We start from the raw sequence: 72,089 nt of genomic DNA, 5'->3' as shown, positions 1-72,089 counted from the left end.
GAGTTTTGACACATGTATAATGACATACATACACCATTACAGATATCATACTGAAGAGTTTTACTACCCTAAAACCTCCATCCCTTCCTCTCTTCCCCCAAACCACTGGCCACCACTGATCTTTTTACTGTCTCTATTCTTTTGCCATTTCTAGAATGTCTTAAGGTTTATTTTTTTCCCCCTAGATTTTTGCTTGGAGTGTTAAAAATTATTTAACTACTTTTAAACTTATTTTTAGGTCAGATAGGAAGGATAAAGATATATGGGATCTGTGCTCAAATTAATGAAATCTTACATTTATGTGGTGACCTGTAGTATTGATGGCATATTTGTACATACATTAACTCTGTCAGCATCACTCAGATGCTATGGAAAAGGCTGAGCAGCTGTCACAGTCTTCATTTATAGATGACAAATTGCTCAGTAGGTCATGGGATTAGCCCAAGGGGTGAAGCTGAGTCTGGAACCCAGTATCCTTTCATCATATTGCTGCTTAGTTGCTAAGTCTCTAAGTCTTGTCCGACTCTCTGCAAGCCCATGAATCTACACTACAGTAATAAGTAGGTGGTGGTGGGCAAATGGGCTTCCCAGGTGGCTCAGTGGTAAAGAATCCGCCTGCTGTGCTGCTGCTACTGCTAAGTCGCTTCAGTCGTGTCCGACTCTGTGCGATTCCATAGATGGCAGCTCACCAGGCTCCGCCGTCCCTGGGATTCTCCAGGCAAGAACACTGGAGTGGGTTGCCATTTCCTTCTCCAGTGCATGAAAGTGAAAAGTGAAAGTGAGGTCACTGAGTCATGTCCCACTCTCAGCAACCCCATGGACTGTAGCCCACCAGGCTCCTCCATCCATGGGATTTTCCAGGCAAGAGTACTGGAGTGGGATGCCATTGCCTTCTCCGCGCCTGCTGTGCAGGAGACACAAATTAGATCCCTGGGTCGGGAAGATCCCGGTTGGGAAGATCCTCCGGAGAAGGAAATGGCAAGCCACTCTAGTATTCTTGCCTGGAAAACCCCATAGACAGAGGAGCCTGATGGGCTACAGTCCATGGGGTCACAGAGAGTTGGACACGACTTAGTGACTAAATAACAAACAACACTGGGCAAATAGTATGGATTTGAAGTCAAGACTCGTGGCTCTTGCTGCGTATTAGCTTTGTAGCTTTATAGCCTTGAGCAGGTTTTGCAATCGTTCCAAGTCTCAATTGCATCATCTATAAAGTGGGGCTGATGCTAATCCCTAACGCATAGGACTGTTGTGAAGCATAAGCTTTGATGTGACACGTTCAGCACAGTGCTAGGCATGTTAGAATTTTACTTGGTCTGGAGGGGAGCATATATGAAAGGTCAATTTCTGTTGCTTTCAGGGTGTTATTCTGTAAATCTGTCTTGCGTGTGTTCTCAGCATGCTCAGTCGCTTCAGTCCTGTTGGATTCTTTGCCCCCCCTCCATGCATGGTAACTTGCCAGGCTCCTCTGTCCATGGGATTTCCCAGGCAAGAATATTGGAATGGGTTGCCGTGCCCTCCTCCAGGGGATCTTCTCAACCCAGGGACTGAACCTGGATCTCCTGCATTGCAGGCGGATTCTTTACCCACTGAGCCACCTGGGAATCCCAAATCTATCTTCCAACCTTTGTATTCTTCCCTTTTCCCAGAATCTCTCTGTGATTGACTTAATGAGGAAAAATCAGGTCAGGGTGGGGCGAGAGTATGGGGTAGAAAGAAACCATTTGATTATCTTGTTTTTCTCCCCATTTGCAAACTTGATGATGAATTTCCACTCTGCTAGCACAGAGATTAAGTAATAAGAATCAAAGTGATCTTCTGTTTACAACATTGTCACCTAATTCTATCAGCAAGCTTTGGTAAATTTTATTTTCATGGAGAAGCAAACAAGCAAAGCAGTGAAAAAGGAGACCAGACACAGCACATGCCACCTTCATAGATCATAATATGTATGTCACAGTCATTTATGATGTTATGGAAGGTGTTGTGTATGTTATTTTGTGTCATTTATATTGGTCTTGACTAGAGAAGTTTTGTTTAGGAATGTACATGCCAAATCCAGAATCTGTAAAACAGGATGCATGTGATTTGCCTTTGTGTGGAATACTTCACAGGAGTCACTGTAATAGTTTTCTTTTCAGTAGATATGCTGTTCAATTTTACACTTTTCAGAGTTGTGTTTCAAAGGAAAGGAACTCACTGTTTCGTGCATTGTGCTAAGCACTTGGAATGTATTTGCATTCTAATATCTCGTTACCTCTGCAGAATAGATGGTAGCCCTGGGTGTCAAAACAAAACAACCACCAGAAAACGTTACTCTTATTAAATAACAGAGCTCAGAGTTGGTGACGTTGGCATAGAGCTGGTATATAATTGTATAATTGATAACGCAACTGACGTACTTGACTACATGGACAGATTCTGCTTACCCAGGGAGTTTTAACCTAATATCCCAAAGCCTGTGCCTCTCCCTCCCCGCAGCTTTCTTCCCAGTTACTTTTTGTTTGGTTCTAACGTGATTATCAGTAACTTTTAGTTATTATAATAGATGTGACAGTATTTAAAGTGTGCAAAGTGGTGTATAGATTTAATATAATATTCACCACCATTGAGAATTAGCTATGTTTAGAACTTTCCCAAACAGAGCATTTCGAGAAGAGGATAAAATAGGTCAAGTGACCCTTTAAGAGTTTGAACTTTGAGTATTTTTTTTCCTTCCTATGTTTTTATGATTCAGTCTATTTCCTAGTTGAAATTCTCTTAAATGTTCTTATTTGAAGGAAACATAATAAAATCGCCAGTGTTGTCCTGTTGACATAATGTTATTAACATTTATTGCTCAGGGTACTGATTTGCATTCTGTATTACATTTCCAAAATGTCCCCAGGACAACCCTCATTACCCACCACTTCCTACTCTGTAGTCTGCCATGAATAATATTGCTAAGCTACCACTTTTTCATTTTTCTTCTTTCCCTACTCAGAGCAAAGTAGAATGGTTTAATGAGGAAGATGTGCCTGTAGCTTGGAAGCACGTTTCATTAAGGATGTTTTAGATTGACATGTGGGTCATATTAAAAGTGAGAATGAAAAAAAAAGTGAGAATGGGGACTTCCCTGGTGGTCCAGTGGCTGAAACTCCACTCTCGCAGTGCAGGAGACCAGGGTTTGGGTTCAATCCCTGATAAGGGAGCTGAGCTCCCACATGCTGCAGGGAAGGTACTGCATGCCACAGCCAAAACCCAGTGCAGCCAAATAAATAAATAAATATTTTTTAAAAAGAACGTAGGCATATTGCCTAATTTGCAAGTGCACCTTTATTCAGATATTATTATAAACAGTTCTGTTGCATGGTAGCAATATATATTCACTGTATCTAATCTTCTCACAGCTCTAGAAGGTAGGTCCTGTACATCTCTAGTTTATAGATCAGGAAACAGAGGTTGACCTCCCGTGGCCACACAGCAAGTGGTATATTCAAAGGCCAGGCTTTTTGGGCTCCGAAACCATTAGCCATATTCCATGTGTCTTGTGCTTTCTAAACACATTTCTTGAGGATAGTAAATAAAAATGTACTCTTTGAATGTGAATAAAACTTGGTAGTAGGTAAAATGAGTAATCAGTTCAGTCACTCAGTCATGTCCGACTCTTTATGACCCCATGAACTGCAGCATGCCAGGCCTCCCTGTCCATCACCAACTCGCGGAGTTTAACCAGACTCATGTCCATTGAGTCAGTGTTGCCATCCAACCATCTCACCCACTGTCATCCCCTTCTCCTCCTGCCCTCAATCTTTCCCAGCATCAGGGTCTTTTCAAATGAGTCAGCTCTTCGCATCAGGTGGCCAAAGCATTGGAGTTTCAGCTTCAACATCGGTCCTTCCAATGAACACCCAGGACTGATCTCCTTTAGGATGGGCTGGTTGGATCTCCTCGCAGTCCAAGGGACTCTCAAGAGTCTTCTCCAACACCACAGTTCGAAAGCATCAATTCTTCAGCACTCAGCTTTCTTCACAGTCCCAACTCTCACATCCATACATGACTACTGGAAAAACCACAGCCTCGACTAGATGGACCTTTGTTGACAAAGTAATGTCTCTGCTTTTTAATATGCTGTCTAAGTTGGTCATAACTTGCCTTCCAAGGAGTAAGTGTCTTTTAATTTCATGGCTGCATTCACCATCTGCAGTGATTTTGGAGCCCCCCCAAATAAAGTCAGCCACTGTTTCCGCTGTTTCCCCATCTATTTGCCATGAAGTGATGGGACCAGGTGCCGTGATCTTAGTTTTCTGAATGTTGAGCTTTAAGCCAACTTTTTCACTCTCTTCTTTCACTTTCATCAAGAGGCCCTTTAGTTTTTCACTTTCTGCCATAAGGGTGGTGTCATCTGCATATCTGAGGTTATTGATATTTCTCCTGGCAATCTTGATTCCAGCTTGTGCTTTTTCCAGCCCAGCATTTCTCATGATGTAAAAATGAGTAATAGATTTTGCTAAATGAAAACAAATTAGGAAGGGTGGGGTTAGGTCTTTGAGGGTATAGGGAAGCTATAGTAATCCAAGAACCAGGGGAGTTGTGAGTCTTACAGCTTTTGTTTCATCCTGTTATGCCCTAAGTTGACCTTAAGATGTTTGACTTAGGAGATATATTGCAGTGTGACTGACTCCTTGTAAAGGCACCTCCAAGTTTAATTGGGATGAATTGAAAAGGAGAGGGTTTAGGGAGAGACTCTGACAAAGTCTGCACAACGTGTAGTGTTAACAAAGAGCTGAAGGGGTTGGGTTGAGTGGGATAAGACAAAGAGAAGGCCAAAGGAAAAAAGAGAAGGTTTGATGTTTCAAAGGTGCATCATGACTGGTCCACATGGAGCTGGTGAAGGATGATGTCATAAAGTCAGGACAGGGATGCTGCATTGAGGTAACTCATAAAAGGAGAGGACCATTCTACCTCTCAGGAGTCTGTGGCTTGAAGATGCTAAATGTGTGGCACAGCCCCTGTCCCTTTGCGAAATAGATTAGGCCCAAGCACATTTCAGCAGCTTTATGCATTAAAATCTCATTTCCTCATCCTTCTGCTGCCTAGATAGGTGTTTAGGCTGACATAGGTATCTCTCAGATTTCTGTTAATCACTGAATTATGCTTTTAGAGCTAGAAGTGATTTTGCAAGTCATAGGGTCCAGCACCCTTCCTTTTAATAAAAGAAATGGCTATAGAAGTTAAATGTGAAATCAAATGCCGTCATTCTTGGATTAAAAGGCAGATGACCTGCACAGTTTAAGATGTTAGCACCGACCACTCTAGATAGTAACACTGACTCCTTCATGGCTTCTTTACAAGTAGGAGAAATCAGGTGCCCTTGTCCTAACTTCAGCACTGGTTTGCCCCTCTTTTCTTCTCATTTACCTCATTAATGCCCCTGTTCTTTACATGCTGTGACAATCATTCTAGAGCCTTTTGCTGCCTAAAGTTACAAGTTGGGACAATTCCTCGGGATTTCCCTGGTGGTCCAGTGGTTAGGACTCAGCACCCTCACTTCCAGGGCCCCAGGTTCAATTCCTGGTCCAGGAGTTAAGATATCACCCTTTATGATAATTTTGAGGATTCAGTGAAGAAGTATATCAAGTACTGTTGGAGAGGCTTCCGAATGAACCTAAACAACAAAGAAAGGTGAAGGGCAAATGGTTTATACCAAATCTCCCTCACCCACCCGTGTAGATTACAGTGATAGGGACTGTAGTGCCTTAACCAAAAGGGAAAGGGACTGACTGTTAGGTGTGGTCCTCCCACCCAATCCTAGGGCATGTTCCCTAGAGATGGATCCGCTTGGTTCAGGAGCTGTCTTAGACTCTGCTTCTGCTGAGCTGGCCTCGCATCTCTGTGTCCCTGCTCCACCACGGCCAGGGTGGCAGTTCTCAAGCTTTTCGGTTTCAGGACCCTATTGCATACTCAAAAATTATTGAAAACCCCAAGAAGCTTTTGTTTATGTCGGTTATATATCATGATAATTCCCATGTTTACAAATTGAAACAATTTTAAATTATTATTCACTTAAAAAATCAACTGGCCTTGTACTAGTTATCTATCCCTCCTGTATAGCGTATTGTCCCCAGACTTAGCACCTGGCACAACATGTACGACCTCAAGAGTCTGAAAGTGACTTCACTGCGTCCTCTGCCTCAGGGCCTCATGGGCTGCAGTCCTCTGAAGGCTTGAGTGGGCAGGATCCACTTCCAGGCTCACATTCGTGTGGTGTGGGCAGGATCCAGTGCTTTGCAGGTTGTTCCTCATGAGCTGCTGGCTGGAGGCCTCCCTTGCTTGCTTGCCACCAGGGCCTTTCCATAGGCATCTCACAGCATGGCTGTTGACTTCATCAAATGAAGCAAGATAGAGCACCAGCACTAAAGAGAAGGAAGCTGCAGTCTTTTGTCACATAATCAAAGAAGTGACAGCCTCACTTTTGTCAAATTCTGTGTTAGAAGCCAGGCACTAGGTCCAGCTCACACTCAAGGGGAAGGAGAATTCTACAAGGTCATGACTAGTAGGAGGAAGAAACTGCATACCACACATTAACATTATAAATACTGTTGTTTTAAAAGTTAAAAGTAGCTTGTTTTCCAGAATAAAAATTGAGAAGAATGGCATTGTTTTACATTTTTGCAGATATCTTTAATGATTGGCTTAGTAGGAGATAGGTAAATTCTCAAATCTGCTTCTGCATTCCATCTGTGGAAACATGCTATTATAGTTGAAGTGTGTGAAGACAATCTAGCCTCACACACATTTGTAGTTGGAACAGGGAGGAGTATTTTAATAGCCTTTTTAGATAATTGTGGAAATTCTTTGATACTACACCAAAACTCAGCAAATAGTAGTTCTTGAAGGTTAGTTGCCACTGTGGGTTCTGAAATCTTATGTAACTTTTTGTACTGTTTTAAAACTATGGGTCTATTTTGCACTTTGGATGTTTTTTCTCATGCATCATTTTGTGGTATCATCCATTAGTCATTTAGAAAATACTGGTTTACTGAATTGTGTTGATATTCGAAATGTAAATTCATCAGAAAAGTCTTTAAGTATTTGGAAGCTTCCGGTGGCAGATAGTTTTCAAAAATTCTGAATTTTGCTTGAAAACTCAAATTTTATCTTTGGCAACAAATACTGTCAGTTGTTTGCCTTTAACTGACAGACTCTGTTCATATATATTGGAGAAAATATACCTGCCAAATACCCAAGTCTGAATAAACAGTGGTGAGCTGTCTTTAAAAGAAATTATTGTTAGGTAAAAGAGTAGTCCCCCCCACCCTCCCGCCGGTACATCAAGATGTAGGACAAAACCCATGACTCCTAGTATAGTTTGGTGCTGCTGCCTTGATTTATTCTAAGGAGCCAGCAGTGTTACTCATTATTGTTTTTGTACCATCAGTACAGATGTCAACACCAAAAAAGACAAATGCCATTTTAGTATTATTATGAAAATAGTTTTTTAGCTTGCAGACTACCTGGAAGGGTCCACAGACTGTACTTGAGAACCACCGGCCTCCAGTTTTATCAGAAGTGGCGTCTGCTTTTTGTTGTTTATTCTGTCAGAAGAGAATAGGCTTATTTTTCATGGGCCTTTCCCTAAGACTTGTTGTGAGGAGTGTGGCATCCCAGTTATCACTAACTCAACTGCTTTGTCTTGCTAATGGAGCAATTCAGTAATCCAAGCAACTGGAATATGTTTATATTAATTCTTGATGACCAGTATAAAGTTAGGTTTTATTTGCTAAAGTTTTGAATATTTGAAATCATGATTTACCATGATTCTTTGTTCATGTGTGTGGGGTAAAATATACATAACATAAACTTGGTCATTTTTAGGCATACAGTTCATTGGCATTAAGACATGAACAGTGTGGTGCAAGCTGTACCACCATCCATCTCTAGAGCTTTTTCATCTTCCCAAACTGAACCTCTGACTCCATTCCCTCTCCTCCTGGAAGCCACCGTTCTGTTTCCTTGCTTTGTGAATTGACTACTCCAGGTATTACATGTAAGTGAAATCAGACTACATTCTTTTGTTCGACTTTTCATTTAGCATAATGTCTTATTCAGGGTTCATCCGTGTTGCAGCATGTGTCAGAATGATCTTTTTAAGGTTAAATAATATCTTAATGTAAGATACAAGTGCGCCTTGAAGATAGTGCAGGTTCTAGTCCAAACCACTGCAATGAAGCAAATAACACAATGAGGTGAGTCAGACGAAGTTTTTGGTTTCCCAGTGCGTATAGTTATTTACTGTGATTCTTTGTGCTCTGTAGTCTGTTAAGTGTGCAGTAGCATTATGTCTTTAAAAACAATGTACATACTTTAAATACGTTATTGTGAAAAAAATGCTAATCATCTGACAATGCAGAGTTGCCACAAACCTTCAGTTTGTAAAAAGTGCAATATCTGCAAAGCCTAATAAAATCAGGGATGCCTTTACCATACTTTATTTTATTAGTTCATCCATCGATGGGCATTAGGGTGTTCTTTATGTTTCTTAACTTTAGATGTGATTCTTTAGGACGTTTCCTGTAGAAACACTACCTCCATTCCAGGCTCTGTACATGTAGTCTCAAATCATGGTTTCTTCTTCCCTCACTTCTTACTTTGCTCCCTAGTTTATCTGTATAATGAAGTAATACTGTCACTATCTTAGAATTGTAAGGCTAAACTAAATAGTGTATTTTAAATGTCCAGCACTTAGCAATTAGTAAATGTTAGGTTTTTTTTCCTTCCTTCCTCCCTCCACTCAGAACTTAGCCTTATATACACTGTTAACCCTCTTTTGTGTATTCCAGGTATCTCAAACTGATTCTACTTGGGAAGAGTTAACTATCCATGATGAACCTTTTTTTTTAAACTGGTGAAGTGACTGGGTAGATGGTCTAGCTGTACTTTCAAATTGAGGCCAAGTTTAAATGAATTGTTTCAGTTTTCAGAATTGTTTTAAGAAGGAGATAAATCAGAATGGCTGCAAAAATTCATGCTTAGTAGATCCTTTTTTTCCTCCCCTATAATCTAATTTCTTACTATAATGTAGTGTAAAGATTTGGGGGGACAAATCCAGAGGTCTGTCAAGCAGGGTGAAGGGAGAAGATGATATGAAATGACTCAAGACAAACTCCTACGGTCTTCAGATTCTGAGCCTGGGGTGTGATGGAGTAGTGAAAAAATATAGTATTGCTTTTTGTAATACTTCTTATAATACTGGTCATGGTGAGCATTTCAAATGTCTAGCACATAGTTTGGGAGATAACTTTATAGAAAAGTTTCCTCCATTTACTGGCTTCTGTATGAATATGTTTTTATACTCACATGTCTATCCAGGACCAAATGCTTTTTTTCCCTTAATTACACCTTGGAGATTGGTCCTTACTGACATGGCACTGCCTTACCCTCTTGAATAAATGCCTCCTTTTACGTTGTATGGAAGACCATTATTTATTTACCCAGTTCTGTATCAGTAGACCATCTGGTTCCTGTGCGTAGCAACAGGTGGTGGTGTGTTGAGTAGCCTTTGCCCTTGACTGAGAATATCTGTGGAATAAACTTCAGTGGACTCACTGGTGAAAGTGAATGTGCATTCATTCAGAAATAACTGCTGAATACCTCTGCAAAAGCAGTATGCTACCAAGGTAGACTTCCCAGGCCTGTACTGGGGCAACCTGTTTGCCCACATGAAGTTTTGTTTGTTTTAAATCATCCTTTTAAATCTGGTCAGTATTCCTTTGATTTCTATTTTCATTTGTATTTCTTTTAATTATGAATGAGGTTGAACTTCTTTTTATTTTCCTTTTGGCCTTGCCACACAGCGTGTGGGATCTTAGTTCCCTGACCAAGGATCAAACTCATGCCCCCTACAGTGGAAACACAGAGTCCTAACCACTGGACCACCAGGGAAATCCAGGTTGAACATGTTTTCATATGTTGGGCATTTTCTTTAACTGTAATCGGATTGTTCAGAAATCTTGAAAATTGGATCTCTGACTCATTTGAAGCCCTATGAATGTTGTCTTCTGGCTAGTCTGAAGTTTCCAATTAATATTTAGTAAATTGATTTTCCTCTTCTTTAAAAAAATAAATTGGCTTCTGAGTTTCCTGAGAAAGCTCTGGGCTGTCCAGAGCACCGGGTTTGAGCCCCCTGGTCATGTGGCAGATTCCCGCCACTGTCTCTTTTGCATGTGGTCATGTGTGTGTTTCAGTGCTCTTCTTTCTTCTCGTCCCACCCTCTCCTTCCCCCACTGTGTCTGCGTCTCTGTTCCTGCCCTGCAGATAGGTTCATCAGTACCATCTTTCTAGATTCTCTATATATGCATTAATATATGATATTTGTTTCTGTCTGACTGACTTTGTTCTGTGTAGTTGGCCCTAGGTTCTCACACCTCATTAGAATGGACTCAAATGCATTTCTTTTTATGGCTGAGTAATATTCGACTTCTTTATTCATCTGTTGATGGACATCTAGGCTGCTTCCATGTCCTAGCTATTATAAATAGTCCTGCAGTGGACACTGGGGTACATGTGTCTCTTTCACTTATGGTTTCCTCAAGGTATATCCCCAGGAGTGGGATTGTTGGGTCATATGGTAGTTTTATTCCTAGTTTTTAAAGGAATCTACATAGTGGCTGTATCAATTTACATTCCCATCAACCATGCAAGAGGGTTCCCTTTTCTCCATACCCTCTCCAGCATTTATTTTTCGTAGACTTTTGGATGATGACCATTCTGACTGGTGCGTGATGATACCTCATTGTGGTTTTGATTTGCATTTCTCTGATAATTAACCATGTTGAGCATCTTTTTGTGTGCCTTTTAACTATTTGTATGTCTTTGGAGAAATGTCTATTTAGATCTCCTTCCACTTTTCTAATTTCAAAAGTGCATGAACCTACCAGCTCCATCTGTTTAAAGAAATAGTTTAAAAAAATATATGAAAATGTAAGTTTTATAATAGATTTGTTTGTAAAAATTTGTATTTGGAAAAAGCCTCTCAAAATACAGGAAACTTAGGAAAGAGGTTTGTATTTTCAAAACCGAAGAAGACGTGTCTCGGCCATGCTGAGAGTGGGAAGCACCTGGTATCTGCGGCTTCTTTCCTCGCCTTGTGGCCAGGCAGGCGTGTACTCTGTCTTCGCTTTCCTTCTTCGTACTGGGGGACTCCTAGAGGAAATTATTAGAAACATAGGCTTGAAGATATTTTTAGAGATAATTTAGTTTAATCCTAAGACACAAAAAAGTTTTAGGAAAACCTCTCAGTGTTTTAAATACAATCACTTGAAAGTATTTAAAGATATCTCTACCCCCAAATTAGTGTTGTCTTGCCTCCCTAAATCCCAGAGTTAGTTAGTGCTAAAAATTCCAGCTCTTTCCCAGTGTTTTCCTAAATTCATGCTGGTATATCTAGCATGCTAGATTTTTTTTTTAAGATGCTTAATGTCTTAGATTTCTTTTGTAACTGCATGTTTGACTTTGAACTTTTATTTTCCAAGGCTTATGTGTGAAGGGAGGGGAGCAGTGTGATGGTGAGAACATAGGCTCTTGAGTTTGACAGACCTGGTTTTGAGTTTTCCCATCCCCCTTTACTGACCTGAAGATGATCTTGGGCAAGTAACTTCACCTCACTGAGTCTCATTTTCCTTGTCCAGAAATAGTGAGACCCACCTCTCAGTGGAGTGGAGAAGGTTAAATGGGAGTAATGGGGCTTGTAAGTTCTAAAGGTTCCCGTTACCTACTTGAGAAGTTTCTCAAGACTCTGGGGACCAGAGGCGAGTTCAGGATTTCTGCCAGGGGTGAGGAAATGAATCTGTGCAAGCAGCCTTTTCCCCTGCGCCTCCCGCGGCCACCCAACCCTCCATGGGCAGGACCAGCCAGGACCAAGTGTCTGCGCTCAGCACGTGCCTGGCGCTGGCCGAAGGCATTCAAGCTGGTTTAAGCAGATGGTACTTGAAATAATTAGGAAGCGAACGTGGGTGTTAGCTTTTTTGTTTTTCCTTCAGACCTGTCTTAAAGAACAGCCATCATTAAAAACATTGAAACAAAATAAGCCAAAGAAAAATGGTTCTTTAGCTTCAACAATATTTGAAGAAGTGGAAGTGAAAGTTGTTGTTGGTGGTTTTTTTTTTAAGTTTTTATTTATTTACTTGGCTTTGCCATGTCTGTTAGTTGCATAATGCAGGATCTTTAGTTGCTACAGGCAAACTCTTAGTTGTGGCATGTGGGATCTAGTCCCCTGACCAGGGCTTGAACCCAGGGCCCCCTGCCTTGGGAGCGTGGAGTCTTAGGCATTGGACCACCAGGGAAGTCCCAAGTGAAAGTTTTAAACTTTTATTATTATTGGGCCATGCCATGTGGTCCAGGACATCTTAGTTCCCCGACCAGGGATTGAACCCAGGCACTCAGCAGTGAAAGTGTAGGTCTTAACCACTGGACCGCAGGGAATTCCCAAAACCATCTGTTTCTAGATGTATTTCCTCCCAGTGCTTTCTACATGTGTATGTATATATACATAATACATGGTACATGCTGTTTTGTAATTTCTTTTTATATGTAAACTTTGGGAGCATCTCTCCCCATTATTAAATCATTATATAGACTGCTGTATATTTACTAGAAGGTCAGGCAGGGCGTGGATGTTTGTGCAATAGACATAGGCTCGTCAGAAAGCAGTATGTTGCTGTGGTTAAGAGCATGGACTCAAGTTAGATGCCAGGGTTCAGATCTTTGCCCTGCAATTTACTATGACCTTTGGCAGGATGAAATGGCAACCCACTCCAGTATTCTTGCCTGGAGAATTCCATGGACGGAGGAGCCTGGTGGGCTACAGTCCACGGGGTCGCAAAGGGTTGGACACAACTGAGCGACTTCACTTTCACTTTCACTTTGGCAGGATACTTAACATTACCATGCCACAGTTTGCACATGTGTAAAGCAGAGATAATAATGGTAACTGTCTCGACATAGTTGTGAGGATTAAATTAGGGAGTACAGGGAGTGCATACCGTAGTGCCTAGCTATAGTATTTGCTGAATAAGTGTTAGCTGTTGCTGCTATTGTTTATATAAGAGATTGTACCCAAGCGAAGATGTCCAGAATGGTTGTCAGAAAGGGCAGAGTAGGCTGTGTCGTATAGAATTCTGTGCTTAAGGAGATGAAGACTGAGAAATCATTTACAATTTAAATGAACTTGTTGGCCCTAAGAATTTGCTTCATATCAAATGGTCCAGTGCAGAACCTCAAGTAGGAAAAGTTGGGGCCTGCTGTATGAGAGTACTTGTAGACTGTTAATAATCAAGATAATCAAGCTGGAACTGGACTTATTCATAAACCAAAGATTTTATAGAGCCAGAGTAAGTCTTTCATTAGCAAATGTTAAGAATAAATCAAAATTAATTGTACAGGAGAGAATGGAAATGTAATACTGTCTTGCTTCTAATGATAAAATAATAATAGTGATATTTTCTCAAACTAGTGTGGTAGCACTTAGACACTTCCCATGGTTTGTTTTCAGCAGCCATTTGACCCCTTAGTTTTCCACTTAGTTGGTACTTGAGCACCTTTTATGCATAAGCTGCCATTATCTAGGAGCATGTACATACCAAATAAGTGATAACATAATATGTGTGACAGGAGTTTAGAGGTGAAAGGAGTATCTGGAAAGACAAAAAGATAGTGTTAACTAAAAATAGAGAATGATGAAATAATATTAGAAGGATAACATGAGATGTAATGGCTGTGCACTATACAGATTAGTTTAATATCCTTATTTATGCTCAGTACCACCAGCTGTTAATTTGAGTTAGTTGAACATTTTAGCCTTTCTAAACTGTCTTTTTTTTTTTTCGGTCTGTGGTAGTCATAATTGACCTATATGCTTTTAATCTGAAAGCCAGAGTAACTTTTAGTTAAATTTCCTATGACATTTTGAAATAGGTTGATGAATATACTGTGAGTTTTCTCCAAAATTGGGAGAATGAAGGATAGCAATAAGAGAAAATATTTGCAAGTCATACATATGATAAGAGACTTGTATCTAGGTGTGTATAAAGAACTCTTATAACTCAACTATAAAATAACATATAACCCAAATTTTAAAATGGGCAAAGGAGCTGGATAAATGTTCTTCCAGAGGAGGTATACAAATGGTCAGTGAGCACATGAAAAGGTTCTCAACATCACTAGTCATTAGGTGAGATACCGTCACGCCAAATACCGTGGCTGTAACCAAAACGACAGACAATAACAAGTATTGATGAAGATGTGGAGAAATTGGAACCCTCACCCTAAACAGAAATATTTTCCTCTGGGGAGAGAGATTAGACCTTGCATTGCTTTTCTGATTCCTGTTTAATATGTAAATTGCAGCTTTCAAAATAAACCTTTTTGAGGTAAAACATACATTCAGAAAAGTATACACGTTGTAAAAGCTTAGCCTTAATGAATTTTCGCAAAGTGAACGTCTGTGTTACTCCATATAGCTATTACTGAGCACCTCAGAAGCCCCTACAGTCAATGGTAAACACTCCCTTGATTTCTAGCACCAACGATTGGCTTTCCTGTTTTGGAACTTTATATGTAAATGGTTTCCTGTGGTGTTTTCTATGAGACTCATCCCTGTTGCTGCATCTAGCAGTACTTGGTTCTCTTTGGTGGATGGTATGAACACACTACAATGCATCCATTCTTCTGCTGATAGAAATTTGGGTTGATTTCATTTGGGGGCAATTACAAATAGTACAGCTTTTAAGATTCTTGGCCTTTGGCTGCACATCTGTACATACTAGGGTAAAATCCTTGGGGTAGAATTAACTGAGTTGGAAGGTAGCCATATTGTGAAAGAGGTTTTAAAAGTGGCTGCACCAGTTTATTCTTGCAAAAGCAGAGTTCTTGATTTATCAACATTCAACTATAAAAGATAAGAATTTAGTTCCTATAACCTCTCAATTCCCTGCTACTTTGATACTTTAAATTATCTTCTTTAAAAATTATCTTCATTTCTTCAACTGAATACTATTGAATAATTTGAAATAGTAAATCTCTGTTCTCTAACTTTGTAATGTAGCTTTTGTCCACTTGTGATAAGAGAAGGGTATTAGCCACCTCCCCATCAGTTAATTTTCTTTGGAAAAGGAAGAGGCCGTCTTTATGCAGAGAGGAAATGTACACAATTTAAATTTGTGCCCCATCACATAACCAAGTAGTGTTAAAAAGGAGAAAACCACCACCTCCCCCGTGAGTAACTGGGTTGACCAGGATGATAGAAGAGAAAGTAAGTTTAAAGTACTAGTGGAGAATAAAATACTAGAATGAAGCCTGCTCTCCCATGCCTGCTGTCTGTTAGAGCAGGGGTAGCTGCTTAACACCTAATTCTCACAATGTCTGTGACTTTTGGTAGTCCAGTGTGGGTGTTCTTGGTAACAAGGGTGGCGTTATGTGTGTGAGCTTAGGGGCCCGAGCTGCTTTCATCCTATGGCTCTGCCATCTCTTAGGGTCTTGGAGACCTCTGTCCAGCCAGAGTGGGAAGGAGATGGGGGAGAAAGAATGTGTGCTTCTCAGAAGAAAAGTTTTGTTGCAGAAGGGAAAGTCATCCCTCTGGCTCACATTTTATTGATGGGAACTTCGCATGAGAGTCCCGGTCATGTGAAAGGGGCTGTGAAATGTCGGCCATCCTGAGCGCTCGGCCAGCAGTCCTGGCTCTGCAGGATTTTGGAGGAGCCTGGGTTACTGCTAGACAGTCAGTGAGCCATCTCTGCTGTACCGTGCCCTAGAGGCTGAGACCTAAGAAAAGAACATTGATTAACTTGGGATAATTTCATGGCTTTTAAGGTACTAGTGTTTTAAGTGGTGAATTTTTATAAGGAAGTAAGTTTATTTTGTGTGTGTGAAATAAGTTTAGATGTACAATGAAATGGCATTTCTTGTTTCCTTTGCTACCACTCAGTTGTATGATTTGTTTTAACTTTAATTTTATTTTACTTTTATTTTTATCGGAGTGTAGTTGATATACAATATTACGTTAGTTTCAGGTGTACAGCAAAGTGAATCAGTTATATATATATATATATATCTCCACTTTTTATCTTCAATTCTTTTTCATATAGGTCATTACAGAGTATTGAATAGCATTCTCTGTGCTATACAGTGGGTCCTTTTTTTATCTGTTTTATATTTAGTAGCATGTATATGTAAATCCCAAACTCCCAGTTTATCTTCTTCTCCCTTTCCCTCCTGGTAACCATAAGTTTGTTTTCAACATCTGTGACTCTACTTCTGTTTTGTGAATAAGTTCATTTGTACCCATTTTGTAAATTCCACATATAAGCGATATCATATTATATTTGTCTTTCCGTGTCTGGCTTACTTCACTCAGTATGACATTCTCTAGGTCCATCCATGTTGCTGCAGTTGGCATTATTTCATTCTTTTTTTTTATGGCTAATATTCCATTATATATATACTGTATATATACATACAACATCTTCTTTGCCCATTCCTCTGTTGATAGACTTGTAGGTGGCTTCCGTGTCTTGGCTGTTTAAATAGTGCTGCAGTGAGCATTGTGGTGCATGTATCTTTTCAAATTATGGTTTTCTCTGGATAGAGTCCCAGCGGTGGGATTGCTGGATCATATGGTAGCTCTATTTTTAGTGTTTCAGGAGCCTCCACGCTGTTCTCCGTAGCGGCTGCACCGGTTTGCATTCCCACCAACCCTCTTCTCTCCACCCTCTCTAGCAGGTGTGGGCTTCCTGGCGGCTCAGCTGGTAAAGAATCCGCCTGCAATGTGGGAGACCTGGGTTTGATCCCTGGGTTGGGAAGATGCCCTGGAGAAGGGAAAGGCTACCCACTCCAGTATTCTGGCCTGGAGAATTTCAGGAACTGTATAGTCCATGGGGCCGCTAAGAGTCAGACATGACTGAGTGACTTTCACTTTCACACTTTCACTTTCTCCAGCATGTAGTGTTTGTAGATTTTTTGATGATGGCCAATTCTCACTGATGTGAAGTGGTACCTCACTGTAGTTTTGATTTGCATTACTCTAATCATTAGTGTTGTTGAGCATCTTTTCATGTGCTTTTCGGCCATCTTAACTTGAATTTTCTTACTCTTTACAGTTAGGTCACCTCTCAGTGAAGCTTAGAAACTACCATATTTACATCAATTTTACAAATGACTAAGAAAGAAAAAAGCTGTCAGCCTATGGTGTGTAATTGATTGTAAACACTGATTACATTTAATTTTCTCTCCCCTCCCATCTTTTTTCTCCTCTCCCTTCCCTCTAGTTTGTGATTGGCACAATGGAAGAAGCTGGAATGTGCGGGCTTGGAGTGAAAGCGGATATGTTGCATAACTCTCAGTCCAATGATATTCTTCAACATCAAGACTCACACTGTGGTGGTACAAGTAACAAGCATTCCTTGGAAGAGGATGCACGCAGTGACTTTATAACAAAGGGCAGGAGTTTGGTGAGCCCGACATACTGCACACGAGAGTCACGGGAGGAAATTCCTGGGCAAGAGGCTCGAACAGATCCCCCTGATGGCCAGCAGGATTCAGAGCGCAGCAGGAACAAAGACAAAACCTTAGGTAACGGCCTCGTCGCCTCTGCTTGGGGCTGCGCGCTTCACGTATCGCTCCTGTGACCTGTGTTTCCAGCAGCACAGGCCTGATGAGTGAACATGGCCAGTGTTGAGAGCGATGTTGCTCAGCTAACACTTGGTCATTCTCAGCGAGGCAGGTGGCCTGTTGCTGCGGTGGCGTGCGGAGGCCAAGGTAGCAGAGGAGGAAGTAGCCAGGGATGGGCTTTCGTGGAAGAAATCTGGGGACAACTTGACAGAAGTAGTATTTTGGGTGGGGGCTGATGGGGCCCATGCTGCCTTGCTTGTAGGATGTCAGTTCCCCAACCAGGGGTTGAACTTATGCCCTTAGCAGTGAAAGTGGAGAGTCATAACCACTGGACCACCAGAGAGTTCCCACCCAGAAGTAGTATTTGACTTGCCTTGTTTGCATCTTTAATGTAGTCTGACCAAAATTCACTGTGAAAACTATAGATTTATTTGATCATTTTATTTTAAACCTAGTCACAAAACTTTAGAGGTGATGTAACATTAGGTGTAGTTCAGGAAGTGGGTTAAGACTGGGTTTTCAAGAATATGTTTTCTTTTTCCTGCTGTGTTTGAGATTTAGGACTAAGATTGTGGTATGGTAAATCCCATTAGGAAATCTGGTTTTCCCTTTTATTTTAAGGTTACTGGTTGTTCCTAAGTTTTTCATACTTGTTCTACCTGAGATTAACAGTGTTTTATTTGTTTGGTTTTCTATATGTTGAGTTGAGATGATCTTCCTTATTAAATCCATTTTTTGTTAACTTGGAGAACTTTAAAATTTGTAGAAATATGAAAAATAATATTAATTCCTTGCAAACAAGACAAATTTCTTCAAAATCAGCCACCCCAGTTAAACGTGTAAAAGCAGGAGGAGTCTTAGAAAGTTACATATCATGTTACCATATGACACAGCAGTTCTACCTCCAGTTATATTTCCAAGAGGGTTGAAAACGTGTGCACACAAAATCCTATCTTGGAGTACTTGAGTGCTCAGCCATAGAAAGGAATGTATCCTGATATACAAGTGGGTGAACCTTGAAGATAATAAGAGAAAGAAAACATATACAAATGGCCAAAAATTACACAGTTGCACTTAATATGAAATATCTAGAATTGGCAAATCCACAGAAACAGAAAGTAGAATAGTAGCTAACAGGGGCCTGGATGAGGGAGCCTGGTGAGTGACTGCTCATTGGCATGGGATTTCTTTTTGTGGTGATGAGAATGTCCTGAAATTAGACAGTGGTGATAGTTGTACAACTTTGTGATAATCCTTAATTGTTCACTTTAAAAGGGTGAATTTTATGGTCTGTGAATTGTATCTCAGAAAAAAACAGTGAATTTTCATAAAAATTGCAGGTTACCTTATTATTTCTAATTGTATTCAATAATCATATTTAGTCATTTCTTTAAAAATTCTTATTGATCTTGGGCCAAGTGAGAGAGGATTTATTACTAAAATTTTCTGTGGATAGGAAAGCATTCTGTTTTGAAGTTAGCCTGCTTGTTTTCATCATAGCAATCTGTACACCGTATATACCAAAGTCATGTTCAATAGACATAATATATTTTTCACCACACTACACAGCCTGTGGGGTCTTAGTTCCCCAAGCAGGGATTGAACCCATACCCCCTACAGTAGAAGCATGGAGTCTTAACCACTGGACCACCAGGCAAGTCCCCCACATATGTATTTTTAATGAAATACCCTTCAGGAAGAGTGAACATTTAAAAAAATAAAAATGGTACCTACTACCCAGCTGAAGAAAAAAAATGCATCACTTATTTTAAAACACCATTTGTCCCCTCCTATCTCAGCCACCTGCTTCTCCCTGCCACAGTCCTTAAAATAATACTGTGTTCAGCTCTTTTTCCCAAGGGAAGTGCCATCTTGACATCCTTTTTTTTTTTAATACTAAATTTGGTTAACACACGGAACATGCTTACTAAGTCATGAGAAGTTATTTAAATTGCTCAAAGGAAAAGATCTGTGTCACCAGTGATTATGAGTGTCTTAGGCAGAGAGTACCAGCCAAAATTCCCTTTGAACTTCCTTCTGTATTCGTACTTGGTCAGGAGGAAGCTTTTAAAAATATTTCGCCCTTTGTAACTTGCCCTTTGTCTTAACTTGGATATCAGTAGTTAAGCAAGGGAATTTTTAAGCCTCCAGCAAGTTCTTTTCACAGATAGCTCACAGTGTTATTGAGTGGAGAAATTTGGGGTAGAGATGGGGAGGAAGGGGTGCCTGCTGATCCAGATTTTAAAAATAGCTTTCTTAATTTAGCTAGTAAATCTCTTATTTCTAGCTATGGGCATAAATTATTTTACTCTGAATGTCAGAACATAGGATGTGCTACTTAGAATTTACAGGTTAGATTTGATCACATTCTTCTGGGACTTCTTTCTTATTTTTTTAATCACCAGGAAAAGAAGTCTTATTATTGATGCAAGCCCTAAACACTCTTTCAACTCCAGAAGAGAAGCTGGCAGCTCTCTGTAAGAAATATGCCGATCTTGTGAGTATTGAATCAAAGGGGTGAGGCCCATATAAAAAATAGCAAAATGTGTATGTGCTTGATAAGCTTTTTAAAATGATTTTGACATAACTTTAAATGTAAAAGTTGTATTTTACTCCATAATTGATGAGAATCTGATTTCTTGTGGCTTTTTTTGTTTGTTTGTTTATCTGACTTCATTCTATAAGAGAACACATTTATAGAGCATTCTAATGCTAAAGATACAGCATAGTGTGTTTTTTTTTTTGAGACTCAATCTTAGAGTATTTCTAAGTCTACCTTTCCATTCCTGTGTTGTGATATTTTAAATGCCAGTCATTGGAGGGTGTATTTAACTTTTTAAATACATTAAATACTTTTAATATGTTTAAAAGTTGTATTTAACTTTCTCCAAGGGAATTCTAGAGATAAAGGCTCTTAACCATTGGGATTGAAATAACTGTGAGTTAGGTGAGAGTCTACTAAAACAATACTGTGTCTCAGAAAATATTTATTTAGCATCCACTATGTGCCAGGCATTCCTTTTTCCATCTTTCAAAGAAATTAACCTCATTTGTTCTGCCCCTATGTTATTTTAAGTCACATTAATTCCCTTTGTAAAATTATGAAAGCACTCTCAATATGGAAACTCTGCTGTCCTTTTTAAGTTGAGGAATAGGAAAGCCATAAAACCCTTTGAAGTAAGGGCTGTGGGAAACTTTTAGAATGAGTGGGTCTAATATGGTAAATTACTATCTTTTGTGAAATACTTAGGTGAATTATCATGGACAATTTTTATACATTTTCATCTGTTGTTAAGGCAGTTATTCCATGTTGTAAACACTACTTTGTGTCAGTGACCAGCTTTGAAAATGAATTATTGCTCAAAGAATTATAGTTGTATTTATTTACAAATGAGTCTGTGTATGCCTCCACTTAGCTGGCATTCAGCAGTCTGGCACCTTCCATTCAGAGCAGCGGTAAACCCCACGCATCAATGAAAAGAGCCCAGAGCATTCACAGGTGTGAAGATTGCTGAAAACACAAGGAGGTCAGATTGCTGGCTTCAGGAACGTTGGTTGCGGAAGACGGTTCTGTTGGTTTTATCCACATGAAGAGAATCATGTGAGAAGTGGTAGAAAAAGAAGACAAAAAAGGGAAAAGAGTAAAAGAGAAAAAAGCAGCGTAGCAGATCAGCTACTTGACCCAGTGTTGGGACAACAGCAGAGAGTCACGCGTGGCTTAGCAGAAGGGGCGGTCTCGGCAGTCCTTCTGAGGCCCACACAGATGTTGGGGCTTCTGTTGTTGAAAAGCACATTGTTATTCTCTGGAGCCTGAGAGTCTGCATTTTAACAAGCTCCCACATGAGGGTGATGATGGTACTTTCAGCTTCTTGGGTAGCACTGCTTAAGTAGCAAGGGTCTAAGGTGTTTTCTTCGTGGCATTTGTTTTATGTGTGTGTGGTGGGGTGGCATGGTTAATTTTTTTAAAGCACCAGTAATGGCTACATTCATTTTGGGATGTGACACGTACGTAAATTTGGGGTGTTGCTCAGTGAGCAATCTCTCTTTGATTTAGATTTGTGCTGAACATATGAAGGATGAAATGTGTGCTGTTTTCAAAAAATGTTATCAAGCTTTGTTTCTTGGTACAAAACTCATTTTTTTAAAGAAGGTAGAGCATATAGATTATGCAGCAGTGAGACCATCAAGGGAGTAGCCTTTTTCCGAAGGATTACTCCAGAAACTTCCGTTTAGCCGTCACAGTCCTCTGTCGTTTTTGTCACAGCTTCATCTGACATCACTGGCGCTTGTGGCTGCCACGTTCACCAGATAACATGGGTTTATGAAATCGCCACATTTCGCTTGCCAAGCATGGGTCCTGTAACTTGGTCCTTAGTACATAATGGTGCTGTTCTTTCCTGTTCCTTAGTTCCGTAGATTACTGTAGCATAATAATAAATCTTGATTACCTGGTTGGGTAGGTATATCTTCTTCTCATCAGAAGTGTCGTGGATATTCTTGACACTTTACTTTCTATAAAATTTTAGATTCCTAGGAGCTTATTAGTTCCATGGGAAAAAACACCCCTTGGGGATTTTGAAGAGCATCTTATATAAACTATAGTTGCATTCAAGGAGAATTATACTATCTTTCAGAAATTAATGGAGCTTAAAAACTGGATATCCTTATGTGGAAAAAAATGAAATTAGATCCTTAAACACCATATGCAGTGATGAATTCCAAATGGATTAAGAACCTAAAATTTTAGATATTGTTTAGGTTTATTTAAATATGTTAACAGATGAATATTGTACCAAACTTGCAGTAAGAGGAGCATTTCTTATGACACAAAAAGCGCTGCTGGAGACATCTCAGCAATTGGCTCCACTGAAATGAAGACTTTCTCTTCATCAGAAGACACTTTCAAAGAGATGGAGAAGACACATCACGAACTGGGGAGAACATATTTTCAACCAATAATAACCAACAGAAGATTCTATGTCAGGAAGAGCTAGGGAAAATCTACAAATGAATATGATAAAGACAGTCAACCCAATGGAAAACTGGGCCAGACACGTGTAAGAGGTATTTCATAGAAGTGGGAAAACATCAAGATGTGACGATATCTTAACATAAAGGTACATAAATATACGAGGGATATTTGATCTTATGAATACTCAGAGAAATGCAAATCAAAGCCACAGCGAGATGCTACTTTATGTCCGTCATAAGTGGCATAAATGAAGAGTGGTGACTGATGTTTTAGAGAAGAAGGACATCTGTTTGATCTCTTATAAGCTGCTGGTGGGAGAGTAAATGTGCCAGCCGCTCTGGAAAGCAGCGCCGTTGTCATGTGCAACGAACGTTTAGAAATCATTTCCCCAAAACCCTAGTTCTAGGTTCGAACCCAGAAGAAATTCTTTGCGTGGTGTGTATTACACCAGGAGGCACATGTGTGAGGACATGCGAATTGTAATAGAACCTGGAAACCACCCAGATGCCTACTGACAAGAGACTGGGTCAACAAAGTGTGTTGTGTGCTGTATTTTTTTTTTTAGTGAAATATTATGCAACCTGTGGGCCAAAGCCTGCAAGGCTTGTTTTTGTACTGCCCACAAGCTAAGAATGGCTTAGTGTTGTTTAAAAGACAACGACAGCAAAACAGTCAAAGCCTAAAATATTTCCTTTCTGGCCACTTACAGAGTCTGTTTGCTGGTCCCTGCTACGTAGCTACATGCAAAGAATCGAGAGGAGTCCTGGCAGCATAATCTGTAGCTGTGCTGTCAGAAACAGTAGCCACTAGCCACATGTGGCCAGTTAAGCTTGAATTCATTTAAAGAAAAATTTAAAATGGGGTTTCTTGGTTGCAGTAGCAAATAAAGTCAAAAAAACTAAAATCAAAACGAGTTCTTTTAGGACACCACACGGATGACATAAAATACCAAGAATAGCAAAGGAAGGGACCCCAGGATTCAGGGTTGTGGTTACCTTGAATGGGGGAGGGCAAGGGGAGTTCCAGTTCTCAGTGGAGTTATTGATAGTGTCTGCAGATCTTGCTGCCCCCCCCCTTCCTGAGTAAGATTACGAGGGTATTTTACAAAAAATTATTTTCTGGTGGGAATTTCCATAAAGGTGTTTTTAATAGCTATAAGCATCTCGCCTGCAAGGATGCATGGTGTTTTGAGAGGCCACAAGGTGTCACTCTTGCTCTTGAAATAGTGACTCAGCATCCTTTCCTCCTTCAGTGATAGGTCAGTAAAGATGCCATCTTATCTGTTGGTGTTGGTTTAACCTTGAAACAGACACATTTGCTCTAAACCTACAAGTGAGAGGAGAGTGATTCCCCTTCCACTTGCAAGGAACACTGATTGCTGCTTATTAAGTTCTAATTTGGAGGATCAGTTTAATAAAGTAGCTTGAGTGTGTTTTTCAAGAAAGTAAAACGTTATGGTGTTGATTCCTCAAAAGTTGTCCAAAACATCATTTTTTGTTTTGTTTTTAATAAATAAGTGAAGGACTGAAGATTGTTTTTCTCCTACACTAAATCATTTGCTTGCTTTCTTATCATAATGAAAAGAGAGAAGGTTGGCAGGGTAGCATAGCACAAAACAATTTAAATAAAATATTACACTACAATACTGTGGGTTTTGGGAAATGTATTCCATGGTTCTTACTGGAATTCTTCCAGCCATCACTTAAAGGTTTTCACTGTATTTCCTAAATGTAAAGTGCTTGTTAATTTTAGCTGGAGGAGAGCAGGAACGTTCAGAAGCAAATGAAGATTCTGCAGAAGAAGCAAGCCCAGATCGTGAAAGAGAAAGTTCATTTGCAGAGTGAACACAGCAAGGCTATCTTGGCAAGAAGCAAGCTTGAGTCTCTTTGCAGGGAACTTCAGCGTCACAATAAGACGTTAAAGGTGAGTTGGTTCCTTTTTCTGTTTTTCAGGAGAGACCAACTTAGCTGAATATATAGTCACCGTGTATCCATTTGAACTTAATCCTTGTGTCTCCTTGGAGACAGCCATCATTCTGTTTTGCTTGGCCTGATGCTTCTTACCACACCTCGTACTTGCTCGTGGGGAATATAGATGAGGTTGATGTTTAGACCACAGCTTTCCTGCTAACAGCCATGGCTTCGAAAGCTCAAATTGCAGTTTCTGGCTGAGCACTGAAGTCATTTTTTAGCATGTGTGAAATGTGGACCAAAATGAGTAGGAGCAGACTTGAGGGAAGGGAAAGGCCCCATTGAGCTCCTCAAGGGCTGTTTACTGGCTGCATTGCCAGCTGCCCTTGCCCATTCCAGCTCCCCATTGACAAGTACTTTTAGAAGAATACTTACTCCTCGGTTGATTAAAAGCTGAGGCAGCGGGTACCCAAAAGGTAGTTGGCACCAACAAGGGAAGAAGAGAAAGGGGCAGGGACGCAGGTGGGCCTGTCCTCATGTGACTGAGTGGGATCGCTCATCAGACTCCCCCACCACGCCAGACACCCAAGGCCCTAGAACATAGGAGCCCTCAGGAAATGGACCTTCACCTGATGGGGGAACCATTAGTTTTTCTTTGTTTTTGAATCCTTGGATTTCAGTGTTTATGAAACTAGGTGGTATTTTCCCCGTAGCAGCAAGTTCACACTTTGGTTGGACTGATAACGCTGTAGACACATAGAGGTCTCTTAGCACTTGTATCTGAGCAAGAGTTGGGACTAAGCTTTTAAGATACACATTCCTTTTGCCCCTTGCTCTCTAGGGAGTAGAAGGGATAACCCCAAAAACAAGGTGCAAGAAGGGATTTCCCTCTTCAGGCTGATTTCAGCTGCTGCCCCGTGAGACCAGTGAGAGCAGGTATTTGGGAAGCCTGCGTGCAGGTAGCTGGCTGCCTGGGGAAGCTCCTTCTTCGTCTCTCAGCACAGTGGGCTTTAGATGGCCACAGAGCACTTTAGAGCAGGGCAGCCTTGTGTCTCTGATTATCTGTTTAGGAGAACCTGGTTGCTTTCAAATGAGAGCGTTCCGGTCATAAATAAAGGGAAGGAATTCCAGTTTAGAAGCACCACTTCAGGGCAGCAAGCAGTGAACCCCCATGGCAGCAGTGTCTTTTGTGAGTATCTTATGTCTAGGTCTGTACCATTAACAGAAATTTTTTGGGGTAATAAGGAAGAAAATATGCAGCAGGCCAGAGAGGAGGAAGAAAGACGGAAAGAAGCCACTGCACACTTCCAAATCACTTTGAATGAAATCCAGGCACAGCTGGAGCAACATGACATGCACAACGCCAAGCTCCGCCAGGAGAACATCGAGCTGGGCGAGAAGCTGAAGAAGCTCATTGAGCAGTACGCGCTGCGGGAGGAGGTAGGGGCGATCAGGTGTTTAGGGGACGTTAGCGGGGACTGTCCCCTGTCACGATGAACCAAAACCATTCACTGAAACACTCATTCTGGGGTGTTTTAGAACCTTTGTGTATGTGTAGTGGAATCCTTTCCTCACAGGATTCTTAGGGATGGCCCAGAAGTCATTGGATTTGGGTCTGTGAAGCAATTTCTTGGAGACTGTTAAGCACAACTTGTCTTCCATGTGATTCTGGAAGATTATGACTTGGGCATAGATTTTTCCCACCTTATCTAGACTAAAAATGAGTAAGTAACCTGGCCCCCAAATACGCTGTATTTTAGACATCTGTAATAATCTATATGGTCTACACTACCATTGCATCCTGGAGAAGGAAATGGCAACCCACTCCAGTGTTCTTGCCTGGAGAATCCCCATGGACAGCAGAGCTGGTGGGCCACAGTCCATGGGGTCACAGAGTCGGACATGACTGAGTGACTAAGCACCATTGCATTATACCTGTGTTTCAATTTTTTTTAAGTGAGGGTTTTACACCATTTGGAGGAGGAAAAAAAGAACCTGTTTCTAAACTTTTTTACACCTAGTTGAAGTAAAAAATTTACTGGAAGAATCTCTGGCTGCTTATCTTGGTCACTGGCCTCCAAACTAAGACTTATACAAGCTAGTTGGGAAGTCTGGGTATGGTGTCTAGATTAAATGCAAATAGATGATCATGTGCTTTTTAAAATTCCTCCCTTTTAGAGGTCAAATGAGTAGGAATAAAGGGTTAGGTTTTTTAAATGAAAGATACCCTGCCTTTTAAGTTAGTAAAACATTGTTCTCTTATGTGTGTTGTATCATTTACACAGATAGATTAAAAGACCTGATTTTAAAAACAGAGATCGTGGCATCTCTTTGGGTTATTTTATCCAATTTTCAAGGCAAATTTTAGATTCTATTAATTTAGTTTTACATATGGCCCTTCAAAAACTTAAGTTTTTTAAAAGGTTTTCTATCACTTTCGATGCTTTTTGCTTACCTTTTTTATTCTTATCATTATGGAAAATTACAAAGAAAAGTAGAGACTGTATCACCTGGTGTTAGCAGATGAAACTATAGTTTCAGCTATATTCCCATCACTTCCTCCTGGGTTATTAGGAAGCAAATCCAAGGTATCAGTCCATTCATGTATATTTGCGGGTGGACCTCATCAAGATGAAGGAGTCGTTTTTAGGTGTGACTACCATACTGTATTCACACCTAAAAAATTAACAGTACTTATATAATATTAAAATCTAGTCATCATTTAAATTTTTCTGGTTGTCTCCGTCCTTTTTTAAAAAAAGAAAAACAAGCTATTTGAATCAAGATCCAAATAAAACCCATCTCTTTTACTGTTGATGTGTCTCAGATCTCTAAGATAAAGATTTCCTTTTCTCTTTTTTTAAGTTCTTAGTGTGTTTATTTAAGAAACATTTTTGTCCTAGAGAATAAACTTTCTATTAGATTATAAAGCTCTCACTTTTCTTAAAATTATTCTTTTCGTTTTGTTGTTTAATATGACAATGATATAGAAAATCTGCAAGCTATGGATATTTAAATCACATTACTGTGAGCCTTATTCAAGTATTACTGAATGTTCTTTCCTTGGTCAGAGAGGGATGTTCTGATGACTTTATCATACATAAATAACCACTAAATACTTCCACTTGGAAATAATAATAGCCTTTTGCCAAATGTATCTGGTAAGTGGCAAGTACCAAGCACTTTACACAGTACCACCGTTGCATTATGGGTATGGCTCCCCCCAGAGAGGCGAGGATTTGATTGGTGCCGTTCCTCCTGTAACAGCATGCTGCCTCCAACTGAGAAATTGGGAAATTTTAATGGGGAGAAGAAACTATCCAGGAATTACGTGTATGATGGATGAGTTTAACAGTTTGATCTCCTTAGCCATCTTTTTCTTGATACAGTTTGAGCTTCATTTTCACCTTAGTGCTGAAATAGGAGGTACAGGGCAGCTACTGAGGCACCGATGGGCCATCTCCAGAGGGAGGCAGGTTGAGCACAGGCTTCTGCCAGCACAGCTCTCAGACAGGCACCCACTGGTGTTAGCCCTGGCAGGAAAAGCAGCCTCACGAGTGAGGTCTTGTAACTTGTCTCATGTGTCCTCGTCATTCTGTCCCTCTTCTCATTAAGTGACGGAAGAAATTGTCCTTTCCCCATAGCACATTGATAAAGTATTCAAACATAAGGAACTGCAGCAACAACTTGTGGATGCCAAACTGCAGCAGACGACACAGCTGATAAAAGAAGCTGATGAGAAACATCAGAGAGAGAGAGAGTTTGTAAGTGCTATTTCTTAAAAAAAGAAATGATGACCAAAATTGTGACCAAAGCCATTCTGCGTTTCAGGTAGCGCTAGGTTTTGCTAATTCTTTTCTTCTAGATTATAAAGGGCACGTGTGTTAGAAAGCATTAGCCTTTTCTTTCTATTCAACTTTACATACAGAAGATACACTGGAGGAATTAGACCAACTTAGTGCAAAGACCTGCATTCGTTGCACTTTTCTGTGCTTGGAATATTTATTTCACCTTTTAGATAATGCCTACCAAGTTTACGGATTATACCAGTATTTAGCACATTATATTCAAGAATTCAGTTTAATAGCAAGCTTTACAAACATGGGTGTCCTATTGATACATACTGTTAGATTTTGTTTCCAAACAGGTAAGTTGAAACTAGGGAAATTGTTTATTCTACTATACTTTTCTGATAAAAATTTAACACAATTCTCTATACCCTAATCACTCAGCATTATTCCCAGAATATGTACTCAGATTATGTTATCTGTCAGTAATTGTGAGTACAGTGGAATCTCATTGGGTATATATACTTAATACATGAAAATTCAACTTTACCTGCTTAACCAAAAAATAAAGACAAAGTCAGAAGTGGTTACAGTAATGAAAAGTGTCCCATGTAGCTTTCATTCAAGTCCCTTAGGCCCCAAGGTGAGCCAAATATGAAGACTCAGATCCCAATGGGGCCTCATGATGAGAACATGTCATGCTGAATGCAAGTCTAGGGTTAAGAGAGATGTATTTTTTGCACAGCGTCTCCTTTCACATGAACTGACAGGGCCATCCTATGCATAATTGAAGAGACAGTTGTCATTTCCCCAGTTGGAGTAGAAATGTCATACATGCACACACGATACATGTATTTCTGGTTGGTTTTAAAGACTTTTCAAGACTAATGGACTAAGTGTGACATTTTACTTCAGGAACTGAATTTCACAGCTGCCTGCTACTATGTAATTTCATTATATAATTTTCTTAAACTCAAGTATATAAATTAAAGCTTCCATTCTATTAGTCTCCCCCACTTAAAAAAAAAAGTGATCAGAAACCAGTTCTCTGATTTCATTGTTTTTGCTCCCTACCCTCTCACTCTGACTCATCTTGCCTCTCGTGGAGCAGAAAGGCTTTCTAATTTTTCTTTTTTCCCATACTGTATGGCATATGGGATCTTAGTTCCCTGACCAGGGATCAAACCTGTGTCCCTCATGGTGGAAGCACAGTGTCTTAACCACTGCACTGCCAGGGAAGTTCCAGGGAGACTTTCTGAATGACTCAGATAATGTCAAGATTCCCACCCATATTTTCTGCTAATATTAGACTTCTAATTGTTTTCATCTAAAAAAATACAATTTAACCCTGAGTTTTATGAACTTAGGCCTCACAGGTACTTTCTCTAAGGAATAAAACTGTTATTCCTACATTTATGATTAATGTGACAGATTATTTCATTCATAGATGTAGTGATATCAACTTTTTTATGATTTAACATCTCATGGTTCTTGCTAAAATAATGAAGAATTAAGCCCAACTATCTGGACATTGGGCCTTGTAGTCATCTTTTAATTACTATTAGTATTTTGCCAGAATGTTTCTGTTTTCTAGTTATTAAAAGAAGCAACAGAATCAAGACACAAATATGAACAAATGAAACAACAAGAAATACAACTAAAACAGCAGGTAACTTGACGGCAGGGGTGGTAGAATTTGTAAGGGAAAAAAAAAATCTATGGTTCCTTTGAAATGTACCTTGAATCTCGTCTCAGATGCTTTTGCTTGTTCCCAGCAGACCTGAGAGTGGGTCACACGTCCCTCTTGGAGTTTTCCTCTTCATTTAGGGTGACCCCCTCAACCTGACCTGCCTAGGACCTTCTTGGTTTAAAGTCCTGAGTCCCAGGAACCAGGCAGATGGGACAGTTGGTCCCACTGTCTGCAGGGTCCTAACTATAGTCACCATGCTATGTGAGATCTCCGGTACTTACCTCCTTTCTCCTCACCCTCTGCCTCTGGCAACCACCATTCTATTCTGTTTCTTTGTGTTTCACTTTGTAAGATTCTACATGTGAGTGAGATCATACAGTATCTAGTATTGTCTTTGTGTCTCACTTATTTCACTTAGCATAATGCCCTCAGAGTCCATCTGTGTGGTCACAAATTGTAAGATTTTCTTCTTTCTTATGGCTGCATAATATTCTGTTGTGTATATATACCACATATTTTAAAAAATTTTCTTTTTGACTGTGCCACATGGCATGCAGGATCTTAGTTCCTTGACCAAGGTTGCAATCCATCCCCCCTGCAATGGAAGCACAGTCTCAACTCCCGGACTTCAGGGGAAGTCCGTATACCACAGCCTCTATACATTTGTCTGTTGATAGGACACTTCGGTTTCTTTCACACCTTGGCAGTTGTGGATAACACAGAGCAGGAACACGAGAGTACAGATCCCTGAGATCCTCTTTTTCATTTCTTTACACACCTAGAGGCAGAATTTCTGCATCAGTGAAAGCTCTGTTTTTAAGTTTTTGAGGAGCCTCTTCACTGTTTTCTGTGGTGGCCGCACCAGTGTAATCACTGACAGTGCACAAGAGCTCTTTTTTCGCTACACTCTCACCCGTACTTGTTATCTCTTGCCTTTTTTGTTTTAGCCAATCTGACAGGTGGTTTTGATTTGTATTTCCCCGATGACTTGTGATAATTGAGCATCTTTTCATGTACTTGTTGGCCATTTGTATGTCTTTGGGAAAATGTCTATTCAAGTCCTCTGCTGGTTTTTTAATTAGATTTTTACAAATTTTAATTAATTGTTTTTGCTGTTGAATTGTATGAGTGTCTTACATATTTTGGATATTAATCCTTTATCAGATATATGTGGTTTGCAGATATTTTCTCCCATTCTGTATGTTGCCTTTCCACTTTGTGGATTGTTTTTTTGTATAGAAGCTTTTTAGTTCAGCGTAGTCCCATGTGTTGATTTTTGCTTTGGTTGCTCTTGCTTTTGGTGTCTTATCCAAAAAATCATTGCCAAAACCATTGTCAAGGAGCTTTTTACCTATGTTTTCTTCTAGGAGTTTACAGTTTAAAATCTTTTTAAGTTCTTAACCTATTTCAAGTTAATTTTTGTGAATGGTATGAGATAACAGCCTAGTTTCATTCTTCTGCATATGGTTATCCAATTTTCCCAATACCTTTTATTGAAGATACTTTCCTTTTCCCATTGAGTATTCTTGGTTCCCTTGTCAAATATTATTAACTGTATTTGTGAGGGTTTATTTTGGGGCACTCAATTTTTTTATTTTTTGTGGCTCTATACAAATTCTAGGATTATTTTTTCTATTTCTTTGGAAAATGCCATTGGAATCTTGATAGGGCTTTGACTAGTATAAACATTTTTAATGATATTGACTCTTCTAATCCATGAACACAGAGTATCTTTCCACTTATTTTTGTCTTGAATTTATTTCTTTTTTCTTTTTCAGATGTTTTGTTAGTGTATAGAAACACAACTGATTTCTGTATATTGATTTTGTGTTCTGAAACCTTACTGAATTTATTCTACCAGTTTTTTGGTGGGGTCTTCAGGATTTTCTGTATATGAGATCATGTCATCAGCAAAGAGTTTTGCTTCTTCCTTTCTGATTTGTATGCTGTTTATTTTTTGTCTAATTGTGCAGGCTAGGAGTTTCACTATTGTGTTGAACAGAAGTGGTGATAGTGAGCATCTTTGTCTTATTCCTGATTTTAGAGGGAAAGCTTTCAACCTTTCACTGACTCTTGAGTATAATGTTAGCTGTGGTATGTCACATATGACCTTCTTTGTACCTAGTTTGTTGAAATTTTTTATTTTCTTTTTCCGTACCACACAGCTTGTAGAATCTTAGTTTCCTGACCAGGAATTGCATCAGTACCCTCAGCAATGAAAGCACAGGGTCCTAACCACTGAACTGCCAAGGAATTTCCCATTGAGCTTTTTTTGTTGTTGTTGAGCATTTTTATCATGAATGGTGTTGAGTTTTACCAAATGCATTTCCTGCATCTGTTGAGATGATCATATGATTTTTGTCTTTCATTCTATTCTGTTGATTTGCCTATTTGAACCATCCTTGTAGTTTTCTTATCTGGCCTGTCCTATCTTTTGGTACCAGGGCAATGCTGACCTTGTAGAATGAGTTTTAGTATTTAGAAGGGAATGAGTATTCCCTTCTCTTTACTTTTTGAGAAGAGTTTGATAAGAATTGGTATTAGTTCTTTCAGTGTTTGGTAGAATTTACCCATGAAGCTGTCTGGGCTTTTAGGCTTTTCTTTTTTGCCTCCCCACTTTTTAATCCAGACCCCTTAGGTTTGTTCTAATGCAGTCTTTCTCTGTGGGTGCCTTGTGTGGAAGAAGGGTAACAGATGCTTCCTCCCTACTCAAAAAAGAGGTGCAGGAAGGAATTCCCATGTCTTTACAGACAGGTGAAATTAGGTATTTGTAGCAATAATTCATCCTTTCTCAGAAAAGGTTAGCTAGATGATGAAAAATGTATTACTCATTTTGAAAGTTTATCATGTAACAAGTTTCTTTAATGTATGAACTCTAGACTCATTCTAAAATGCAGACTGGCCTGAATCTTTATGAATACATCTTTCTTTTTTTAAATTGTTTATTTATTTATGGATGCACTGCGTCTGCATTGCTGCACTCAGGCTTTCTCTAGTTGCGGCAAGCAGGGGCTGCTCTTCATTGCGGATTCTCTTGTTGTGGAGTACAGGCTCTAGGTGCCTGGGCTCAGCTGCCCCATGGCATGTTTCTGGAGCAGGGATTGCTCCCGTGACCCTTGCGTTAGCAGGAGGATTCTTGACCACTCTAGGGAAGCCCTGAACACATCTTTTGAGTGCTCTTGGTCTTTGGGCATGTTTTACAATGTGGTGACACTCATTTCCTGCAAAGCTAGCCTAACTTAAAGTGACAGTTGGAGAAGTCTTTTGAACTTTCCACCATAAATTATTGTGCTACAATGCTTCTAGGAAATTTGAACCCCTTATTAGCCCTATAAAGTCAGTTGTCCATGTAAATGGAGAAGAGAATCGATGTGGAAAACATATAAAAAGTCTATATATGGCTTCAGAAAATGGACTTTAATGCAAGGCCCCAGGGGGCCCTTCTGCCGAGTTCACAGCAGTTCAAGTTCTATTGAACTCTTAGGAGTGCAGCTTCTCTTGTCTCCTGAGTAATGTTATTTGATCATTACTGTTTCCTTTGCTGCCACCTCTTCCTTTTCTGCTCCCTAAATATGCGGTTCTTCCCAAGAGTCAATCTTGTCCTCTGTTCTTGTTTGCCATGTCCGTTTCCAGGCTTTGTTGATGAACTCTTCATCATATTGGTGTGTTTTGACCACTGTTTTGTAATCTAGGCTCCTACGTCCAAGATGGTAGTTGTCACATACTGATTACCCAGAGGGGGGCAGCATTGAACTCTGATGGGGCAGTTCACCCGCATGTCCCATATTTGATAAAAACAGACCATTCTAAGAATCTCCCTCAAGTGCCAGGACTGCTCTGTCCACCCGCCCGAGCCTCATCGCCGTTCCCGACTCCAGGCCAGCAGCCCAGAGACTCTGTCACTGTGCGCCCCTCTATGAGCTGCTCTGTGCGGAAATCCTCTGTGCTCTTCTCTTGGCCCTGAAATTTCTATTCGTTCTGGCCCGTGGCCTCACCCTTCCCCAGGCACGCTTTGACTGTCTTATCATCACCTCCTCTGGCCTGGTGCCACTGGTAGCTTCGCTTTTGGTCTGCATCTCCTCAGCCAGCAGAGCTGGCCTCTTGCTACCAGCCTCCCCGCTCCGTCTCGGAACATTGCCCCTCCCCTCCCTGGTCACGGCTTCTCTCTGCTGCTATGGACACGGCACTGCTGAAAGTGGAAAGGCGTTGCTGATACTGCTTCTTGGCCTCTGGTGGTCTTTTATTCTCTTCTGCTTTCTTTGTATGTATTGTGTGATCTTGAGCAAAGCACTTTATGCCTCTGGGCCTGTTTACTCATCCTAAACTAATGCAGTTATGTTAGGTGGACTCTTAGGGTTCCTTCCTTGTCTGAAATGAAAAAATTCAGCCTGCCCTTGAGACCTAGCTCTGGCCTCAGCCACAAGCAACAATTTTTTTCTGACCCTTCCTGTGCCTTCTCCAACCCCGGCTTCTGTGAATTCCTGTCCTGTGGGAGGAAAAAGTGACTCGTGTTCCACATTTTGCTTTCCTTGTCAGTTGGTGTTATTTTCCCAGCTAGAATAAAAATTCCTTCAGGGTTGGAGTTAAAAGAAATATTGATGTTTCTACCTCTTTTATCTTTTTTTCTCTTAACTGTACTCCCACTGAATTCTTCTCTCCCAACCAAACCAGTTCTTTGGTTTCTGTTTCATTTTCTTGCCTACGTTAAAAAAGAGATATCTCTGAAATCAAGCTAAGAACTATGCAGGTGGTATTGCAAAAGAATGATCTTTTTCCAAGGATCAGTTTTTCAAATATAAGGAAAGGAGGTATTTGATAAAGGATTTGTTGTATGAAATTTAAAAGCTATTCCACATCCTTCAGTTTTTATTATAATTGGTGGAATGGAGCTAATATTTGTATATTTTAAACACTTAAAATATAAAGATGGTGAGATCAACATAACCTCCTTAAGTTTCAGTGCATTTCGGTAGGTTTTTAGAACTGCAGCCATTGATGTCTGGGATTGAGGATTGGGTGTGCATCTATTCTTATTTCTGTCACTGAGAACAGGTAACTAATGTTTAACCATGTTATGTTCTTTTTGAAAGTCTGAGATTTTAAGTCATTTACCTAGAAGTCTAAATTTTTCATACTTGTTTTCTGTAGCTTTCTCTTTATATGGATAAGTTTGAAGAATTCCAGACTACCATGGCAAAAAGCAATGAACTGTTTACAACCTTCCGGCAGGAAATGGAAAAGGTATTTCCCTATTTTAAGTGGAGTATTTGCCTAGAAGTGACTTGACATAATAAGCCGTTTGAAGCATCCCCTTGGCTTGGGTGTATTCCTGTTTTTACCGTGCTCTCTTCATCTCTTCCGATCCTCCGGTGGCGGCATATCCTGTCACTTTGCTCTCAGTAGTACCACATGTAGCTAGTGCTCTCTAGGCCACCAAAGTTAACTCCTCATTGAATACAATTTGTTCTTAGCAATAAAGTGGTTTATTTTTTGTTGTGTCTGTTGTATTGGCTTCAGGTGATACCCGCAACCCTCCCCCAGTCCTTTTCACAAAGCATGGTGTCCTTGAAGATTAAATTATTTAATGATAAGCCAAGCCCAGAACGCTAGCTATGTATTTTGATTGGTTGATAATCATTGGTATTTCTACCTTTTTAGGTTTCTTTTTTTCTTTTATACTCCCACTGAATTCTTTCTCCCTCCACCAGAGTGATTTTTGGGGCTCTGGTTCTTTTTCCTGCCTACAGTAAGGAGACCTGTATCCTGGATATTAAACTAAGACCCAGTGTCTACACCTGTGCCCACGTGTCCATCCTTATACCGGGGGCTTTTAGGGATGGAAGCATAGGGGGAGATGGTGGTAGCAGGACCATGGCCCTGGGCTGAAGGTCCACACTGTGTGACTGGAGGCGAGTTCTGTGGCCTTTCTCTGCCTTCCTCCTTACAAATAACAAAAATGCTTGCCCTTCATAAAGTGGCATATTTCAGGCAGTGCTTGGCGGGGCAAGGGCTCTAGTGACCCCCTTCAGACATCAGGGGAACCCAGAGACTGCGGCCAGAGGCATGGGAATGGTGGAGGGGGGTGCGGTTGTCCTTATGCCAGCTCGTTGGCACCAGAGTGAAATCTCGTCCTGAATTTCTGAAAACTGGGCTCTGGCGGTGTTCATTAAGAACATTCCTCTGATTTTTGGATCCATTTTATTTTTAGCAAAACCTGAAGCAGTGAGTCGTAGTTGTATTAGGGAAGCTGGTTAATGACTTTCCCCTGGTCCCCGGTCCCCTCTGCTGCTTCTGGTTCCCAGACGGCTGCAGCCTCTGAGGTTGGGGCGGAGGCAAGTTCTCCATCTTGGGGAGGAGGGGGAACCTCATTCCTTCCAAGAATCACATGAAGTTGTTAATGCACAGAAAATTCAGGAACAGATGTTTTTGGTACAACTTGGGAAGGAGGATGGTTGCTCTTGGCCCAAGCGAGCGCTCAGAGTGTGCTGGCGGGCAGCTTCCACCAGGTGTCGCTGCCTCTGAAAAATGAGGAGCTGAGATGTGTTTTTCTCATTGTATGAACCCCTCTTTGGCCACCGCCACCCTGGGAGTTGGAGAGATGAGCTCTACCCACCCCCGGCACTGCACCCAGCGGTACTCTGGGGCAGGCAGGGGGATGATGGGGGCAGGGAGGACCAGTCAGGGCTTGGGGTTGGCTGTAGAGATAAGGAATGGCACTTTGAATTTAAATTTGCAATTGTGTCAATTCACAGATGACAAAGAAAATTAAAAAACTGGAAAAAGAAACAATCATATGGCGGACCAAGTGGGAAAAGAATAACAAAGCACTTCTGCAAATGGCTGAAGAGGTAAGTGGCTTCCCGCGAGGAGGGTGTGATCTTAGCTCAGGTTAGGGAAACGCCACCTTGCGACACTGCTGTCACAGTTGGGGACTGGCCAGAGCTGGGCAGAGATGGGTGGTGTGTGCAGTCTGTCCCATCAGGAGCTAGGCTGTAGGGAGGACCCTGAGTGAGGTGTTGGGTTTCCTGCCTCCCAGCCTGCTGGGATCCCCAGCTTCTAAGACCTGAGTTGTTGGGCTCCAGCAAGTTTGATTGACTTGGTGTGGGGGTCAGGGAATCTGCCTTTTTGCCAGGCGCCCACCTGGCTGGGTCAGGTTTCTCAGTGGGAGCACAGGCCACCAACTTGGGTACCTATCTCTACCTTAAGTCCATACAAAAAAGCAGCATAATACTTTCTGCCAGTCTTACAAAGCTGAGGTTTGCAAACACGAAATAACACACCCTGAATCTTGTTCTCATCTGAGGATTGGTAAAATGAGAGAAATAATGTGGAAATGAGTTCTGTTTTTAGGCAAGCCCTTAGTTTATCTGCTAGTCTTTAGTGGTGAGTATCTTGAATTTCCTTATTAATTTATCAGTACAAAATGTTATTAAAGGTAGACTTTGGTTCTTTTTTTTTTTTTTACTTTGCTTCTTTTTAAGAAACATGACAGAGGGATTTTCATTTTGTCACATCAGAAGCACGTTAACTGGTGTCCATAGTTAAGTGTGCAGAACTCAGCTAGCTGGATGTTAGGAAGTGTTTGAAGAAATTGAACATGTTCAGGTGACCCAACAAGTGGCTCAAAAGACTTAATTTGTTGTGTCCAGTAATGTAATTCATATTCAGTTAGGTTAAATAAACCCTCCCTTTTCTCCTCTTTATAGAAAACTGTCCGAGATAAAGAGTACAAAGCCTTTCAAATAAAACTGGAACGGCTGGAGAAGCTGTGCCGGGCTCTGCAGACAGAGAGGAACGAGCTCAACGAGAAGGTGGAGGTGTTGAAGGAGCAGGTGTCTGGGAGGGCAGCAGGCAGAGGCCCAGCGCCACCCGAGGCCCAGCCCTGCACCACCTTGGCTTTGCCAGAGGAGTCTGGTGCCACCTGGCAAAGTGCCGCCCGGGTTATCCCTGATGCCGGGTCCCTGGGAGCCGGGCCCGGCATCGAGTCAGTTGACTGAGACCAAGTATGATCACTGTACTGAGAGCTCTATTTTGTGTATAACTTCCTCTGTTAGTAGTAACTTGGTTTTGTGGTGAAAATTTTCTTACTTTTTCTACCATATCTGTATTTTCTTAGAACTACTGGACTTAAGTGGTACAGGAGGCTGCTTGGCAGGTTTGAATAGTTTTACTCTACATTTTCCTCAGCCGTGTTGCACATCTGCCTCGTTCCCCTTCATCAGAATGCATGTGCTCACTGCCTTTTTCCCTCTCCCTTGCTCCTTGCACAGAATTTTGTCTGAATTAAAATTTCATTCACCAGGGCTGACCATTACAAGGGAACTTTGTTCTGATAATGGTTCCTTCTTTTTTTTGGCTGTGCTTTGTGGCCTCTGGGATCTTAGTTCCCCAACCAGGGATTGAACTTGTACCCTCAGCAATGAAGGCACCGTGTCCTAACCACTGGACCGCCAGTGAACTCCCTGATAATGGTTCCTTGATGTGAAAACAATATTCATTTAAATACCCACCCCTCCCTGTGAATATAACTCAAAAAAAAAAAAGGAAAATCAAGATGATTCAGTTCAGTTGCGTCCTACTCTTTCCGACCCCATGGACTGTAGCACGCAAGGCCTCCCTGTCCATCTAAATGCCAATAAAACTGAAAGCTTGGGTCAGAAACAAGCACAGCATATTTGATTCAAATTAGCTTTTTGATATATCACTTGACAAATTGAGATGTCCGCAAGCCTAGAGTTTGTTTTGGCAGAACATGTACATAGAGGTATAATTTAAACAAAGTAGTATATATAGGCAAATCATTGGAGAAACAGGCTTACTGTTCATGTGAGTAAAAAATCGTCCCATCACTGTTTTCAGGTTAGAAGCGCCTGGTTGGACCACCTGAAAGCCTACAGTGTGGGGAGCCTGGTGGTTTGCTTTTCAGTTGGGATTTTGGGTGCACATCCTCCACTTCCCATGGAGATTACCACTGACAGTCCTTTGTCAGTTTAAGACAATGAGGGTAAAACCATTGTGTAGCTTTTCTTAAGCAGAAGTCCCTCCACTACTTTCTGGCTACTTGAAAGTCGGTGTCCAACTATTCTGAGTCCAACAAGTACAGTTCTCCAGGGTTTTTAAAAGGGAATTTTAATTATGATCATGCTAGCTGAAACTGATTTTATTTCATGTCTAAAACAGAAAGACTGGAACCAGCGTTTTTAACTTAAAGGAAATGTGGCGGAGAGCTAAGTAGCCAGGATCTATTTATTACTTATGCTTTCAGTCTGTTTCTCACCCTTTTCTTAGTTTTTATTCTTTTTTATGGAAAAACAAAACAGTATTATCAAGGTGTCTACACTTGGAATGGGGGACTTCGGAAATGCAGCACATCACTTTTGGATTTGTTCTTTTATAACTTTCCTTTGTTCTTCACACTGTCAAATGTGGTCGAGTTTATACACATCATTAACCAGGCTGCACTGACAAAGAGTTTGACTTTGTCCCTGGTATAATTTCCATTGAAATACTTTATGAAATAAAAAGGTTCTACTAGAACTGATGTTAGCACATTCCACTGAGCAAAACTATCAAACCGACACTTCTTGAATTGCTTACTGGACTGAACAAACTCTTCTGTCCAGTTAGAAGGGTTTTTCTCTTTGTTAAAGTTTTATTTGTCCTGTCACATTCGTGGTCTAAACTGGGTTGAAAGAATTGAAAATTGTCGGCAACAGCACCTGGAGTGGAGGATTACATCTAAGCTTCCACCATTGGTCATGTTAAGCAAAGGGCCAGACAGTGGAGGAAAAGAAACCCACTGTTATCTAATTACTGTCAAAATGAGTTGGAAGCAAAAACAAACATCTTTCTCCAACAGCCTTTTATAACTATCACCTTTGGCTACTAAATGAAATATTGGACTCATTTCCCTGAGAGGAAATGGAGGTATCTATCAGAAATATACTCTACTGTAAAATTAGTACTAATGATCCCATTTCACAAGCGCTCTGCTGGATGTACAGCTCTTACTGTCTTAAGCCATTTGTGTAGCCCGCCACGTTTCTTTGTGGTGCTTGTCCAGTGTGGAAGATCGTAAAGCTCGGACCTGTTGCATATTTCCAAGGGCTTTATAAAGCGACGTGATTAACAGTACTTGGCCTGCTGCTTTTGGCTTGCTATGTATTTTTAGCTAGATGCTCTCATGGTGTTTAAAGGACATGGATTCTGTCTTGGGTGCATTTGGTATCCTTTCAGAATCTTTCCTCTCATTACCCTGTGAATAAATACGAATGGGACCCTCTGAGAAAGACACGCTCCTAAGGCAATCACCTCGCCAGCCCAGCATTGTGGCTTTGTAGCACGCTCCATTTCTACCACATTCTAGAACACAGATGCTACTAAGGCTGGCCCAGGAAAGATTAAATGTCAAATTTGCTTCAACTGCATTTGTTGCACCATCATGGAATCTTGATGTGTATTATTTATAGTGGCAGGAGACTCCAAGGAATAGAGAAAACTTGGGTCTTGGATAATGGACCATTTCATCCTCAGACTTGTAGGAGTACATTTCTTGGTCTTGAGACCAGTATTTTTTTAGTTATGTATGCAACTGCCTTTATTACACCTGGTTATCAATTCAATTCTCAGGTGTTGCAGAAAAATCTACCTCTTTCAGACTGTAGATGGAAATAACTGTGAAAAAATGATGCAGATATCTTCTAGTTTGTGCTAAACACACTGCTTTATTTTTACAGCCCACGTCTTTCATGAGGATATGAATTGTTTAAGAGGCAGTCTTGTTTTGCTTTTCAAAGACATTTTGTAGAGATTTTTCACTAATGTGAATCTGATTTTATCTACTCAATTCTGTATAGATTAAGTAAATATGTATGATAAATTTAACAGCTTCTGTGTATTTTGTTGCCTGTGTGACCTTAATGTCTATCAAATCCAAAGACAGTTGTAGATACTGTCCTTGTGCCTTAAAAGGTAGCTTCATTATTGTATGACTTAAAAAAGGGCTGGTACCCCAGCCACTCTGGCTGGGGACAGAAAACAAGTTTTATGTAGCCAAACATGTTAGGACTTTTTTTTTAACCTCTAAAACAAGAGGACTAGGAAAATTCTGCACTGTAGCTGTCGTCAAAGCTTTAAAAATCCCAAAGGACTATGTATTTCTTCAGTTTGGCCAACTCTTAGCACATTCCAAGGTGTTACTTATCTGACTAGCAGAGTGTATGTACACAGAGGCACATCGGAAAGACCTTAGTTGATGGTGAGCAAAAGTATTTAAGCACACACACACAAAAATGAAAATAATAAGGATTTAAGCACAATCATAAATATAAGGAGTTGGCAAGCTTTTTCTGTAAGTCAAAAGTACTTTAGGATTAGTGTGCTGCTTTTTTCCCAAACAACCTTTAAAAATCAATGTAGAGAATTCCCTGGCAGTTCAGTGGTTAAGACTCAGCACTTTCACCGCCTGGGGCCGATTTAATCCCGAACTAGGATTGCCTTGCTCAGTTCAGTCGCTCAGTCGTGTCTGACTCTTTGCGACCCCATGAACTGCAGCACGCCAGGCCTCCCTGTCCATCACCAACTCCCAGAGTTCACCCAAACTCACGTTCATCAAGTCGGTGATGCCATCCAGCCATCTCATCTTCTGTCGTCCCCTTCTCCTCCTGCCCCCAATCCCTCCCAGGGATTTTGCCTTGTGGTACGGCAAAAAAATTTGTTTTTAAATTTTAATAAAAGAAAAATCAATGTAAAAACTATTCCTAGCTGGCAGGCCTTACAGAAGAGGTTGAGGGCCAAACTGCAGGCTGGTTTACAAGCTTGTATTTTTGTTTAAAGCTGCCCAAGTTAAGACCCAAATGGCATATGGGTCAAATGACAATGTAAGTTAGGTAGTTCTAGTTTCACCAATCAACCACCAAATACAAACACCTAACTTCTCCCCATGTTTGTATTAGGATACTACGGTGTACCCTGGAAAGAAAATTCAGTAAGTTCTCGGCCTGTAGTGTATACCCAATAGCCGCCTCATAAAAAAGGGACATCCATCCATACACAACCCCCACCCCAAAACCAAGGGTCTAAAATAATAAAACAAAGGTTATTTTAAAACTTTATTTCTGCAAAGCCAAACAAGAAGTGTTGGAGGGAAAAATTGTAAAAGTTATTCTTGCATATTTGGGAACAGCAAGCACTTAGAGAAAACAAGGACTTATAGTTAAATCAAAGGCAGTACCCTGCTTACTTGTATTTTAAAACAAAGCTGATAATCTTTCTTAAGCAACATTCTTCCCTAAAAGCTACAATATGATACAGTACGCAATAGCTCACTTGAAAGTGCTAGGATCAGAAGGTAAAGAACGCCATATGCCACCCCACTTCAACTCCCTACTATACAATGCTGTTTTTGTGCTTGATAAGTCAAGCATTCGTGTAGCATTACATTCAAGAGAAACATTTCTCGTACTTTGGGTTTAAGATCCTTGCCCCTCCAGTTCCGGTGTTGTGACATCTGACTCTTCATCATTGTAAATATTTTCAGCCTGGAGATAATAACCAAATAAAATCAGAGGTAAAACTCCCAAAAAATTTTACAAGACTATCTAAAAACAGCATTTGATAGTTCTATCCAGATTTCAGGTGTCACTGGCCAGTGTGATTTAGTGTTGGAAATTAAATGTGGAAACACTTTAGAGTAAACTTCATAGTTTACTTTTTGTGTTTTACTCTCAGACTTTAATAAATTTAATGAGGAACAGGCAGGCCAGTGTTCTCAAAAATTATTTGCCAGGGTATAATTTCACACATATATCTAGCTGACCATGCACTACTTATTTAAGTTGTCCAAAAAAGGCATTTTCCTAAAGCATTTCAGGCATTTAGATGGAGCAATAGATAGCCCTGAAGCTTATGAAAGGGCTGGTAAACCATGTCTCAGAAATGTCAAATGTGCATCACAGAACTCAGGATCTCAGTGTGAATACATTGCATGACAGCAGACACTGGACATGGAGCAATGATGCCAAGAGTCCAGTTGATGAAGAGTCATAATCATGAAAATTGGAGCTGGAGCTATGTCTACGTCAACATGTGCATACTGAACTAAAGACTTATTAAAATGGAGAAAGGTCTTTTAAGACTTTCCTTCTATAAATATTTGATGTAGTATGCACCAAAATACTTGAAATATTTCTATTATATCATTAGTAAAAATCTCTTCAAGATAGTCACTGAGGAAAAATAAACACTTTAGCTCACCATTTGCCATATCTGCATGATGTTATCCTCAGACACCGAGCAGATGACCCAAGGCTCATTTGGGTTCCAACTAAAATCTGATATCTTGGCAGTGTGTCCTCCATGAATAAACTGTTAATAAGAACAAAAAAGTCTTGGTTTCATATCTTATGTTAGAAGCTAGTTTTTAGAGCATCAGTCTAGAAACGGGTTGCTGAACTGCAGTCTGGAGGGAGGGTGGTAATTTAGCCCTCCACCACTCTTTGCCCATTTCCAAACCCTCCAGAAAGGTGATAGGACAGTACAACAAATGCTTGGATAACCTTCACCTAGATGCCCCCAATACTGTTAACATACCACTGGCTGAGCCACCAAAAAGTTGCAGACAGCATACCTTACCCCTAAATACTTCAGTCTCACCTGAAATGACATTTTCCTTCACGACCACAGTGCTGTTTCCATACCTAATACAATCAACACTCAAATTGTGCCTCATTAGCAGATATATAGTTAGGTAAAATGGCACCCCACTCCAGTACTCTTGCCTGGAAAATCCCATGGATGGAGGAGCCTGGTGGGCTGCCATCTATGGGGTCGCACAGAGTTGGACACGACTGAACTGAGTTAGCAGCAGCAGTTAGGTAAAAATATTCAAGGTAATACATTTCCAGGATGTCATATACTCTTTCCTGAAACTGGAACACCTGGAGACTCCTGGTTCTTCTGTGGCCCCCAGAAGAATCCCCTTCTCCCCCTTAGTAAAGGCAAGGCATAGCTCTCATCCATCCTTCAATCTCTCCAAGACACACTGCCCCAAGGCTGGGGGTGAAAAGAATTTCCAGGACTCCAGAAAGTCCCCATTAGGGCTAAACTGAGGTATTTGCTAAGATGCAGAAGGGAGCAATCTTACTTCCTGCACAGGGCCTTATTTATCTTAGAATTAAGATTCAGAAGAAACAATTCTTGGGACTTCCTGGCAGTCCAGTGGTTAAGCTTCCCAGCTACACTGCAGGGGCACAGGTTCAATCCCTGGTTGGGGAACTAAGATCCCACATGCTGCACAGCAATGCCAAAAAATAAAATTTTTTAAAAATTAAAAAAATTCTTATAAGGATAATACGAATGTCCCTTGATTTCAGACTCTCAAGAAAAAAAAAGAAAACAAAATCCTAGTGAATTTTCTCAAGGACCACAAAATTGTTAGAGATGTTAAATACAAAGTTATACACTGTCCTCTCCCTGTGATATATATATATAAAAAAGTAAGAATCAGTCACAAGAGACCACATACTATATGTTCTTCTCATATGAAATGTCTAGAACAGGCAAATCTAGAGAGATGGAAAGTAGGTTTAGTGGTAGCCAGGGGCTCACAAAAGAAGACTGACTGAGAGGTGATGGTTAAATGAACAGTTTCTTTCTGAGGGGACAAAAATGTTCTAAAATTGACTTGTGATGGCTGTACAACTCTATGAATATACTAAAAATCACTGAAATATTTAGATAGTGAACTGTATGGTCTGTAAATTTTATCTCAATAAAACAGTTAGTTACCAGGGACTTCACTGGCGGTCAAGTGGTTACGACTCTGTGCTCCCAATGCAGGGGGCACGGGTTTCATCCCTGGTTGGGGAACTAAGATCCCATATGTTGTATTGCAATGTCAAAAAACTCCTCAAAACGAGAACTAACCAGTATTACCAAAGCTTAAAAAACTATTATTACCAAAGTAAAAATAGTTGGTAACAATACTTTAACTAAAAAACGACTTAAAATTTATGGAGCCCTGCATCACAAAACAAGACTTTTCAGACTAAATCACAATAACCTTCAATTTGAAATCATCCTCAAGAGATAGAATCTGAACGTCCTGACTCCTTTTTCAAATACATGAAACAATGACAAATAGTCCAGTCTGCGTATGACACTTCATCTTGCATAAGAAAAAGTCAATATATACCAGGAGTTCTGGAGGCCCATCTTCTGCATCTTCTGCTGATTGTTCTTCTCCAATTTTGCTATTGAGAAAAAACATGCCTTCAGTATTCAAATTCTTCTAGCAACAAAGTTTGCAAAGCCAGCATCAGCCCAGAAATCCCATCCTAAAACACTCTTAAAAGCAATGTATTTCTATACTGTTATCAGCTAGAGTTTTTTTTTATTAATTATTTGGTGGGAGGGCAGGGTGTTTACTTTCTGAAAATGGTAGTAACAGCTGTTCATAAGTGAAGCTGCAGAATAGAAATTATTGTTAATAAAATATTAATTTAGAATTCATTCAATATCTTAACTGAGGCGTTTCCTGAATTAGGATTAAAAGGTGAAAAGTATATAAAATATTTACAGAAGAACTGATGTCTAATCCCTACACTTCACTCTTAAACCCTTGTTCATCCCAGGAGTGAAATGCAACTACACACCAATACTGCAGATCTGCTAAAGATAGGACAACAAAACAACTTTAAATATGGACTGTATAAGCCAAGGACAGGTTTAAGTTTTTTTCTTAATTTCAATTAAAAAAACAAACACAACCCCCCAAAACTTCAATTTGTAGAATTTGCTAGCAGTTCCGACAGTGAAATCACTCAAGTTACAAACCATTATCATCCTCGATACCTATTCCACAGGTGGACTTTGCTAGTTTGTTTTCAAGTAAAAAAGAATATTCTCAGATGTCTGTTTTAAAGATTCTCTACATTTTCAAGCATCTATCATGACTAGGGATTCTTCTGTAAGAACACAGATCATTAGCAGTTTAGCTGTTTTACTGTTCCGTACACTGAAAAGTGGGTATACTGTCTTTATAATTAAGGCAGCCTTGACTTAAAAACTTAGTCTACTTCAAAGCAATACAGGTAGGAAAGAAGTTATTTTGGGAAATGTTATGATTTAGATTCCAGATAAGAACACCTCTATGGAGAGATACATAATACAGCAACATTATTAATGGCTCTAAAAGCTCAAAAAAAAGCGAACAGTCTGAAATTCTTAGAATAGCAACCCTGTAGTCAAGGAACTTTAAGAATTGGGAGACACTGTTTCCATAATGAACCCCCAGAAGAACATAAGCTCTGATGGCATTGGCTGTGTTTATCCTGTTCTCATCCTCAGCAGTTACACAACCCACAGGAAGAGCTCATACCTGTGGGGAAAAAACAACTGAAAAAGATTAGTCCTGCAGATGTACGTTGAAATCTAAGGAGACACAAACAGCTGACGTCTTTAACCCTTTCTATAGCAAGAGTTTTTTCAATACCATTGTTTGGATGTTAAAACACACATGCACCCCTAACCCTGACTTCAGTCCTAATTACAAAGAAAATCAAAACTCGCATTTGCATCAATTTTTTTCACATTCCGTTTGCTGATTCACTTCTATTTTATGGAACAGACTCTTTAGGAAGGTACTGAAGATTAATTTTAGACTTATTAAACTGGGGTTAGCAAATCGCTCTTCTAGTCTATGAATTATTACATAATCTGCTATATTAGCATATTTATGCAATTTTTGTCACCAGATCCTGAGTTACCTTAAATCCCACACATTCAGGCGGCGATCAGTACCACTTGAAGCCAGAATGGTTTCGTTATGTGGAGACCAGTGGACCTAGCAATACATATTTGAAAACATAAAGAATCATCCATTACTGGGTCTGTGGCTATTGTTCTAATCCTAGATACTTTCCCATTTCACCTTCTGTACTCTTTGCTTGGCCTACAAGCCTTCACTCTCTTTGTGCTATCCCTTCAGGTGCTCATAAATGAAACATCTCTTCAGCCTTCCCCTGGGAGGGTCATATTCCTCATGGGAAACTCTGCTAGGGCTCCCAGTAAACTCAGCCCCCAAACCATCCCAGAAGCTTTTAACATTTCCAATGAAGTGTACCTTAGCCTATGCATATCTCTATTTTAAACCATATATAAGATTTCATTTAAAAATTAATTTACTTATTTTTGGCTGTACTGCTCGGCTTCTGAGATCTCAGTTCCATGACCAGGGATTTAACCCAGGCCACAGCAATGACAGTGCTGAGTCCTAACCACTAGACTACCAGGAAACTATCTTCACTTTTTAAACTGATCCTATTTTGCAAAGACTGTTTCTTTTACTTCTGAACTAACAATATCTAGAAAACTCCAAGTTATTTCTCACTAGTTTACTTACACAGTAGGCAAAGAGCTTTAGAAAAAAAACAAACACAGGGAATTCCCTGGTGGTCCAATGGTTAGCACTCTAGGCTTTCACTGCCAGGGTTCAATCCCTGGTTGGTGAACTAAGATCCCACAAGCCACATGGCATAGCCAAAAACAAAACAAAAAAACCCAATGTCCCAAGTCCACTATGTAAAAGAAAAAAATTTATAAACTTCTCTCTAGTAAAAGTTACTAAAATCTGACAAGAGACACCAGAAAACTGTCACATACCTGGAAAATTTCATCTTTATGAGATTCAAAGGTATGGAGTTTCAATTTTAAATTACGCAGATCCCATAAAGCTACAGTCTGAAGAAAAATAAAATGAAAAGGAATTTGTTTCTGCACTTTACGTAAGAATTTTAAAATATTGTAGTAACAAAGACAAATAGGTTTGTAAACACCAAATATGCAAAAACTTAGAAACCTTATCCGCAGAGCCAGTTGCGAGAATGAACTCGCTGTAGGGATTGAAGGACAGGCAATTGACCTCGGCAGTGTGCGCATCAACCAGGTGGCTCGGCTTGGAGGTGGTATTGGACCTGGTGTCCCATCTAAAACACAAAGGTACAAGGCACACAGCACAAGAGCAGGCCACTCAACCGTACCCCACCTCCCTCCCCCACATTTGTGCCCACATCAGCGCCACTCCATGCCACTCCTCTCTCGCTAACTTGCCTTTCAGGGACACTAACCATGCAGAGTTGGCAACTTGGACTTCCAACCACTAGGTGATATGCTCTAAACCTGCACAGAACACACTAGGGTGCTACCTCTGCTTTCTTGTTCATTATGTTCCTGTCTGGATTACCAACTATTTCAAGCATGCACAAAATACTACACAGACTACTGTTTGATATCTATAACCTAGCCTAGTCAAATTCAGTATTTTGCTTTGTTTGCCTCAGATGCTAGTTTAGGAGATAAAGCATTCCAGGTGCTTGAATGCAGCCCTGTAGCCATGCCTTGACGCACAATCACTCTCCTCCCTCAACTTCAATGCAAGTCACCCTGATCCCCGATTTTGATACATACCACTGCCCCAAGCATGTTTCTTCATGTGCACGTACCTGTTTTTTTCTTTTTCTAAATAAAAAGTTGTGTTCAATCACACAGCACAGTAACTTTTACGTAAACAGGCCATACCTATTTATAGCTTATCATGTCAATTATACCTCACTAAAGCTGTTTTTCTTTTTTTGAAGGCCAAGACACAATTTAAAAGCCACTACAATCACTGATGGTCATTCAGGACACCCATATAACAAAACCTGACTCAATTTTCCACCTTACATCATAAGTTTCTGATCATCAGCAACAGATCCAAACAAGGACTCATGCAGCAGGTGCCAGGCCACATCCTCTACAACAGCCGAGTGGCCGGTAAAAATTGCTTTAGCATCCACAATTTTGCCTTCCTTTGGTCCTGCATTAATATCCCACAGACAGACAGTCTGAAGAAGGAACAAAACAAGAGTTAGTTATGAGAGACTGAATTTAAATGCTAACACCTTATTTAAAACTCTTTTATTAAAAACAAAGCTACTTACTATATGAAAGTTATTTTTTAAAAAAGTGAAGTTTCATAAACAGCAAAGTGTACGGGTGTAGCTTCCACAATCTGAGATGCAGAGGGGAAGGAAAATACAGTGTAATGGGGACGGGAGGATAGCATGGTGGCAGGCAAGAAACATTCTGGTTTGAGTTTCCACCTACATACATTCAATCAAGTATCTAAAATTCACCTAGATTACACAACACAGAGAGCCTGGGGTTCAATATCCACCAAACTGAAATGCATATCTTAAAACTTCATGCTGGGCTGGGAAACTGGGAATTAAAACTAAACCATGCTTCTTAAAAAGTGAAAGCTTTTGGACAACTGTCACTTCACAGCAGAAACCACTACATACATCAGCAAGTGCAACAGCTGAACAACCTAGAAACCCCTACAAGGCTACTGAAGAGACCACAGGGCCTGCCCAGACCTCAAAAGTTACAGATCCGCAGGCTTTGAGAGTTTGAGTTTTTTCTTAACATCTCGTCATAAAAATAGCTGAGAAGAGTCTTAAGTTTCTATGAAAAAATATTGCAAACTATAGGGCAGTGATTGTCACCTCAATGGAGTAAGAGGTAATTCCATTAAGATATACTCAAATTAATTCCACTGACACTAGTATCAGCTTCCTCTCTTCATCAATCATTTTATTATCTGAAAGGGTTTCTGTTACACAATACATGTGGCCCTTAGTCTCTGTTGATACTCACACACTTGGACGCAATTTACATGCATGGAAAAGGTGGAATGTGTCGAACTATTACCTGCTCCTCACCTCAGAAAGATCCTGGGAAAATTACCAAGATGCCTCGCATATGTGGAGCCCTTAGGAAACGTCAGCTATTAATTATGACTAGCAACTCCCAGCCTGGTGTCTTCAAAAAGTACTAGTAATTAAGTTCTTGAGTATAACCCATCCTCCCTGTGTGGGAGACTATCCTATGTCCATTCTGAGGGAAACAGAAGGCGGCTTTCTTTCAGAGACTCTGTTCTGATGATAGGGTAGAGGGGCATGGGGAGGGTTACATCCACTTTCCAGGGATGGCAAGAGTGACATCCTCACTGGCCTAATTTGGGTCAACAACCTGGCCTCTCCTCTTTTCCAGGCCATTTTCTTGCCATCACAGTGATTCTGTGAGCTACCCTACCCAATGCCCTTCCAATTAATTCCTTTTCTGTTTAAATCAGTCGGCACCCTCTTTGCAGCCACCAAGGAAAATACAGGGTTGGCCAAAAAGTTCATTCAGGTTTTTTCATTATATGGTGTGGAAAAACCTGAACGAACTTTTTGCCCAAGCCGGTATTTATGGAAGTTCTTCAGAAAAGTAAAAATAGAACTACCACATGATACAATCCCACGTTGACATTTATACAAAGAAAACACAAACACTAATTTGAAAAGATATATGCACCCCCATGTTCATGGTGGCATTCTTTACAGTAGCCATGACATGGAAACAACCTAAGTGTCCATCAGTGAGTGAATGGATGAAGATGTGCTGTATGTGTGCAATGGAATACTACTCAGCCATAAAAGAGAAAATCTTGTCATCTGTGACAGCATGAACTTTGAGGGCATCATGCGAAATGCAATAAGTTAAGGAAAGACAAATACCATATGATCTCCCTTATATATGGAAACTTAAAAGCAACAGGAACAAAAAACAAGCTCATAGATACAAAGAACAGACTGATGGTTGCCAGGAGTGGAGGGCAGAAGAAACAGGTAAAGAGGGTATATATTTATTGTTAAAAAATAAACTAGATATTTTTTAAAAATCACTCAGAACATCCACCTGAAGATTTTACCTTTAAAAATAAAAACTAAAAGTCATGAAAATTTTAAATTTACCAAAGAAAAAAAAAGGAAAACCCCCCCCCCACGCACCCATAGTTGGTTTTTGTCGCCTATAACTGAACACTCTTGACTGGGCCAATTACCTACTTCAATGTTTCAAAAAGCTTAATAGAAATTGCCATTAACAGACACATACATGAGGATATACTAACAAGAAGGCAAGGGAACCTACTTTCATGTGGCTGACATAAAATGCTAACTGTGGCCAAGTTACATGAGCCTTCAAAAGCTCCAGAAGTCTACTCTTGGCTTGTGGTGCTTGGAATTATACCAAACACTTTATGCTTGCAGTATGGGAACCATGAAAGACAATATGGGGCTGTTAATGGCAAGAATGCTACAAACATTGGTCTATATAAATTAACATGATCACTTTGCATCTGTGTGGTACTTTTTCATTATTAAAACACTTTAAAGGATGCCAAGGCAACTCCACAGGGAAAGATTAGCTGGAAAAGCTGGATATCCACACACAGAAAATAAAGCTGGACCCCTACCTCACACCATATCAATATGGACCAAAGACCTAAATATAAGAGCTAAAACTAGAATTCTTACAAAAAAACATAGGTGTATATCTTTGTGATACTGAATTATGTAATGGCTTCTTAGATACGATATCAAAAGCCAAAATGATGAAAAATACATAAACTGAATTTTTGTTTCAGAGGAAATCAAAAAAGTGAAAAGACAACCTAAAGAATGGAGAAATTTTTTTTAAATCACATATCTGATAAAGAACTCATATCTAGAATATATTTTAAAACAAACTCTTAAAATTCAACCATAAAAAAATTTAAAAACGGACAAAGGATTTCAATACAAGTTTTTCCAAAGATGATACAGAAATGGCCACAAGCACATGAAAAGATGCTCAACACCATTAGTACATGTAAGTCAAAATCACAATGAAATACCACTTCAAACCCACTAGAATGGTTATAATAATGACAGACCATAACAACTGCTGGTGAGGACAAGGAGAAACTGGAACACTGGTACATTGGTGGTAGGGATGTGAAGTAGTACAGCTGCTTTGAAAAACAGTTTAGTAGTTCTTTTAATAGCTAAACTTAAAGTTACCATATGACTCAGTAATTACACTCCTAGGTGACTACCCAAGAGAAATGAAAACATTTATCTACACAAAAACCTGTACAAAAATGTTCACAGTAACAATACTCAAAGTAGCCCCAACTGGAAACAACCCAAATGCCTACCAATTGATAAATGAATTGTGGTATATCTATATAATGGAGTACTGTTCAGCCATAAAGAGATCAAGTACTGACATATGCTCACATGGATGAACCTTGAAAACATCATGCTAGTAAAAGCAGTCAGACAGAAAAAGTTGCATACTACATAATTCCATTTATATGAAATATCAAGAAAAAACAAATCTACAGAGATAGAAAGTAAACTAGTGGTTGCCGAGAGAAGGAAGGAGTGAGGAGTAGACTGCTTAATGAATATGGAGTTACTTTTTGTGACATTTAATGAAAATGGTTTTTAATTAGTGCTGGTTTCACAACTTTGTGAATAAAGTAAAACTCACAGAATTGTACACTTAAAAAAACTGTTAAAAAAAAACTAAACTAAAATGTATTAATCAGGCCTTACAAATGCTTTAAAGAGTCTTCATTACAGAGGTCCACTTTTAAATGGAACACCTTTTGTCCACTTTCCCTCCATTCTACGGCTGCTTCAAAAGAGATTTGTGGAATTCTAAGACTCCAAAAGGGCAGTGTGATAACCAATGTTCTAAAACCTGTGGAAATGTTATCACAACAATCAGTATTATCTTAGAAAATCTTTCATCTATTAGTCTCCTTCAGTGCAGAGCTGTTCATAACAGTCTTTAACTCTTAGTACATGAGTAGATTAGGAAGAATAGATTTCTCACATGGTCATCAGATGCACTTAGGAGATGTCCACTCAAATTGGAATTCCAAGAAAGACCATAGCCTTCCTTTTGGTGGCCTCTTAGCCTAAGGTCAGGATTACACTCTCCACTTGGGTCTAAAGAAAAAAGAAAGAAAGGAAAAGAAATAACATTGATTACTAAGTGATTATCTGTTTATCAGAACTGGTAAGAGCAAATTCTCACTCCTGAGTAAGTCTTAACATTATAATGCCTACAAAAGCACTGCACACAAACAAGGATTTTGTCTGACCCACAGCCACCCTGAAAAGCTGTTCTCTGTGCTACATTTTAAATACTCTATGTAAACCAATAAAATGACTGGTTCCTTTGCAAAACACAGTACTAAGTTCTAACACAAAACACTGAAAACTGTACCAGCCCACAAATTTACATGGTGACAATCCAAACCAATTTTTAAAACAATTTTTTGAAGAAAGCAGCAGGTCTGGATGTTCAGTCCTTGCATGTCTCCAGAGTAGCCTACAACCATGACTGACCTCGTCACCCCTGGGAATGTGACCCTCACAAAATTCTTCATGTCACTGTCTGATGTAGCTGTGTACGCCCAGAGCAGCGCGGTATGCTGTGGCAGCTTGTTGAGACTTGCAGGATTGTTGAGCAAGATTCATGAAGCATCTGACTTGACTGCTGGGGTGCGGAGTTTCCCTTACCATGGCTGGTCACAGAGCAGGATATACCTATGTGACCAGACTGCCATAAAAACCGCAGACACTGAGACTCAAATGGGCTTCCCTCGACAGAGACATCTCTACCCCTGTGGTGTGTGGCCCCAGTGGAAAAGGACTCACAAGTCTACGCCTGACCTCTCTGGACTCTGCCTGATATGTATCTTTCTCCTCTTGTTTTTGCTCTGTATCCTTTGTAATAACAAACCTTAGCCAGTTTTTTTTCTCCTTTTTTGCTCTATATCCTTTGCTATAATACATCTTAGCCAGGAATATAACCTGCTGTGAGGTCCTGCATTAAATCACTGAATTTGAACATGGTTCTTAGATCCCTGAAACCATTTCTAAATCTCTAAAAGTTGGAGTATACTAGTCTGTATGACATCAAAGCAATTATTTCGAATCAAGAAGGATCAAGCAGCAGTCCGACTTTATTAATGCATACCTGGTTTCGCAGGGTGCTTCGTATAGTCAAAAACCAGCACATCAGAAGATGGTGTTTTTGTAGCAATGATGTGAGGATTCTGCGGCATGTAACGAGCACGGTTTACTTCTCCTTCATGGTTAATTTTAATTTCACATTCAATTTTTCCTGTTACAGAACCAAAGCCACCAAATTCTAATGTGAGAAGAAAGAAATAAACACATATACTTACGATTAAAATTCATAAGTCACTTAATCAACCTGAGATTTTAATCTGACGGAATATAACACAAATTGGTAAGAGAGAAGAGTGAGACCAAGCGAGCACAGAAAAATATAGGTTCATTTGCCACTTAGAATTAGTTTATTCAAGTCCAACTGAATTGGAAAATACTGACACCTATTCTTTCAAGTTAATTCAGTTCCATTTTGGACTTAATTAAAAATCAGCTTCTTTCAGTTGTGAAGATGATGTAATTATTTATGAAAATTTAAATAACCACACAATTAACACACCTCAGCCTTTTAGTTCAAACACAACTCATTTGGAAGTGCTGAAATTAGAATCGTATTTTAGGTTTCTTTAAGATAGGTTCATCCTCAGGAGCATGAACACTCGAGTCTAAAGTCAAAAACATCCTCGTATCAGAAACCCATGCTGACTAACCTCCACCTAATACCAAGACACAGACACAGTCACACACAAGTCAGTTCCACCAGAATCCTTGAACACATCTGCTCAATCGAGTTGAACACATTGGTTCAACTGCTGGTGGAGTGACAAAGCTAAAATGAACGGGCTAACCTTTCTATCTGGTGTGGGAATATGACTGTATGTTAAATAGTTATTAAAAAGACCTCAGAAAAGTGACAAAGCCACACAAAAATGTATAACTTCAGAGAAGCAGTAAGATGACAGCAGAAAGAATACAAGTAGAGAACATCTAAGCAGATAATAGCAAACAAGAATATTTTCTTTCCTGTGCTCATAGATAAAAACTTGAATTAGTTGCTGACACATTAAAAGCTTGGAGGCTTGACATTATAACTTATTTCTTCCTGACCTATGTCACTTCTTCTTTGCACATTCCTTTTTCACTCACTCTGTATCTCAGGTCAAGTAACACTAACTCTAATGTCTAATGGAGCCAGGGAGGTACAAGTAAAATAGACTGGCTGGGGCCTGGTGAAATCACACTGAAATCCATAAGCCTTTTCTTAGTTCCAGCTACATCTTGCTCTGGGGGAATGCATAATCAACACTGGCTCCCAAGGCTTACTATTAGAATTTAGCCATTCTTGGGAATTCTCTGGCAGTCCAGTGGTTAGCAGCTGGTACTTTCACTGTGGGGGCCCAGGTTGGATCCATGGTTGGGGAACTAAGGTCCTACAAGTCACTCAGGCAAAAAAAAAAAAAAAAAAAGAAAGAAATTTAGCCATTCTTCTTCTCTGTGACAAATACCATTGCTTATTATTTCTGGGGCTGAAAATCATATCCCATTTCATACAACTCCTCTCACACAACCATATGCAATCACCCATTTCCCTCTGTGCACTTTCCCTTCCCATCGTGTCAATGAAAGAAAATGCCTTGGTCTTTCTAAGAACACCCCTCCTGATCCATCACTTGCTACCTCTTGAGACCCTGCTCCAAAACTGTCGCTTTTTCTGTATTTTCAACCTCCCACCACCGTGGACCCATAGGACACTCTTTCTCTCTCACTCTTCTGCTCAAAGATTCTTAAGCTTCCCAATTCCTTTAGTGAAAAACTCAACAGGTTTCCTTTAATAAAAACTGGGCTTTCAGGTAAGATTTACTGTGTATACAGAGCTTTCTTAAAACTCAAAAGGAAAAGTCTGAAAAAAATCACTATCTTAATGATAATAGTATCCACTAAAAATACTGTAACTAAAAAAAAACAAAACCATAACTAAAGTTTTAAAAAGCTTGATGTCAACTAAGTATTGCAGTCACTTGTTAGAATATAATTCACTGGACAAGTGACATAACTAAGTATCTCCGTATTATTATGCAGAGACTAAAGGCCAATTAACTACATACTTTAGGCTTCCCTTGTGGCTCAGTTGGTAAAGAATCTGCCTGCAATGCGGGAGACCTGGGTCCAATCCTTGGGTTGGGAAGATCCCCTGGAGAAGGGAAAGGCTACCCACTCCAGTATTCTGGCCTAGAGAATGCCATGGACTATATAGTCCATGGGGTTGCAAAGAGTCAGACACGACTGAGCGACTTTCACTCACTTAGGACTAAAAGCCATTAAAAATTTTCTGATTACAACAATATTTACAGAAATAATGCATAAGGTTGTAGGATAATGGACTATGAATTGTGGAAGGGTTAAACTGAGTAAATCATTTTGGGAAACTTTTATATTATTTTAGGTTGATAATGAATACACCACACAACTCAGCAATTCCATTCCACTAGATAAATTCTCCCACAAGTGCGAGAAGACTTGGCAAGGATATTCACTGAAGCACCGCTCTAATAACAAAACACCAACAGAGATATAACCCAACTGCCCCTTGACAGAAGAATAAATGGGGGTTTAAGTGTAATGGAATACTACACAGCAGTAAAAAGAATAAGCTAGACATTTACATGGTACACAGAGAACTGAATGAAAAAAGCCAACTGTACAGCATTATGTGTGAATAATAAAAATAGCTGAAAATGGCACACTAATTTCAGGACAGTGATGAATTCTGGAAAGGAAAGCAGAGAGGAATGGAGCAGGGTTGGGAAGATTTTAGCTATAAAGCAGTGTTTTATTTTTTAAGAAGTACTGGACAATGTTAAGATTTGCTCAACCATGTGGGGTTGTGGGGAAGCACTAACCCAGCAGGTCTGCTTGCTTAGTCCTCGCCGCTGATGGAAACTGGGGCCACAACTGACCCCTGATCAACTCCTGGGAACATAGACCTCAGAATGTCCTCTATGTCACTGATGGGTTGATTTTGTGGTGTATACCTGAAGCAATGGACCATGCTGTACCAGTCTGTCAGGGTGGCTTTGTACAAATATCAAGATTGACGATAGACACCTGAGTTCATTACTGGGGTCTCAAGATTCAGTTGCCACGGCTGGCTGCCAATATAATTTGCCTACACAACCAACCCCCAAGAAAGACAGAGACCCTGACCCTCAAACAGGTTTCCCTGGGTAGAGACAGCCCACATGTCTCCCTGTTATCTGTTGCCAGAAACAAAGTACATCCTGTGTGGCCCTGGATGAGATTTGCGCTGGACTTCTCTAGACTCCCTGATGTATATCTTTTACCTGCTGCTTCTGTTCATTTCTCATTGTAACAAACTTTAGCCTTGAGTATAATTTGCTGAGTCTTTTGAGTTCTCCTAGCAAAATCATCAAACTTGGGTGGTTGTGGGAATACCAAACGGGGGGATTATATTTGGTTTGCAGGAAGGGAGTCAACAACTTTCATAAAAAAGCTATTAACCATCTGGTGTAAATGCCTGACTTTTTTTTTCTATGTGTACACCAACACATATTCTTACTATTACCAAAACTGTTACTATAATCACACACATCAGTTACTAAATTTATCTTGGACACCTTTCCATACCAGTGCATACAGATTTATCTCATCATGTGAATGTAAAATTTCAGAGTTGAGGTTTAACTACCCAAAAGATATTGGTATAAGTTAATATATAATTAGAGGCTTACTCCTCAGACACCAATGCTGGAATATATGGATTACTTACCACCCTTTTCACTGTCACAGTGGGAAGCATCAAACTGTGCATCATCATTCGGAATATGGACTCGAGCAACCACGAGATGATTCTGCTCATCAGATGTGTGAGTCCCCAGCACTAGCCAATGAAGGGCATAATCCTTTCCTTCCGGTCTGTTTAGGAAAGAAAATAAGTCATATTAATCTTATAAGGGGCTTCCTTGGTAGCTCACATGGAAAAGAATCTGCCTGCAAAGCAGGAGACCCAGATTTGATCCCTGGGTCAAGAAGACCCCCTGGAGAGGGAATGGCTACCCTCTCCAGTGTCCTTGCCTGGAGAATTCCATGGACAGAGGAGCCTGGCTACAGTCCAAGGGGTCACAGAGTCGCAGAGTCAGACATGACTGAGCAACTAAAACTTCGACTTCCCCCTCCACAATCCTTTAAGAAATCAGTTGCTAACAAATTGTCTATCACCGACTCCTGTATTCATAAATCATGACTTCTCACCTAACAAAAAAAAAAAAACCTTCAATTTTAATACACTAGGTGTTTCTGGTTTCCCAGTAAGAGGTAAAAAGGCAGAATGGACAAAATAAAGTGCTGAGTCAAGAAAAACTGGGTTTAAACCCTGCCTCAAACTAAAATTAGTTATATGTGATTCCTTAAATCACAACTTCCCCGTGGGTCTCAATTTCTTCACCTAAAAAACAGGTTATGAGTAAAAATGACATGATGTGAAAACCCCTTATTTATATTTATGGTGCTTAACGTTCATAAAACAGGCAATCCGATTTTTACAGGGGAAGGCAGGGGAGGGGGTCGTCTTTGTTACCCTGTTCTTTGGTGACTCCTTGTGGCTAAAGAAACCACTGATGCCTCTTGGCACTTAATCCAAGTGATGATTTTGCATCTGTATCTATTAACAGTGAGTTCCCATTTCAGAACAACTTTCACCTGTGTCCCATAGTTCCACATTAGTAAGGCAGGCCTTACTTCATGAGAAGTAAGGCTCTGAGCCCCAACATTAAAAAAAAAAAAACCTAGACTGTTTCTAAATTCCAGCTGTACAAAGGATTCATTGGTTTAGAATAAAGGTTTGTGAATTACTCCCAGGCATATAATTTAGCAATACCTAAAAAATACAAGATTAAATTTTACCAAGATTGGGCTTAGGGTATGAAAGAGCAGTAAATACACAAAAACTCCAAGAACAGAATAAGGCAGCCATGGCTAAACAATAGGAGTTCATTTGTAAAAGGACATGGGGACTTCCCTAGTGGTCTAATGGCTAAGATGGCGCACTCTCAATGCAGGAGGCCCAAGTCCACCCCGTCAAGGAATCAGATCCCATATGCCACAACTAAAGATCCCACAGACTGCAACGAAGATCAAAGATCCTGCAAGATCTGGCACAGTCAAATAAATAATAAATAAATAAAATATTTTTAAAAATAAAAAAGTGAATCTTCTATTTAAAAAATTAACACATGGGTCTGAATCGATGTGTGTTCAGTGGCCAAGAATATGATGTGGTTATAAAAAAAATGTAATTACTTTCGTCTTACATGAATTTATATAGGGTAGGAAGAGGCAATACACATGGGCATTCATCTACTAATTTGTGACTGGGAAAACCACACTTAGAAAATTAGGCTCTAGGCAATGCATTTTAGAAGGACTTAGGCAAAAATGAAACTTTTACAGGGAATAGTGGCTTGAAGTGAAAGGGAACTTAAACACATCTCATGAGAACCATTTGAAAAGAAATAGGAATACTTGAGAGAAAGGAGGCACCAGCAATATTAGGGCTGACATAAAAGGAAGAAAAGTGACTTGTTTTTTATAGCGTTAAGTAGAAAATTCTAAGACCTACAGGTAAACTTAAGGTTAAACACATCAGTTCATCATATGACCTTTTTAAGGAGTAGAATTACAACATGGACTAGAGGGTCTGAAAAGCTCCTTTTGACTCCAAAATTCAATTATTCCAGTTTCCTCTGACTCTATCATCGTATAAGGATTTTTCTTTTTACTACAAATTCTTTCATCTCCATCATCGAAAAACAAGCCTACTTTTCTGAGCCCATCAATACCTCACTGCTTTCTTCAAATACTGGATGTACCTAAGGCTGCAGAAGCACTCATTATAAAAGACCTTGTCCATTTTCAGTGCCAGAATTCTTTGACCACTTAAGGAAATTCACCTGACAATCACAGATTATTATCACAAGGTTATTCTTGGTAGGAATGCCTGAAATAGCCAAAGACTGAAAACAAATACCCACTGGTGACATAAGTTATAGTATATCCACAAAGGAATTCTACCGAGCCCTTCATATATCTAAGCATGCTTATAGGAAAAAAGACTCCAATACAAACTCTTAATTTAAAGTATCAAGTGAACAGAGACTTCCCTCGTGGTTCAGTGGTTAGAACGCCAAGCTTCCACTGCAGGGGTCACAGGTTCGATCTCTGGTTGGGGAACTAAGATCCAAAGTCAAGTCAACAACTTCCTAACAGAAAAAGAGGGCGGAGGGGCATAGCATGTACTTCTTCATGCTGGCAGGATGGATAAGAAATCACAAATGACTCTGCTCTGGGTAAGGCAACCAGAAGAACAGAGAATGTGGAAGGGGAACTTAGTCTTCACTCTATGCAGCTTTGTATCATCTGAATTTGAATGCATACATAGATTTTTAGGTAGAGCATATAAGTCTCAATATGTTTAAGAAATTATTCAATAAGACATATGAAGTAATGATCTACTGGTTTTGAAAAATAGTTTCTTAGTGATACCTAAATAAAAATTTAAAGAGCCAAATCAATTATTTGGATGATCACCTAACTGAATTTAAGGGCAACAGCTCAGAAAGTGCAAGTAATCATTTGGAAGCATGTTGTATGTATACAGAAGACCAGCCAGATGAGGTTGAGTAGGGCCTACCTCTTAAAGAGCCAGGCTGTAAGAGTATCCAACATTTCCACTGTCCTACACAGTGACAAAACACAATCACAGTCCCTTCATAGTCCAAACAGAAACCTGCAAAGCACCACTCAGCCGTCTTCAACACACAAGAATGCAGGCTGGCTGGCATTTTGTTGCACTCCCAGAGCCACTGCCCATCCCACAACCAGATCCCACTTCTTTGTATGCAAAGAACCCCATGGAATATACAAAGTATTTTCTGCTAAGTTCCTAAGTGTTAATATAAAAGTAGTATCTGGGCTGAGAAAACACAGATTTATTATCTTTAAAGTGTTTTACACAAAAAACATAATAGGTAATGTGAAATCTTTAAAAAGATTTCAGGAAGCAGCTTTCATTTAAATACAAATGGAAACAGAGCTATTCCACCCTAACAACTTATTTCTGAATAGGAAAGGGTGGGAAAATTACCATCAGTCACCACTTACTGTGTACTCATTCTGTGCTAGCATTTTAACATGTGTGATCTTATTTATTTCCTCAGATGTAGGCTGTAAGAACTCTCAGCATCTCCATTTACAGACCAGACTATTTCAGGATAGAGACTGATCAATTTGTCCTAATTCACAAAGCTAAGAAGCAAGGGGCAGGATTCAAATTCAGATCTCTAACCGTAAAGCCTGGGCTCTTTTCTACTGTCAAACATCAAAAAGATTCAAATTAAGTTGTTTAAGTTTTAAATCTGCTTAATAGGAAGACACAGTCAAATGCCCATGCTGCACTACATCAGAACCTCAATACCCTTAAGCATTTGATGGTCAAAGCTGTAAATGTCAATGCTTAGAAGTCTCCATTATTTAGTTCTTGGCTCCTCTTCCCACATCTGTATATTTACATTGAGATTTTTGAAAAGTCCACTGGAAGTCCCTAACCGTATAGAAGTCAATGTTCGCATATGGAAAATCTGGCCATTATATGAGTTTTATATGAAAGTAATTTACTCTTATTTTTAAAAGTTGTTGCAAAACTTCTAGAGTTTAATAAATCCTCATTAAATGACACATACACGACAATCAAATTTAATACATTTTTAAAGTACATGGTCAGGTTCTTACTAGGAAAAGTGCAAGTGCATGAGAACCATAACCTAGTGCAGAGGTTGCCTCAACTCTGGGGCCACCTGGTTTGCATTCCAAAGCCTGCTCCACCACTTACCAGCTGTGTGATCTGGGGCATGTTACTTAGCATCTCAGCCCATTTCCACATCGATTAAAAAGAAGAGGATAATAAAAAATAATTATTGTACTGTTATAGTAAACCTAATAGGACATAAAACTCTTCAGATGTGCTCAACAAATGTCAGCAATTATTACCAGAGAAATTTTACAAAGAGGTGAAGACCAACAACAACCTCATCATACTATACCACGTTTTCGTTGGTGAACTGCTGCAAAATTGTTTTCTCCTTTGCCAATTAAAACCTATTCGTCTTGTGGGCTGGTTACAAGGAGGTATTCATTTTGCAAAAATTCATCAAGCCATACACTTATGATTCGTGCACTTTTCCCACGGAGTTTTAAAGAAATCCATTAGTCTGGGGTCCAAAGAAAACCCAGCGCCTATATTTAAGTTCAAGAAATGTCTAATGTATCTGGTGCATCCTACAAAAATATCCTTAATCTCAGAACAGATTCTCTGTCCGCTTTTAATTCCACATTTATATGTCAGAAACCACCCTATAAATCAGTTTTGAAAATAAAAATCACCTGCCACATCACCCAAAGGCTTAATCGATTACTTGTTTATGTTCTATGTATAAGACGCGAAAAACTAGGAGATTCATGTTAACAGCAAAATTTATGCAAAATAAGAGTTGACAAAAACCCTTACTTAGTCACTTCAGGAAGCCACTGAACGGTAAGACTCGGCCACTGAAGAGCATGGGTCATAACCAGGTCATACAGAAACGGTGTATTCTTCTTCCAGATTTTATATTCTTCATTGATGACACGCTCCTCCACAGTATCTTCAAACACTGAAATTTGGACAAAGCCCACACGATTAAGTGTCTGAAAAGGATCGAAATCTATACTGGAGGTCACCTCGAGACGGCCACACCTAATCTCCTCTTTCTCTTAACCACTAAATTGGACACGACCAACTCACTGGTCTTCCAGAACGCGAGGAGAATATTAACACCAGGAAGCTTTTTTTTTTTTTTTTGCAGTTTGAAATCAATACCGCCTGCGTATACAATATTGGGCAATTAATTACATAGACATCGCAATTGTTTTGCCGGTTACAGCTGTTCGCACCTGTTCCAAAATGACGACCCGTATGTAAAGGGGCTCCCCGACCCACCCGGCGAGACGAATCCACGTGTAGCAGAAACGCATCGGCCCGCTCCCCCCATCCCCCACCAGAAGAGGCCTCAGCTCCCACGAAACCCGAGCCGGCAGCCATAAGTCGGCGGGTTCCAGAATCCCTCGGACAAGGGCCGCGACCCCGAGGCGGTCGACGCGCGCGCGTGGAAGATGGTGCCGTGCCCGCTTTCCGGCGACGGAGGCCGCCTCCGCCAGGGTGCAGAGCAAGCGCCGCCGCCAGAGGCGGGGTGACGCCTGGGGGTAGCGGGAAGGGGGCCCAACCGCGGCCCCGCGCCTGGCTCCGGAAGTGCTCGGAGCCCTTCGCGCCGCGGCCCCGTCCCGCGTAGGCCCCTCGAGGCGCGCGCCCTGCCTCGCGCCCGGCCCCGCCCCCTGCTCCTCACGCCAATTCGCGCCTTTCGCCGGCGCGTGCCGCGGCCTCGCTCGCTCACCGCCCCCCGCCGCGCGCCGCCCCGCGGGGCCTCTTACTCTCTTTACTCGCCATCTTGCGTCGGGTCGTTCGCCCCTCGCCGCCGCCTCGGACTCCCCTTGTTAGCCAAGAGCAGCCCAACCACAAGCGCTCCTGCCTTTCCCAGGCGCGTCACACACTTCTAGCTCTTGAAGCCTGAGCTACGTCTTACAGCCTGGGAGCTCCCCAGACGCTGCGTCCTTCTCTGCTGCCTCCTCCCCGCTTGCGGGTACCGAGGTCTGAGGCGCTCTTCTCTCTCTCTCCAAACTTGGAACGAGACTTTTCAACCCGCGCCTCCCAGCCCGCCCAGGCAGCTGAGCGCAGGCGCATCCGCCCTGGGAAAAGTGAGAGGCGGTGGCTTGGGCGGGCCTCGGAGTCAACGGCTTCGTCTTTTTGACCAATGACTGGCGGCAGGCAGGTTTAACGCGGCGTTCGGAGGCGGGCTTTTGGGGGTGGGCGGGGCGTTCCGCGGCAGGAAGTTGGCGAGGCGCAGGCGCGAGGGCTCGCCTGGCGCTCCCAGGGCAGGCCGCGGGGGCGGATGGGGGCGCGAGGGGGTGGGGCGAAAGGAGGCGCGGCGTGCAAGCTGCGTGGGGGCTGCGAGCCCCGGGGCGGCGAGCCCTGGGGCCGCGGGACGTGGCTGCTTGCTGCGGCTTTGGCGGTGGGGGTGGGGGGCTGGGGAGCTGGGAGGCTGCTGCCGCTTAGCCAAGCAAAATCTCAGCGCTAGAGAGGAAAATGGTTTCTAGTCTCGAGAGACTACTGTGCCCTCAAAGTCTCCCTGACAGTCACGGACATGCATAAGTCTGTGCACTCTGAAAGTTCTCCCTCCAGCCGACTGGCCTTTTCTGGGGCCTGGTCGAGCCGAGGTGGGATTGTCGGAGGCAAAGGGGGCCTTTAGCAGAGGCCGCGGGCGTTTTCCGACTGTTAAGCCGCTGGGCCTGCCTTGTAGGCTAAACCTGCGGCCTGTTCAAGCACGGGCCGCCAGCGCCCCGAGGCTGATTTGAGTTACGTCTTTGTTAACAAATTCGAGTCTTTAAAATGATATTTGAGCCCTGTCGTACTGCAGAGGATTTTGTTCCTGCATTGCCATTCTTGTATCCTTCCTAGCCTTGGGCCTTGCTGAGTCATTTGTCACCTGCGGGGGTCCCAGGGTGACCCCACCCTAGGCTGGCGAAGCTGGAAAGAGCTGGGTAGAGCTGACCTGGGACCGGCTTGCCTGAGCCTTGCTCTGCCTTGGAACTTGGTAGCCCCTGAGGGGTACGCAGGGGTGAGGAGAAAGCAGGCTGCAAGGCCAAAAAGGAATGAAAATGAGGGCCTCCAGGATCAAAGAGGACAGGCTAGGGGGAGGTGGCCGAGGAGCCTAGTGCAAAGGCAACCTCAGTCTATATCCAGACTCTGAGAGGAGGCCCTCTCTGCAAAAGCACCCCTGCCCCAGAACACTTGCTGCTGTGCTACTTTCCAAGTGCCTTCTTGCAAGCGACGATGGAGATTCTCAAAAGAAATCGGGCAGTTGCTGCTCTGATGCCCACTTTTCTGATCGGGAAACAAACCCAGGCATTCCTCTAGTCCATGGCAGAACCACTCGTATTACCTTATATAGAAATTTACTGTCTAGTGTCTCTGGTTTCCGATATGATACAATTCATTATTATAACGCTCTCCCTTTCATGTCAGGCCCAGGAATGTTAGTGACTGAAGCTGGGGAAGGGAGGAGCGGCTGGAGAGGGAAGAAGGTTGGAAGGGTGTTTAAACACAGCCCTCTTGTTCTAAAACACTGGTTGGTGAATTTTTTTTTTTTTCTAAAAGGGGCCAGATAGTAAATATTTCAGTCTTTGGGGGCAAGTACTCGTCAGTGTTACAGTGAGAAAGCAGCCCTAGACAAGATGGGTGAACCTGGCTGTATTCCAGTAAAACTTAATAGGCACTGAAATGTGAACTTCATATAACTTTCACGAGTCACAAAATGTTCTTTTGATTATTTTCAACCGCTTGAAAATGGAAAAAAATTTTTAGCTCCTGGGCCCTACAAAAACTGGTGGCAGGTTAGATTTAGATGGAGGACTGTAGTTTGCCCACCTTGTTCTAGAATAATTGAAGGCTTGGCAGCTGTTTTCCAGTCTCCCATTAATATATTTTACTTATTTTCTGATGGGTAGGCATGATTTCTAAAACCTATTAATGTTTAAAGAGTTGAAAGAAATCTTTCCAGATGATATGATTTTAAAATCTTTATGCTGTCCAGCTCACTAAGTGTCTGAGTAGGAAATACAGAACAGATATTTTGGGAGTTTGTGAAAATATTCGGGTGCTATCATACACTTAATCCAAAAGTATCTGGTACAGCATACTCTGTTAGTTCTGGATTTTGTTGTTGTTAAATTGAATCTGCCAGTTTTATTTCTCCAGAATTTTTTGGTCTTTTTTCTGGCTAAGTACTTTTTTGCCTCAAAAATGTGATACCAGTTTTTCTCCCTTGAATTGCAAACTGTAATTTTTTTTTTTAGAGCTTCTAGTGGCTCAGAGGGTAAAGTGAATGTTTTTTTGCCTTTCACCCCACCTACTCAGCTCTGGTACTAATCTTTTCTCTTACTTTCTCTGTGGTTGTCTTTTTGTCTCTCTTGCACTTAGCTGAGTCTACTAATCAAATAGGGAAGATCCTCTGGAGGAGAAAATGGCAAATGGCAACCCATTCCTGTATTCTTGCCTGGAGAATCCCATAAACAGAGGAGCCTAGCGGGCTACAGTCCATAGGGTCGCAAAGATTCGGACAGGACTGCAGCTAGTGCACTCACAAGGTGTGGACTATCTTAACCGGGAGATGTCCTGTTTAGGTCCCTTTTTCTAACACAGCTTACCTCAAAGTTGCTATAGTGTTAACCACCAGTTTCTCCATGCCAACTGTGTTTTACAGATTAGTGCACTTGTATATAAACCAAAACAAGTTATACCACACAGTGCTAGCCTTTAATATGTGCAGTGCACTCTGGTATTTTATTTCATTTTTTAAAATACTCAAATGACTCCCTACATTGCTTTCGCGATTGGGATGAGTCACAAGTTGTGGTTTGAGACTGGTCACTAGTACATTTTTTGAAACCTGTAGCCAGTTCCTGACTACCCTTTATGAATTTTTAAAAATTTTATTGAAGTATAGTTGATTTACAGTGTTGTATTAATTTCTGTTGTGCAGCAAGGTGATTCAGTTATACATATGTATATATTGTTTTTCATATTCTTTTCCATTATAGTTTATCATGGGATGTTGAATATAGTTCCCTGTGCTATACCCTAGGACGTTGTTGTTTATCCATCCTATATATAATAGTTTGCATCTGCTAATCCCAAACTCCCAATCTTTCCTTCCCCTCCTTCTTCCCACGTGGCAACCGCAAGTCTGTTTTTTATCTGGCTGTGAGCTGCCGTCTATGGGGTCGCACAGAGTCGGACACGACTGAAGTAACTTAGCAGCAGTAGCAGCCCCTTATAAAACAGCAACACACCCTCATCTGCCTCTACAGGTAATCACTTTCTGGCCCCTTCCTTTTTTTTCAGAGCACTTATTACCACCCAACAAATGTTTGTTCATAGGCTTTTTCTCCTACACTAGAATGCAAATCAATGGCAGGATCTTTGTTTTGGTGTACCCCCAGCAACTGAACCAGAGCTACCAGACGAGGAAGCTCAGGTAAACAGTGCCAAGGTCACACAGTGAATGTTGGAGTTGGAATTTGTATTTACTTGGTCTTCTATTAAGAGAGCAAAAATGATTGTATGTGATAAGGTGAACTGTTAACCAAAAGGAATGAGAGAGGGAAATAATATCCTGACGTAGCTGTGGATGAATCTGTTCATTAGCAACTCCTTCTCACTAGTTTTTGGCAAAAAATCGTAGCCATTCAAAAAGATGTTGCAGTTCTTACTGTGTGCCAAGCAGTGTTATGGGAACTGGAGATACCTGGAATGAGCAACACACAACTCTCCTGCTCTTTTATATATCCCTTTATTGTTTGTTTTTCTTATTAAGAAAGGAAAACTCATTACAGAAAAATCTGAAAATTACACAAGTAAAAGAAGTACATAAAGAATACCAATTTTTGTTTCTGGTCAAATTGTTTTTATCCAAATCATTAGGAGTGGAAGAAAATACACGAAAACATTAATAGTCATTGTCTCTTGGTTGCTGATATTATGGATGATGGTTGTTTTGTTCTTTATATGTTGCTCTATTTAAAAGTTTTCTTCAATGGACAGACATTAGTATTATAAACAGAATAAATCCCACATATTTTATTAAAAATATCAAAAGGAATGGTAGATGAGTGATGGAGACAATTGGACAGAATTGCTTTAGAGTGATACAATTCTAAGTAATCTCTCTTAAAATATTTAATGCAATTGTGTGAGAGGGAGTTGGAGGAAAATTATTATAAAATTGAAAGCACACTTTACTTGTTTGAATTTGTACTTTGTTTGCATTTACTATTGTGATATTAGGTAGAGTGAAGTAATTATTTTATACTTATAAATTAGTTAATATTTAACCCTTGTGGAGTATCCCTCTAGATTTCTGAAAGGCCAGTTTACCCTGCTGTGCTAGCCTTTAAGGTTAAGCCAGTCGAGCTGTGCATTGGTGACAGTGAGTCAAGGAAATGACCTAGACCAGAATCCCTGGGGCTTAGATTTGGAATCACCAGGGCGAAGTAAATAAATGCTTCTCAAATGAAAAATATTGAACAGGAAATTCCTCCTGACCTTTACCCAATCCATAGCAGAGATGAGAAGTCTTCTCACATAGAACCTCCTTTTAGAAAACTTTCTCTGAGCATTCTACCCCTAGCATGTTCTTTTATTCAAAGTTTTAGTATACAATACATTTTAGTTTACAGCTGAAGACCTCCTCTGAAGTTCTCTGGACTCGGTAATTGCTGGCCATTGTCCATTCTTCCTTCTCCAGAGTGAGCTCCACTTCCTTCTCCAGACTTCTTACAGTTTGGTAGGACTGTCCATTAGGATACCCTGCTTTCCAGCAGCCAAAGCCAAAGTACCCTGGGGGTACTTAACCCCCAGGGGCCAATCAACCACACCCTTTCTGGAATGTGGATTCCCTAGACTATTGCTGGTAAAGCACCCCAAACTGCTGGCCACTGGTTCCTGCTTCTGAGATGTCTAGAATAGCTCTTTTATTCTGTCATCTCCTCAGGCCCTACCATATATTCCCTTTTTGCTGAAGTTAGCCTGAGTCCATCTGTTGCTTACAACCAAAGAATGTCTGATATTCACCTAACCCCTTCCCCCTCCAAGGCCTGCATTTAACTACGCATTCTACTGAATAAGGATTATGACCCTTGCAGTTGGAAAGAAAAGAGATAAGGTACTGAAAACTTAGCAAATGTGTATTTGCAATTCTGTGAAAGCTACAGGAAAACAGAAAGGCATACAAAGTGTTTCCAACAGAGCAGATTCAATACAGAGAACTGGATACACAGCTGGAAGAAAAGATAACAAGGCAACTTGAATTTTTGTCTCTGCTTCTTGTACCCCTAGGGCTGATATTAGTAACTGCAAGAAGCAGCTCCCACACCTAGGGCTTGGAGAATGAAAGGAAAGAAGTGGGATTACCAAGACCCCAGAGCTTGGAAGAGAGGCCCTGCACAGGCCGGTGCATGGACCTTTGGTGGGTGCACTCCTGCAGCCCCTGCTCAGACTCCTAAGAAGGTGTGGCTGGTGAGCACTGGTACCTCTGTGGGGCCATGGTATGAAAGAAGCTGGAGGCTGGAGCCCTGCATGAGGTTGGGGGAGAGGGGGCTGTTGATGGAAGCTGGCAACCATAGGTCCATTGTCCCTCCTTCCAGTCCTCCATCAGAACTTCCACTGACAGAACCTAATGGGAAGGGAACTGGCTTGGGAGTTTGGAAAACCAATTTGCAGAGCCCCAGCCCTGGTATCACAGCAGAGTTAAAAGGGTCAGCTTAGAGCTCAGGCAGGTAAATAACCACAACAAAAGCATACTTTGCCTTTAAAAGGATCAGTGGTGGTTTTTGAAAATAGAATAGCCTGGTATTTGGCAATTTTCAGTGTATCTGTGGCTGAATGTAAATTACATCATTATTGTACTTTATGCCTAAAGACCCAAGGGCACAAATTTCAAACCTGTAACATGTTCTCTGACCCATAGTGATGGCATATAAATGTATCAGTTGGAAAATTTGTCTCCTAATACATATTTATGAGGTGCAGAAGTTACAGCAAGATTGCTTCATTTAATTCTTGCAAAGAGGAAACCAGCACTAATGTAAAGCTGTCGTAGTCATCAAGAGGTCTATAATTGTAAGGTCGTTTACAAATTTCTATTGAGACTTGCTTTTCAAAGTATGTTAGAAGAAAAGTCAGAGAAATTCATAATACCACTTAGAAAATACTTTATAATCTCACTTAAGGGAAATTACACATGCTTAAAATGTACAAAGCAATTAACCCAACAGATTTTACTTGGAAAGTTTGGAAAATTACCAATAGTCTAAGATTAATGAATAAGAGAAATTATTATACTGCTAGCAAAACAAAATGTTAGATGAAAAATGCATCTGTGAATGTTCATAGCAGCTTTATTTATAAGAGCCAAGAACTGAAATCAGCCCAGATGTCCTGCTGGTGAATAGTTAAACAAGCCGTTCTACAATCCATACCATGGACTCCTACTCAGCGATAAAAAGAAAGGGACGATTGATACACACAACTTGAGTGAATCTATATGGAATTATGTTGAGCAAAACAAGCCAATCCCAAAAGGTTACATGCCTTATCATTCCACTCATATAACATTTTTGAAATGACAAAACCTTAGAAATCCAGGAGAGATTAGTAGTGGCCAGACTTTAGGGATTAGGGGTAAGGTTTAAGGAATGTGAGTGTGGTTATAAAACAGCAACATGAGGGAGAAATCCTTGTGCTTGTGGCATTGGAATTGTTCAGTATCTTGACAGTAGTGATGGATACATGAATCTACACAGAAATAAAATTGTGTAGCACTTAATACACAAAGATACACAAACACAAAAATGAATACAGGTAAAACTGGGGTTACAAAGAAAGTTAGTGGAGGTGATGGAATTCCAGCTGAGCTATTTCAAATCCTAAAAGATGATGCTTTTAAAGTGTTGCACTCAGTATGCCAGCATATCTGGAAAACTCAGCAGTGGCCACAGGAATGGAAAAGGTCAGTTTTTATTCCAATCCCAAAGAAAGGCAATGCCAAAGAATGCTCAAACTACTGCACGATTGCACTCATTTCACACACTAGCAAAGTAATGCTCAAAATCCTTCAAGCTAGGCTTCAGCAGTATGTGAACCGAGAACTTCAAGATGTACAAGGTGGATTTAGAAAAGGTAAAGGAACCAGAGACCAAATTGTCAACATCCATTGGGTCATAGAGAAAGGAGGAGAATTTCAGAAAAGCATCTGCTTCTTTGACTATGCTAGAGCCTTTGATTGTGTGGATCACAACAAACTGGAAAATTCTTCAAGAGATGGGAGTACCAGACCACCTTACCTGTCTCCTGAGAAACCTGTATGCAGGTCAAGAAGCAACAGTTAGAATTGGACATGGAACAACAGACTGGTTCAAAGTTTGGAAAGGAGTGCGTCAAGGTTGTATATTGTCACCCTGCTTATTTAACTTATATGCAGAGCACATCATGCGAAATAGCAGTCTGGATAAAGAATTGATGCTTTTGAACTATGGTGCTGGAGAAGACTCTTGAGAGTCCCTTGGACAGCAAGGAGATCCAACTATTTAATCCTAAAGAAAATCAACCTTGAATATTCATTGGAAGGACTGAGGCTGATGCTGAAGGTCCAGTACTTCGGCCACTTGATGAGAAGAGCTGACTTATTGGAAAAGACCCTGATGCTGGGAAAGACTGAAGGCAAAAGGAGAAGGGGGCAGCAGAGGATGAGATGGTTGGATGGCATCACCAACTCAATGGATATGAATTTGAGCAAACTCTGGGAGATAGTCCAGGACAAAGGAGCCTGGTGTGCTGCAGTGCATGGGGTTACAAAGGGTCAGAGACAACTTAGTGACTGAACAACAACTATAATTTTGCAAGCTGTTAACCTTTGGAGGAAACTGGGCACAGTGTATGATGGCTGTATCTATAATATTTCTTACACTGCATGTGAATCCACGATTACCTCAACATTTTTACTTACAAATGAAAGTTAAAGATGGTGTGCAGGCACCGTTACCAGGCCATGGTTACCATGAGACCACTAAGGGTCACTCAGCCCTGCCCCACAAGTGAGCAACTGTCGTGAGCAACCAGTAGTGGTCCTGCTCAGCCATTGGTCAGCACCGCACTGGGCCCCTCCCTAAGTGAGCAGCTGTCACCGAATGACTGTTGGTGGGCCAACTGTCGGGGAGTGGCGTCCTGCAGGTGGAGACTGAGGCAAGAGGCGGATCCCGGCCCTCTGAGGGGGCAGTTAGCTCACCTGTCCACCAGCCGGTGGGTGAGCTGGGGGTACCGGCGGCCCAGGGGACAGGCTGGGGGCTGTGCCCTGGAGGGCTTCAGAGCCCTGGCCAAGGCCGCTCACTGGCCAGGCCCAGGCCTTGAGGTGGCAGTGACCTTCTCCTGTCTCTGTGACCTAATGGCAGCAGCCATCTGCATAGATCACAGACTGTGGGTCCTGACTGGCCCCTGATTTCGGCTACCTGAGGAGTCTGAGGGCT

General features: G+C 40.7%; 2 protein-coding genes across 3 annotated transcripts; one reads left to right on the top strand and one right to left on the bottom strand.

Moving 5' to 3' along the window:
- The first annotated feature begins 17,307 nt into the window (after positions 1-17,307).
- Positions 17,308-40,890, top strand: TXLNG (taxilin gamma). Its single transcript, XM_040266558.1, has 9 exons — positions 17,308-17,607; positions 20,052-20,143; positions 24,371-24,541; positions 25,774-25,968; positions 28,173-28,292; positions 29,911-29,985; positions 35,155-35,247; positions 36,759-36,854; positions 37,713-40,890. The coding sequence occupies exons 1-9, from the start codon at positions 17,319-17,321 to the stop codon at positions 38,001-38,003; spliced, it is 1,422 nt and encodes a 473-aa protein (XP_040122492.1). The 5' UTR covers positions 17,308-17,318; the 3' UTR covers positions 38,004-40,890.
- Positions 40,891-42,103: 1,213 nt separating this feature from the next.
- RBBP7 (RB binding protein 7, chromatin remodeling factor) lies at positions 42,104-63,753 on the bottom strand. 2 transcript variants are annotated; one of them, XM_040266556.1, is made up of 12 exons: positions 63,384-63,753; positions 62,425-62,569; positions 57,634-57,779; positions 53,911-54,084; positions 52,759-52,874; positions 48,730-48,890; positions 47,864-47,990; positions 47,668-47,745; positions 46,773-46,849; positions 45,200-45,257; positions 43,261-43,371; positions 42,104-42,545 (listed from the first exon to the last, which is right to left on the bottom strand). In XM_040266556.1, the coding sequence occupies exons 1-12, from the start codon at positions 63,397-63,399 to the stop codon at positions 42,477-42,479; spliced, it is 1,278 nt and encodes a 425-aa protein (XP_040122490.1). In that variant the 5' UTR covers positions 63,400-63,753; the 3' UTR covers positions 42,104-42,476. The 2 variants fall into 2 exon arrangements, with proteins under 2 accessions (XP_040122490.1, XP_040122491.1); XM_040266557.1 differs by having other exon boundaries at positions 53,911-54,057; positions 63,384-63,723.
- Positions 63,754-72,089: the final 8,336 nt, after the last annotated feature.

Source organism: Oryx dammah, unplaced genomic scaffold (assembly GCF_014754425.2).
Source record: "Oryx dammah isolate SB20612 unplaced genomic scaffold, SCBI_Odam_1.1 HiC_scaffold_23, whole genome shotgun sequence".
In the NCBI taxonomy this organism is placed as follows: Eukaryota; Metazoa; Chordata; class Mammalia; order Artiodactyla; family Bovidae; genus Oryx; species Oryx dammah.
This window is presented reverse-complemented; position numbering and strand designations above follow the sequence as displayed.

Bases quoted from the DNA above. Each gene is read 5' to 3' on its own strand.
- TXLNG (XM_040266558.1), top strand. From the start codon at position 17,319: ATGGAAGAAGCTGGAATGTGCGGGCTTGGAGTGAAAGCGGATATGTTG. The intron at 24,542-25,773 runs GTGAGTTGGTTC...TGGGGTAATAAG, and splicing joins GTCACAATAAGACGTTAAAG to GAAGAAAATATGCAGCAGGC. The intron at 28,293-29,910 runs GTAAGTGCTATT...TCTGTTTTCTAG, and splicing joins ATCAGAGAGAGAGAGAGTTT to TTATTAAAAGAAGCAACAGA.
- RBBP7 (XM_040266556.1), bottom strand. The intron at 47,746-47,863 runs GTTTCTAAGTTT...ATTTTTCTTCAG, and splicing joins CAACTGGCTCTGCGGATAAG to ACTGTAGCTTTATGGGATCT. The intron at 46,850-47,667 runs GTATGTGACAGT...ATGTATTGCTAG, and splicing joins ATAAAGATGAAATTTTCCAG to GTCCACTGGTCTCCACATAA.